Below are 72089 nucleotides of genomic sequence, written 5' to 3' on the forward strand. Positions count from 1 at the left end.
ATCAACACTTAAGGGTGGGTATTCTGATCTAGAGGCTTAAATTTTATGCGATTTTTAAAGCGCCATAAAAACGGCAAGTAATATTTTTATTACACGTTTTGTTAAAAGCTATAAATTAATGTTTTAAAAATACATCAAACTAGCTGTAAGTGGAATTCTGTCTTAAGGCAATTGAGGCATCGTGCCTTAAGGCAAATTGCTGGAACTTCCCGTACCAAAAATTATTATTTTTTTAAAAACGATTAACATTTTTGAAAAAAATTTACTTCGAAAAAAATTGCCTTAAGACAGAATTCCACTTACAGCTAGTTTTTTTACTTTTTTCATTAGATCTCCGAAACCGCTAGACCTGCCTTTATGAAACTTTGATCGGTTCTTCACCTTGTCAATACAAGTAAAATGTTTTTTGAATTATTAAAATCGGACGCTCCATTCTCTTAAAAACTGAGTTACCGTTTTCTGCACTTTTTGCCCCGTATCTTCGGAACGGCTAGACCTGACTTCGCCAAAAACTAATCAGCACGTCTCCTTATCAATATGAATCGAATGTTTTTTGAATTATTCAAATCGGTTGATCGGTCTTCCCGAAATCGTCGACGAAAATTTGTATCCGCACATACATACACACACGCACACACACACACACACACACACACACACATACATCCATTTTTTCTAAGGTATGCCAAAATATTCAGAAACCTTTGAAACGTCGAAAAATGCAAAAATTTTCATTTTCGATTTTTTTGCGATTACTATAACTTGCCCTACGGGAAGTTAAAAATCAATACTAAAAATAGTTACAACGTTTTAATACTAGAAAGTGATAAAGTGGGATTTAGCCCTTCAAATAATCTGAAGAAAAAAAAGATATATATTCCTAATCCAGAATAATGTCGTAATCGTATCAACTACAGACAAGTTATAATCTTTTTTTCACAAAGTAACGACTGTCTGATAAAAAATATTTTTTTTACAACTTTTTCTCATATTCTCGAATTAAAAAAATAGTTAAGACCGTAATTTGCGGATGAGCGTAGTTCATAGGAGGCTCTGTGAAAATTGCAAGTAAATCGGTCGAGTAGAAGTTGAGAAATCGTGGGTATCGTTATCGAAAAAGTAAGTTTCGAGAAAAACGCGTTTAATGTTTCACGGAGGAAGAAAACAAAGGAGGATTATCCTGGTGAAACTACTACGTATACGAAAATAATTTAAATTATGATGTCCTTTTTCGCACATATATTTTTGAATTTTTGAAAATATAAAAAAATATATTTTTTGAAGATTTTGACCAAAATAACTTCTTAAGAGGTGTTGTGATGATACCTTTAAACTATGACCATTTTAGAAGGCAACTCAATGGTAGTTTTTTGTATTTTGAAATACTCTTCTCTGATTTCATTTAATTTAATGGCGATGATAAGTTTTTAACTTGATGCAGTAATGATCTGTATTTTCAAATATAAGTGGATATTAACATTGTTTGATATCAGGTCGTTCAAAACGCGAGTTTGAACCGGGAACTTAGAGATTCTCTTGAAAATCAAGAAAAAAGCAATAATATTTGAAAATTAGACCTCAGCGCTATGACTAGATGCAAGATTTTCTGCAAGTATTCCAAAAAATTCAAAAATCTTCAACCATTTTTAAATTTGTATATGCATTTTTTTTCAATATTTCTATTATATAATAATTGGTTTGCAAATGGAGGGTGTAGCTAATTGTTTTATGACACAACACCATCTACTACTAGTTATTTTCTGAGAAACTTTAGCTATTGACGTTACATTGGTCTTATTAGATGTCGGATGACGATTTCACACGTTTCAATATTGTATTATTTGAAATTTACTAGATATTTGCCGTGATACGAATGTAAGCCGCCCAAACCAATCAAACTTTGGCTCTATCTATCTGCATATTGAGCTTTGTGTGACAAGATTATCTAATACCGAACTTTGCAAAACATATTCTGTTGTTATGAGACTTCTCATAGTTTGGAAACTATGAGCAATGTATTGGGTTCTTATAAAAATACCGGAGATTCAACGTTATTTTAAGTTCTTATAAGTTGACTAAAAATTTATAATGATTATAAATTAATATTACGATTTATAACTTTCACCTAATGGTGTCTTACAGAATGAATGTAGTTGTGTTTGTTTTGATACAATTATTATGTCACGTTCACGCGAGAATTGTTCAACCGATTTCAATGCTTCAAAAACAATTCAATTAGAATTGATTGATCAGAACATACAAAAATAATATATATATATATATATACATACATACATATATATATATATATATATATATATATATATATATGCTGAAGGTGTTTAAATTTGATGTTGAAATGTATGATTAATTTCTTAGAGGGCGTAACATCATCACGATTAGTCAAATGCTATTTGTTTTTAATCAGGTAAATGTTAATCTTCCATATAATTATCGTACTTTTAATATGCACAAAAATTCTGGGTATAATTCTCACGGTTTTTTCATAAACTCACTTTTATTTTAAAATTCCGAGTTGGGGTTAGTTGAGCATAGTTGCTAAACTTGTTCTGTCACTAAGATAATTACCATTAACTTCCAAAAATTAATTATTATTTTCAAGATTTAAGCTAAGTCTATGAGTAATAATATAAAAAATAATGATTTTAAACAAAAAGACTGAATATAATGGTAAAATTATTCTTAAGATACGGTATTGTTTTGTTGATTCTACTTTCGGTTAATTATTCAAAGAAAATTACAATAAGTTTTGTTTTCTCTGTCAATAAGGACTATAAATATAGAACTGATTATTGAAAAGTTATTTCATTTCATCACTAGTCGACATTAATCCTATGGTTTCATTATACTTTCTTAGTGCTCAACTTGCTCCACCTACAGCATACTTGACTTTTTGCTGTAGCTCTTCAACTTTACTTATTACCAAAAAATACTATTGACACTTTTGTTAAGCGATAAACAACAAATCCATCCTCAATAACAATTTATTGAGACTTTTCATTGAGTAGCTACATCCGTTTAAGTAAAAATTCGCTCAACTAGCCCCGCCCTACCTCATACAAAAACTGATGATGTTAAAAAGAATAAAAACATGTTTATTTCTTTAATAAATAGCTAGAATTTCGATTTGTTCGAAATTGAATATAAAAATTTTTTAGTGTTTGAGAAGAATATCCAAAATAGAAAAACGGTATAGTTTATTTATTTAAGGAAATTCAGCTATTTATTTCAAAAATAAAATTTTTGTTCTTAAATAAATTGTTTGGAACACATCTACTTATAATATATGTATTTGCATAAATTAAATTAATTTGGTTACCTCATTTCGTTTCATTCATTTTGAGTTCTAAAAATGATTTAAGTGTGGACTTAAACTGTAATCAGTAGCTACGTATGAAACACGGAACGTTCATATGCTTCGAGGTTAGAACCGCTTAAACGCGACAAAATTTTAACCATTGATGCATTTTTATAATTTAACCGCTTATCGTAAGTCTGTAATATTTTAATATATTATTTCAGACTATAAAATCTATCGTTATACAAAGTTTCATCAAAATCATCGATTTTATTTTCAACATTTAATTATTAAGAAACGGCCCGGCCGATCTTTACTAAAGACCAATCTTTGTTTGTAATCTTTCTGTGCTTATATTTCATCAAATTATAATTGAATATCATCATTGACTAAAATTATAATGCGACAGTTTTTTTCTCTCATTATTTTACAATTTTTATCTATATCAACCATTTTATTGTAAAATGTGTTCTTTTAACTGGTAATAAAAATCTATTTTTGGAATAATGCCAGAATTGAAAATTCTTTAAGATCATTAATTTAAACAGATTTGGAACAATCACGTTCATTAATTGGGGGTGATTATATTTTAATGTAAGTAATTGTTGTATAAATTTGTTTTAATTTTTTATATATTTGAAATATTTTCTTTTTGGCATATTTTTGGTTAATTTTTTTGGTACCTATGTAATTCTAATGCTCATAAATTCTGTCTCGTCCCAGAGGGCCTGGAATAAAATAAAAAGGGTGTAAAATTATCATACCCAAGGTGAATTTTAATGAGTCGAAGTCAAATTAGATATTTTTTTCCAATGGTCTCCGTGGATTAGTGGTTAGAGCTATGAAATTTAAATCAGATGTCCCAAGGTTGATATCTACCTCGGGCAGTCTGTTGTCATGCTGCAGTGACATTGGCTTTTACTTGAAATAGGATAAGGCACTTAAGTTCTAATTGCCGTTCCAATGATAATTGAAGTAAATGTTGTTTTTTTTTGCAAAATCACAAAATTCCCGACACCTCTCAAACAGATCACGTAAACGAAATGAGAATCTGTTACCGATCGCCGAAACTTTCAAATATAATTTTAATGTGAAGTACATTCTAAAGTGTTCTTATGATCTATTTTGACAGCATATTAATATATTCGAACGTTATTTTGTAACTGATTAAGTAATACGTTCACATCCAGGTTCTATCAGTTTATCAACATAAAGTGTATAAAATGTTGGAGAGCGTTCAGCGAAAGTGATTGGAATACCTCATGAATAAGTCTCGCGGGAGCAGTTAAACGTGCTATTATAACAGAATTTGCTTTAAATACATTTGCTTTGCAATCGAGTGAAATGAATTCTAGAAGATCCAATTCAAGGAAGTGCAACGATTGCCAGAGCCAGGAACAAGCAGCCACCTTAGCTTGTCTCAATTACTTCATCACTGGTCTTCCAATATATGCGAATTAAAAATGATAGTATTTATAAAATTGCTTCCTTGTATTCTCCATTAAATGCTAGAGTACAATGCGTGAAAATAATTTTAATATGTTCTGGTATCCGAGTGATTAGCATTCGTCGTGTTACACATCTTGTAATGCTTCATGCTTTAAAATTTGTTAATACATATAGTTCAAATGATCAAACTTTTCCGATATGAAAAATGCATAATTATTTAACATTTTAAATTTAAGTGCCTCGATAGCTTGTTGATGCTTGCCTAGCTGTACCAGTCATTGAAATAAAACAATGCACCGACAAAATGTAATTAGTTTTTAATTAACATCGTAGCAAGTTAGATTAGTATAGTTACACAAACAAAGTTATTGACCAAAAATAGACCAAAAGCTTATGTCGTGCATGACTAGTTATACATTATACATCTAAAAAGTAGAATATTGTATATTTTTCAAATTCAAGTTCATTAACTTCCCTAAGATGAGATATAGTAATCGCAAATGAAATTTTTGCATATTACGTTTTAAGATCTTCTGAATATTTTGGCATACCGAAAAAGTGGATGTATATGTGTATGTGCGTGTGCGTGTGTTTGTATGGATACAATTTTTGTTGACAATTTTGATAACACGGATCAATCGATTTGAATGATCCAAAAAACATTCGATTTCTATTGATAAGGAAACGTGCTGATTAGTTTTTGGCAAAGACTGGACCAGACGTTTCGAAAATACGGGGCACAAAAGGGCAATTTAGTTTTTGAGCGAAAGAAGCATCCAATTTAAAAAAATTCTAATACATTTACTTGTATTGATGGAATGAAGAATTGGTGAAATTTTTAGGAAGGCAGGTCTAGCGATTTTGGACATCCAATAAAAATGTCATTTGGCGGTAAAAATGATCGTTAAACATATGCACAACAAATTATCATATTTTAACGATACGTACAAATTTTGTCCAATTTGCCTTAAGGCACGATGCCATGCAACACAAGTACTGAAATAAATTTATTTATTAAGGTTGTTAGAATGAATTAAGGTTTTTTCTGTTACGAAGAAATCCGCACCTACTTCTAAAGCACTTCAATTACTATATTTAGTGAAATTATTAATTTTTTATAGTTTTGCTCATATAGGAAAATAATTAGTGGTGCATGACATTATACTTTGAGGCAAATTGCAGGAACTTTCCGTACAATAATTTCACATTACAAAAATAATGAATAAAAAACAAAAATGAATAATGTATAATAACAATCACTTTAAATCAATTTCCAAATTAAATAAATCTGCCTTAAGGCATAATGCCACGCACCACTAGTTAATTGTTTTAAATGTACACTCATTAGTAATGATTAAAAAAAGTCAAATCTCTCAAAGAGCCTGAGAAAAGCCAAATATGTTATATAAAGAAATTTTCTCAATAAAGCTAATAAAAAAAAAACCGAAAATAGTAAGCAGTTAATTTAAAAATGACAAAAAACTATCAACTATTTTCAAAAATTCCATGCGAACGAAATCGTACGTACAGCTAGTTGTTAATAATCGGGTGATATTTACATAATATTCATATGAAAAAAATATTGACAGATCATTTGGGTGTCAATTTTATTCCTCACAAGATACCGCCAAATCAGTTGCCAAAGTGTTTTCAAAAAAATATTATAGATATGACTTAAAATCAACTACACCAAAAGAGGGCTGTTGTATCTACTATATCGATATTTTGATACATCTTCAAATGGTTTGTTTGCCAACCGAAGTTCTTAAATATACGGTGCACCATTCTTGGTACTTTTATTATTGCTTACAAGATCTGCTAACTCAATTGCCAAAGTGTTTTCAAATACATATTATAGACAGGACTATTTTGATTATAGAATGGATAGGACTTAAAATCAAATACACCAAAAGAGGGCAGTTGCATCTACTATATCGATATTTTGATACATCTACAAATGGTTTGTTTACCAACCGAAGTTCTTATCTATATAGTGCACCATTGTTGGTCTATGTTTGTTGATATTATGTCAATGGTCGAGCCAGCTCGTTGTTGCGTTTTGTAGGGAAAACTATGGTGGCGCCATACGCACCCGTCGTCGTCGCATGTTTGAGGTCTCGGAGGAACCAGTACAGTTTCATGTTAGTGGGATTAAGGATTGTACTTGGCTCCTTAAAACTGTGTGTGATAAATGAGTGTTACATTTTTGGAGTTTTATCATGCAGTCATCAACTCTCAGGGGACGCGGCTTCCATACTAAACGGAGCTGAACTGAAAGACGGTTCTTACAGGTGACACGGTACTCCAACTGCGACTGTTTACTAAATAAATATTGGTGTAGGAGGTTTAAATGTAAGTTTGCTTATTATTTTTTATTTATTACAATGTTTGTATAAACTTGCCAGGTTATATCATAGTTGTCTACAACATCGGTCTTAGTAGTTTCAGAGCTCTTTCTCAGAATGCTATAAATAATCTGCATGATTTTTAAAAAAATTGAAATAGTATTATAGTTCGGCTTTTATTTCATTTATTATCATATTTTCATATGATTTCTCCCATTCAATAATAACCATTTATAATTTATCATGTCTTTCGAATTTATTAGTCTTCCTTATAACGTAGTACAATTGCAATGATTTGTTTCTTACAACTGAGTTTCTTACAACAACGGATGTTTCCATAGAACGCACTACGATTTGTCGTGGATTGTTTCCATATTAAACGGTATGCACTCACCGCGTTATCGAAGGGTTGATCGTACAATTATTTCTTCAACTAACAAACCAAATAGATAACAGTAAAACATGTTTATATGCGGTCTTACAATTAGAATTAGTTACGTAAGACCACTTGTATTGTCGTATTGCTTGACGCGCGAACGACCATGCGCTTCGTATCCATTGTAAATAGTTTTACTTTTTTCGGCCTAATTTATTTTATTTTATTGAATGCCTTTTTATAAATCATTAATATAATGCGATCGCTATATTTAAAACAAATGTTATTAATGATCAATTTTTGTTGATTATTCTTATTTCTCGAATGTAGAATTAAGGTATGGTACGTTTCAGCAATTTGCCAGGCACAATTCCATGCAAAAACAAATGTTATTAATGATCAATTTTTGTTGATTATTCTTATTTTTTGAATGTATAATATATATTAAGGTACGGTACATTCAATACCTTCAATTTACCCTGAGGCACAATTCCATGCACTACTAGTTTTTCTCGATTATCGACTTATGTAGTTTAGTACTAATGCAGTTTGATGCTTATGTATGTTGAAACTTTTGTACTTTTGTACGAACGTACTTATGTTATGGTAACTCGGGTACATAGGTGAATATGCAGAAGTAATGTACTTATTCATAGGTAATTATGTATTTTTATTCTTAAACAGCTTGGTTCTTACGTCCTTATATTCTGAGGTAAGGGAACTAGGGGCTATCTGTAACTGTAATTAGTAACAGGCGTTTTTCAATAGGATCTTGGACTATATTTTTTTGTTTGTTTTGATTGGACATGTAAATCGTCCAGCATAATATTGCCATAGTTACTGCCGACGCAATATACATAACTGCGCAGGTCCGTCATTTTTGTCGGGTAATATAAATTTGATCAATCGTAATATTTCGGTTTGCATTATTATTATATTATCGACTAATTTCAAATTTTATATATCTTATTTTGTTTCAAATTTATCAATCTTTGATAATGTGTAAATTTTGTGATTGCTAAATCGTTTAAATAGTTATCTTGAGCAAAATCACACCTGGAGTTAATTGAAACAAAACCTTGGGGCTAGTTGTAACATACAAGAATTATTAACAAATTCATGTGGAATAGATTGGGTGGAAAATAGAGTTTGTAAGATGTGGGCACATGTAAATTGTGTTCGAGAAGAAACTATATCTTTAACTTTTATTATGATAATAAGTGTTGTATACGTTGATTTATGATAAAAATTTATATTACAAAAGGCATTATATATTTTATTTGTATTAATTATAGTTTGCGTTTATTTATGAAAAAAATTACTTGAAAAAGTCATCCTTATATTTAATAAGGAAATGATTTATCAGAGTTATTACTGTCTTTTTTGTCGTTACTATTTGCCCCGGTAGATGTTATAACTAGCCCCAAACACGAGGTAAATTGTAACGTCGCATTTTTTTTTCTAGAAATAGATTCATTGCGAAACTACGAACAACAGTTGTGAAATTATTCTTACTTGATTCGATGCAGGAATAGTTACAGCAACTACCCATCTTCATTTCGCACAAATATATTGTGTATCTCAAGATATATTCATTTAAAAAAAATGTTACAACAAGCTCTTAGCGCCCATACTAATGTACGAGGTGTGTTCAAAAAGTACCCGGAATTTTTAAATTTCGCGGGTCTGGAGTGTCTGATTGTCAAAATTTTTTTTTATTGTGTTTTTTTTATTGTGTTGGTATACATGCCCCTAAAGTATGATGAAATTTTCAGCTATATTCACTGTTTACTTTGTCTGTGGTAGTCGCTAAGGTTCGACGTGTTTTTCTGAGCTCGGCGATTTTTACAATGGAAGAATTGAAAAGTCAAAGAATTTGTATTAAATTTTGCGTAAAAAATGAAATAAAGTGTAACAAAGTGTGTGAAATGTTACAAAAATGTTACAAAAAGCCTATGGTGAGTCTGAAAAAAACTATGAAAAAAAACAAGTGTTTAGTGAGTATATAAGCGTTCCAAGATGGCCGCGAAGACGTTGAAGATGACGAACGCTCCGGTCGACCCAGCACGTCAACAAACGATAAAATGTGAAAGAAGTGGAAAAATGGTTATGAATGATCGCCGAATCACAATTAGAGAAGTTGCTGATGAAGTTGGCATATCAATTGGCTCATGTCATAACATTTTTTCAAATGTTTTGGGCATGAAACGAGTGTGGCAGCAAAATTCATTCCAAAACTGCTAAATTTTGACCAAAAAAGCAATCGCATGAACATCGCTCAAGAGCTGTTAAATGACGTCAACAACGATCCAAGTTTGCTTGAAGCGTCATAACTGGTGATGAAACATGGGTGTACGTTATGATGTCGAAACCAAAGCCCAATCGTCCCAATGGAAGAGCCCAGGTGAGCCAAGACCGAAAAAAGCACGTCAAGTTCGATCGAATGTCAAGGTTTTGCTTACTGTTTTCTTTGATTATAACGGCATAGTGCATGAAGAGTTCTTACCACAAGGTCGTACGGTTAATAAGGAGTATTACCTTGAAGTGATGCGACGTTTGCGTGAAGCAATCCGAAAAAAACGCTCCGATTTATGGAAAAACAATTCATGGCTGTTGCACCACGATAACGCACCTGCTCACTCGTCGTTGCTTGTTCGTAATTTTTTGGCCAAAAACAATACCGTAGTCATGCCCCAACCTCCATATTCACCAGATATGGCTCCGTGTGACTTTTTCCTATTCCCAAAGTTGAAGAGACCCATGAAAGGACGGCGGTTTTCCTTGATTGAAGAAATAAAGGCCGAATCGCTGAGAGTGCTCAAGGACATATAAAAAAGTGAATATCAAGGGTGCTTCGAAAATTGGAAAAAACGCTGGCATAAGTGTATTATATCTGGGGGGGACTACTTTGAAGGGGACCACATTAATGTAGACGAATAAATAAATATTTTTTTGAAAAAACGAAAATTCCGGGTACTTTTTGAACAGACCTCGTATCTGTTACATTATGTACTTGGGATCTCATGTAGTACTTCATAACTTTAGTACTTGGGTATTTCGGTGCAAAATCATGAAAATAATTGTAATATGATGAGTATCGACTGATTTTAAATTTTCTATATCTTATTTTGTTTGGTTAATGCTTATTGTTTACGACGCCGCGTTATGTATATAACATGAATAACTCAATAACATGAATTCCTTTCTTGAAAATTCGTTTATATAGTTCAAATGAGTAAAACTTTTAAGTCTGAAAAATATGAATTATTTAAAATTTAATATACAAGTAGGTAGTGTATAACCGATAGGTAAGTTGATTGGTTGTTCAGTTGAACTAGCCAATGCGATAAACCAAAGCCTGTAGAAATGTTATACAGTTATGCATACAAAATTGTCAATAAATAGACAAAACACGTAGTGCTCAAGCATGTCTTATACACAAAAAGCGTTCGTGGCGCGGTAATAAAGGCTTTGGTCTTGCAATCGCAAGGTTCCGAGTTTAATTTCCGCTTTTAGTGAGATCCTCTTTTATTTGATACAAATCATAATAATGCTTGCATTGAAATTAGCTCTACCAAGCATTACTGAAAATAATTATATCAAAAATTCTAATTTGAGGCATCACAACTAATAACCCAATAGTTGGGTATCCTGGTTGTCTTTTAACATTTAGCTATAAAACAATTTAACATAACGATTAATAAATGTCTTTATAAAATAGACGGTTATAATATATATATATATATATATATATATATATATATATATATATATTTCTTATTTATAAAATTTTATAATATTCTTTAAAATTCATCGTATATATTTTCGAGCTAGTAGGTGCACGTCTTTAGTTCCTAATGCCGATTTAATATTATTATTGGCAATAAAATTGTGAAAAGAATTTTTTATTACCAAATTGTATTATCTTATTCTAAAATGATGGTTTTAAACAAATCATAAAGATGTTGGAATGGTTTATTTTAAATTTGGAGTATGGTCAATTGTAACTTTTTGAAAATTATTTATTAAAACAGCTTTAAATATTAATCTGGTTTCAGTACTGGCAAAAGACCAATTTACTGATATAATTATTACAGATTAGTCAACTAATCAGATTTTATTAACTTTCCGAAAGAGAAATTCACGTTTTTACCAAAAAATCCGACTTGCTAATTTTGTTTTCTGAACGTTTCCAGTCATTCTGAATGTGTTTAACTTTTTAGTCGACGTTTATCAAAAACGGATAAACAATTCAAAAATTTAAAAGCAAACTCGATGAAACTGGAACTTACTTTTGTGAGACAATCGGCCAGCTGTTTTTCTTTAGAATTAGCAAAAAAGTGCAAAAATCGTCTTACAATTGTAAAGATATCGATTGGGAACGTGCTGATTAGTTTTGGTAAAAGATCAGTCGGGTCGTTTTTCGAATTGATTGTTAAAATTTTATCTTGGCGATTTTAATGAAATCTTGCAAGGCGATATAGTTTCTAGTCTAAAGAAACATATTGAATTATTATAGTTGACAAGTAGTTTGTTTAACAAAATAATTAAGGTTTGATTTAATGATCCTCGCTTTTATAAAATACTTTTGTATGTTTTAGGCGCGAATTGGTTTTTCAATAATCTGTAATAGACTCTTTTTCAAAAATAACATATTTGGAAAGATTGCTCAAATTAGCTCAATAGTTTCTCTCAATATAAAATTTTACAGCAATTCGGTATACTTGAAATCAATCATAAATTAATATGTTAATAATTACTCATAATACTCATAATGTTAATTAGTTAATATTTACTCATGTCGGAGAATTTTGCATTTTCTACATATTTTTTTAAAAAAGATGAATTAATAATTTCAAAATTTACAAAACCTTTAAAACAATAATATTTTTATTACTGTAAACACATGTATTCTAATTTAATTAAATAGCTTTATACAGATATCATCTTGTGAATATGAGATCTGTGTGAAAAACTGTTTGTCGTTTGGTGGGATTGTTAAAAACATGGAACAATAGCGAGAAAGTTACAAGAACTTCCCGATATGAAAATCATCTTCTAGAAGATGTTGACTTATGCAATAATCAATAATTAATTAATTTTTTCTGATTAACAGATTAAATCGAGATGTCAGAACCAGGAAAAAGCAATAGGGATCAATAGATTTTTTTGAGTAACTAAATTAAATGAGTTAATAGAAATTCCATTTATTTTGCTCTTTGATTTACTTAAAATTAGATTTACTGGAGATAACAAAAAACTACCTTCTGTCTACAAATTATATTATGTGTGTAAAGCAAATGTATCTATTTTGTACATATTTATAAACTAAAATTTGAATGATAAATTGAAAATAAGAATAATTTGCTACAATTCTGACTTCCAAATCGTTTCCATTAATTAATTGATTGGCAATCCTTATAATGATTGATTTATAAAAGTTAATCAAAATGAATCGAAACGAATATTGTGACCTGCCAAAATAACGTTTGCATTATTTTAGAACTGGCCAAAAATATTTCTGGTCATTAATTTGAGGAAATGGTTAGACTGATTACTAAAACTGCTCAGCGTAAATACAAAAAGATTTTTTTAAGTTTCTGGTAATTGAATCTGCTTATTATTGGAAATATAGAGAAAATTTTATTTTCGTTTATTTACGAAAATTTACCAAATTTTTACTGTTCAGAATGACTGAAACGTGAAAAAACATCAATTACCAAATGCAAAGCTTTGTAGGAAAGTTGACCAAAACGTTACTGGATAATCGACTACTGATAGTTTGCGTAAAGAGCCATTTTTTACACAATATTTAAGACAAATCTGCAACTGTTGCTAAAAAACAAAAACTTCAATTTGATTGAATAATTTTCATTATTATTATTACAATCAAGTACCAAAACGCAATATAAATACTTCGATAGATTGTACTTGAGTGAAATGGAATTGCGGCTGGTGATTGAGTTCATAATATGGACAATACGTTTCGGAATTTTTCAATCGAGTAGCAAGTGAATGGTTTGAAAGATATTTTTACCATTATACCATCATGTTATAGTTGTTACAGTCATGTTGGTATTGTCAAGACCTCATTTCTAATATTCCTAGTACGGTTATTACGAATACATTCTCGGATATGTATTCATGAAAGAAGTCGATTCATAAATCTTTAGTAACCAGGGTGTCGTAAGGAATTTTTATAATGTTATTGTTAGGGATTTTTTAAAATTTTAGACGCATCTTACTTTTTATCAAAGTAATACTTCGAAGGTATTAAAATAAATCGATTTTGAAAATTCAAAAATTGTTCGAGAGACATAAGTTGAAAATCGTGCTAGTTAGTTTTTAGCATTGTTTCTTTTTGAATTAATTGTAAAATTTTGATTTAACCTTTTTAATGAAATTTTTCTTAATCTAATATTATGGGCTAACAAAAAATAGGCTGATTTCAAGAACTGATTAAAACTGTTTTGTGCAGTTCACATTTTCGATTGACCAATTAAATGTGGCGTTCTCTTTGGATTGTGCACAGTTGTGTCATCAGAATCGAGGTAAAATATTGTTTGAGGTTTTAGCATTGTTTCTTTTTGAATTAATTGTTAAAATTTTGATTTAACCTTTTTAATGAAATTTTTCTTAATCTAATATTATGGGCTAACAAAAAATAGTCTGATTCAAGAACTGATTAAAACTGTTTTGTGCAGTTCACATTTTCGATTGACCAATTAAATGTGGCGTTCTCTTTGGATTGTGCACAGTTTTGTGTCATCAAATCGAGGTAAAATATTGTTTGAGGTAAAATGCACATACTATTTATTTTATACTGACATAGCCTCAAAATATTCTAAATTGGTTGAAATTTGAGAATTTTTTAACTTCCCGTAGGGTATGTTATAGTAAACGCAGAAAAATAGAAAATAATTTTTTTTATATATCTTTTTTTATACATTTATTTAATTTTTATATATCTTTGTTTCAAAAGTTGCTGAATATTTTGGCATACCTTAGAAAAATGTGTGTGTGTATGTGTGTGCGTGCGTGCGTGTATGTATGTATGTATGTATGTATGTATGTATGTATGTATGTATTTACGTATACAATTTTTCATCAATGATTTCGAGAACACTTATCAACCGATTTGAATAATTAAAAAAACGTTCGATTCCTACTCCTATTCCTTTCCTGATAAGGAGACGTGATTAGTTTTTGGCAGAGGCAGGTCCAGCTATTTCGAAGATACGAGGCAAAAAGTGTTAAAAATGGTAATTCAATTTTTGAGAGAACTTAGAGTCCGATTTCAATCATTCAACAAAATGTTTCATTTGTATTGACAAAATGAAGTTATTAAATATTTGGGAAGGCAGGTCCAGCGGTTTCGCAGATCCAGTGAAAAAAGTAATAAAAAATGCCATTTGGTGGTCAAAACGATCATTAGACATATGTACATCAAATTATGATATTTTATAAAGATTTTAATAATAAGTACAAATATGTTTACATTTCTATGGTTTCCGTATCAATGTTTATCCGTTAGATTGCGACACGGCGTTTACGCGCTTCGATATTTCGTCTCAAACAGCTACGCAAAGCGATTGCTTCGGCGAAAAAGTCATTTCTTTCAAAACTCTCAAAATCTACTTTTCTGAATGTTTACAAAAAAAATTGAAGCTTTTTTTAAAAAATCCCTTTTTATTACGGAAAGTTCTAGCAATTAGCTTTAAGGCACGATGCCTTGCACCCTAGTGGTAAATTTACTTAATACGTTAGGGGGCGTCTATTAATGACGTGAGCCAGTTTTTAAGGATTTTTGGACCCCCCGTCCTCCTTGGTGATACATGGTAGATATTCAAAATTACCCTCCCTCCCCCACCAAACATCACGTGTATTTTCAAGTACGTGAAAAAACTGTAATTTTTTTTAATTTATTTTTAAAATATTTCTTAAAACTTTTTTTAAAAAATTAATTAAAAAATAAATACACGTGATATCTTACCATACCCCTCCCTCCCTTACGTGATATTTCGTGATTTTTTGCCAAACCCCCCCTCCCCCTAAAAACTTCACGTGATTAATGGACGCCCCCTTATGGATATGTTTGAAAGATAACAATTGGAAATGCCATTGATTGATTGATCACTAATTCTTCGTGAGAAGCGAAAACCGTATCTTCGAAATAAATAGCTGATAATCTTATCGTCACAATTTGAGAAGTTTCTAAATCTAAATTCTTAGTGATCAAATCAAATTATTTCACATATCGAGAGTTAACGCAACTTGCCTTACGGCAAAACGCTACACCTTGTTTAATTTTTGTAATCCAATCTCAGCGTGTGATAGCCCTTCGTGTCTCTTATTATCGTTTCATTTGATATCGTGCAGATTGTTTTGACATTCATCTCAAATCGTATCTCGAATGCAATATGTATGTTTATTAAGAAACAGAATGTGTGAAAAAACAGACCTGAGAGTTCCTATTATTCAACAATCGAAAATGTAATGTACGTCGTAGCTCGTATATAATAACCGAGAATATGCAGGAATCGTTGAGTCGTAACGCGCCATGACGCGGCAAGGTTTTTAATTGAAATGGGAGAATTAAATTGCATGAATTATTGTTTTAAATTTCCAATCACGGGGAAGTAGGTATATATATATCCTAGCAGTAAGGAATGATGAATTTTTTGCGATTTTCTTAATGATACGTTAATGCATTCGCTTAAGATGTATTTTATTGCGTGCGATTTCTTGTTAACCTACTTACGCACGTAAGATTTTGATTTTCGCATCAATTGTTTTGTTGAAGGACGCGTCCTTATTCATCTTGCTCTCTCTAACTCACACTCACGCAAATATATATTATATACTAGCTGACCCGCAGACGTTGTTTTGCTAAGTAAGGTATATTCTAGAGAATCAAAAATATTAATACTTTAAGTGTATAAGGTTTCGTTGTTTGAATGCTATATACAATGAGGCATTACAAACTCCATTAGTTTGTCGATATTACTTACTTGTCTATACTTTTATTATGTATTTTCAAAGATTACCGTTTATCTCCCGATAGCAAGTCATAAAAATCAAGGTTAAGCTGGTTATACATCTTTTTTTCCCTCTACTTTCAAATATTGTTGCTAAACAATGCTTAACTTTACTGTTTTTTTGACACATCGGTGGTGGACCTTTTTAACCCCGGACCTTCATATATTACTATCTATTCTTCGATAAATTCTGGGAAAATGTTGTTCGACAAAATGTCCCTTTGATCGATACCATATTTAGGTTCTGAATTTAAATTATATAAATAAAAATAATATAACCTATAAAATGTTTCATAAATACCAATGAGCACCGTGTTTTAAAAAACATGCCAAAAAGTGCATTTTCATGTTAATATTTCAAAAAACTTGATATTTGAGTTTCTAGTAACACTTGCGCCCAGTTTACTGGTTTTATTCATGTATATAAATAAAACTCCAACAAAACTACTTACTACAATTTAATCATAATTAAATAATATTCACGTAAACACGTAAACATCCTATTAAACGTAATTGAACATCAGCTGTCAAAACGTTTGACATTTCACGTATTAGCCACCGTCCATCGTTTTATTTAAATTACGCTTCTACAAAAATTTTCAAATTAGAAATGTAAAGTTTCTACGCGATTTTGAAATCATATCTCACCTTTCCGACCATTTCTGGATTGGCACAAATTTTTCAAGACTAAGACTGGCCAAATCGGTTTAGCATTTAATCGAGAGCTCCATTTTATATATAAGATATAATTCTCGTGTCACAAAGTTGGTTCCCTTAATCCTCCGAAAGGTTTTACCGTTTCTTATCAAATTTTTTATTTAGTATTCAGTAGGTTAGAGAATCGGTAACTATTTTGCATACCCCTAAGTGATAAGGGTCGTTCACCCTTAATTTTTTTTTGGACGTTTTTTTTGTGTTCTATTTATTTATAACGTGGCAATAAAAACACATACAACCTAAAATTTTTACTTTTTCATCACCAACCCCTATTTTTCATAGCCATTTTAATAATGAAGAGAGAGATTAATTTTGAGCTTGAAAAAAAAAACTTCAAATACAATTTATTATTATTAAGAGTTGTCTAATTTTAATACTTGTATAAATTGGGGTCATTTTTTTATTGTTATTTTTTTTAATGCGGAATTGAAAAAAACATAAAATTATTCAAAATGCTATTTATTTTTATCGAGGGTTGTTCACTCATAATATTTTTTTTAAATTTTGAGACAAATTTTCTTTATTTTAATTTTCTATAATTTGAAATTGAAAAGTAAATGAAACTCTTTTTACTTTAAAAACCTATTTATTTTTATCAAGGTCTTTCCGCCCCTAACTTTCTTTATTTTGTGGAATGAATTTTCTTTTAATTGTAATATTCATTTTGCGCAGATTTTTTTTAATTTTTTTTTTAAAGTTTTGAAGTTTTTTTTTATTTCTGGAAAATTTCTAAAACTTATTTTTTTTTTTTTGAATTTTTTCATAAGCATTAAACGGCATGAAGAAATGTTGTTAAATAATAAAATTATATAAGAGTGGTATATAAAATTTATTAAGGGAAGTACGGACAAAATGACAATTTTAATGATATTTATGTATTTAATGATATTATAACCAGTCTAAAGGAAACACTTGATTATTGTAATAAAATTGATCGAAATCGCTAGTACTGGCAGAAGTTGATTGACTTAACTTGAAATTGATTTTAATTGAAAATAATTATGAATATCAATAAATATTTCGTCAAAACATGAAAATAAACACTCTCAAAATACTTTTCAAGGCGCGAAACACGGTGGAACTGATTATGCGACAAGGCTGTGACAATGACGCTCACATCTGACAGGATTGTTTTAGGACTTTGCAAAAACGTTACTAAAATTAGTCAATTTTTGAATAAGGCCACTGTGTCATTTTGTTCATATTTTTTTATTTATATTTATATATATATATTATTAATATAATTTATTATATTATATATATATATATATATATATATATATCCCAATTCTTTATAATATTATTTATATTGCAATCCACTAATTTTATCTATTCGTTACTATATATATATTAATTCCTTTGCGTGTTTATGTTCTAATCAAGATTATGTTCTTGACAAATGTCCTGAAGATGGACACATATTTCTGAAACGTTAACAATAAACAATTTTATTTAAGGACTTTTCACTTATATATGTATGCATATATAACCTTCCAACATTTTCAAATTTTTTATCATTTTTAATATCCTGTTATATAATCCACTCATTTATTTATTATATTATCATATTTCTGTACATTATTTTTTCAACTATTTTATTAATTAAAAAATCAATTTTCTTTTCTTAAACATATTGTTTGCTTAAATCTTATCAGGATCATGTTTCTTGACATATGTCCTGAAGATGGAACGTACCTAGTTCCGAACGTCGACAGTAAATAAATAAATAGTTTATTAAAAATCTTTTTTGTTTTTATTACTTTTTGGATTCTTGTTCGAAACTCTACAATATATATATATATATATATAGATATATATATATATATATATATAATATATATATATATATATACATTATAGTATATATATATATATATATATATATATATATATATATATATATATATATATAGTGCGTGTATAAATATAAGCAATTGTTGCATAATCTATATTATCTCTTATATAGACGTTTGTCAATTTTTGTTTACCAACAGTAATATACAAAAAAAATATATATCAAATATCTTAGGAAACTAATTACTTTTAGTTACACTTTTTAAGTGAACTTTCTTTAGACACCTTTCACTTTCTGATAATTATATTACTGTCATTCTGTTTGTTTTTATTTTAGTTCTTACAATTAGAATTGTAATAAACGATCGGACCTGTATTCCTAAAAAAAACATTATTCTGGCAATTTTTCTTAACGCCAAGCAAATGGAATTTTAAATACGTTGATCGTCTGTAACCAGTAGTATTTTCTCTGGTTTATTTTTGTATTTTCTTTGCCTATACATATAGAATATAAGTATGCACATTGCAAGTAAAATTTAAATGCAACAGTACTATCTTTATAAGATTTTTATTGTAAACTGATTCGTGTTCGGCGATTTCGTAGCGCAAGAAGTAGGACCTTGGTCATGTAACTACAAGGTTCGGAGATTAAATTTTTTATTGCATGCAACATGATTTATGCAGTAGTGAAATCGAATTTCACTTGATCAAAAATATGTTTCTAAGTAAAAAATAGCCTTATCGGGAATTACTACAAGAATTATAAAAAAATCATTGCAACTAGAAAGGATAATGGATTGGATTACCTTCAGATAATTAGATCAAAACTAAAATAGGTCAAGTATTGAATTACCTTCTACTAGTACCAGTCATTGTAAAAATAATCATTACAGAGAAAGAAAAAAAACAATCATCACAACTGATTATAAAATGCCAAATTGTAATCACTTTTAAAAAAAAAAGTTTGCTTTGCCTTTGCCATAACATAAATTTAATCAGCATGATTCTCAATTGAATATTTTTTAAACATATATTAAATGGTTATTATAAAGTTTTTTTACTATCAAATTTTGAGTACTTTTCAAACAGTGTGCAGAGTTTTGTGTCGAATCGAAAAAAAACGGATTTATTTTACAAAATTGAAATTTTGTTTCCAAATTCAAGTTCTTTGGTTAACATAATCATATATACATACGAATTACACAAAAACGATAAATTCAATTGAATATTACACATTAAAATAGGATCAAATCTTTGTTGTGAAGTTATAAAAATTTTATAAAATATTTTTTTAAGGTAAAATTATTACAAGGAGAGACTGGGTGCGGTTGTGCCAGGGTGCGATAGTGACAGTCGTCATAACAGCTAGACTACACTGATTTTGAGATAGGGTCCGAAGGGTGAAAGATGAAGTATGTTTGTTGGAATAAGTTCCTATTATTGCATTGAGTCAGCGCCCTACATTAACATAATCTGTAGACTGAATTGCTTGAAAGCGCCCACAGTAAGTTGAACATTAATAGTAGTTAATTACCAGCAATTAGTTTTATGGGGTATGTATATGTTGTGGACATGTATTTTTGTCCTTTTTGGGTAAAATTTAAATAAAGAAAAATCTATCTTAACTAAGACAAATACGAAACAAAATGGTAAAGGAAAATTAAATACAAAAAAAAAGATTTTACAACAAATACAAAATAACTAATGGGTATGACATCGGTTTGAGGCAAATTGATGGAACTTTCGATACTGTAAGAAAATATTCGAGGATATTAGATCTTTTCAAATAGATATTATAAATATTGTGACTTTCATAACTCTTATTTTATAAAAAGTTAATGAACAAAACTTAATCAATCAGATTTAAAATGAAGCAAAATTTAAAATTGCAAAGTTAAAATCATTCATTTAAAATATAAGTGATGTTTAGAACTTTAGCTAAAATTACAATTAAAATCCGAGTTATTTTGAAAAAATGCTTTATCTTTGTATGGTTACTAATTTTTACTCATGGCGAATATACTCGTCAATATGCAATATTATGCTATTATGTTTACGAAGCTTGAACATAGAAAATATGTTCTGAATACAGTTGACAAAAAAAAACTAATGGTGTATGACATCGTGCAAATTGCTGGAACTTCCGATACCGTAAGAAAATATTTGAGGAATATTAAAAGTTTCCAAATAGATTTTTATAAATACGCTACCTTCTATTTATTATTCTTATTTTGTAGACAAAATACAACAGCTTATGAATTGAACGACGACGTTTATATCTGTTTACAAAAAAATAAATAAATGAAACTTTTTCATAGGGATTTAAAACAAAGGACGTTTTTTAATATTGATGAGAATTATAAAAACTGAATTTGCAACGTTAAAATTATTTATTTCAAGTATTTAAGTGAGCATTAAAAGTTTAGCTATAATTAAAAAAATCCGAATTATTTTCGATATTCAGAAAAATATTTTTTATTGAAATATTTCTCCAAAAGCAATCGTTTCGTCAACAGCAGGAAGTTTTTTGAATCATTCTAATCGGATGTTTAGTCCTTTCAAAAACTGTCAGTTTTTGCACATTTAGCTCCGTATTTTTGAAAGGACTTGGCCTGCTTTTGCCGAAAACTAATCACCACTTCTCACCATCATTACAAATTGAATGTTTTTTGGATCATTCAAATTGGATGCTCCCTTCTCTCAAAAATCCGATTTCTATTTTCTGCGCTCTTTGCTTTGTATCTCCGAAACGGCCGGACTAACTTTTACCAAAAACTAATCAGCACGTTTCCTTATCAGTAGGAATTGATTGTTTTTTAAATCATTCAAATCATTTGTTCCGTACGCCCAAAATCGTCGACGAAAAATCGTATCCACACATACACAGAAACATCAATTTTTTCTAAGGTATGAGAAAATGTTCAAGAATCTAAAGTGTAAAGATATGCAAAAATTTTTAATTTCGATATTTGGATGATTACATTAACTTATTTTTAGTCTACAGGAAGTTCATAAGATTATCTATTCAAAAGTTGAATGTACTCTACCAACAATCCATAGTATTAACATTCGTACCATTTATTTACAACATTAACTATTTTCAAATCAGTTTATAAAAGCAAATAGTGTTTAACTTATTCCATGTTATTCGCAATCAACATGCTTTCTATAAAATAGCTGTGCTCGGGTGTAATTTTTCTCTTACAATTTGCATGGTATCTTGTATCTATCTATTTTTAGTAAATGCATTAATTTAGTAAATAATTGCTTGTAGATTATCGTTGGCCGGTATAATAACCGTGCTCTGTGTCTCTGTCATTAAATCCAGTTGATGATGAGTCAATGGAGGGAGAATGGACGCAATAGTGCAAACGCGGACAGTATAACGGCAGAAACAAGACAAATTACATGTTCCGCACTCATCATATCACTTTCTTAAATGAATACATAAAAATTTGTTTCGAACGAAAAAAATGGAGAAATTATGGACGGATTGGTGTGATATGGTTCTTGCGTTTGATATATTTATATCTTTTATTAAAACTGAAACGTTCTAAAACTCAATATAATTTGCCTTAAAGTACGTTGCGTGAACTTCCGATACATAAACGTAATCAAGTTAATCAATAAGAGATTTAGCTATTTAGATAAAATATTTGAATACTCTATTATCTTTCGAAATAACTGTCTATTACGAAAATAAATATTCCCTTTTACCCTTATACCCTTTTAACCCTTTTGCTACGGATGTGGTCCACGAAGGACATGGACATGATGTCCCCTGTGTACGGATGTCGTTAATGGACGACATGTTGCTTTCCTTTGCTTCAAGATATTTATCACTATGAGTTAAATTCTAGAGAATTCTAATCTTTTATTGTAATTTCTAATTAATTAGAAGCTAATTATTATTGGTAATCATAGAAATATCTTAAAATATTTTGTTGTGCCTGTTCGTACAGCAGCGACACTGCTGCGGACTCACTCCCATAGCGAAAGGGTTAAAAACGATTTTCAATTGATATCTTTGAAAAATGCTTAAAATATCATAAATAAAGGGGGTATTCTAGTGTAGAGCGATGAATTTTAGGTTATTTTCAAAGTGTCGTAAAAGAAAGCAATGAATGTTTTTACTATCCATTTTTTTACCACTTGTTTATTAATATCATTAAAATACAAAACAAAAATTAAAAAATAGAAAAGTTGAAAATTGTAAAAACTGGAAGCTGATGAAGTGGGTGGTCTCAAAAAAATGCACCTTAGTCTTGACATGATTTCAGCCCTCCTAACCATTCCAAATAAAAGAAATAAAAAGATTATGAATCTACAATGATGTCGCAATCGCCCGAACTAGCGATTAGTAAAAATACAAACTGGCGACTGTTTGAAAAAAAGTGTCCTTTTTACTGTTTTTTTTTGAGTTTCTCGAATTTTTTGAAAATAGTAAAAATTAGAATTTGAGGATAATCCTAGATCGGGCTATAGATAGAGTCTATAAAAAAGACTCTCTGAACATTTCAAGTGAATCAGTCGATTAAATCTCGAGAAATCGTGTCAACAGTACGGAAAAAGTCTGTTCTGAGAAAAACGCATTTAAAGTTTTGCGTGAAGCCATCCCAGTATGGAGACCGAGTCAGTAAAATGCCTATATCTCCGAAAATTATTCAAATTTTCTCTGAAAATATGAAATAAAAAAATCGATTTTTTTTAATTTTTAGACTAGAATACCCCCTTAAATCAATTTAACACATTTCATTTGATCTTACTTTGTTGTCAAAATGTATTTTAAGTCTTGACGTAAACTGTAATCAGTAGCTACCAACGAAACTGCACAGAACGCGCATATGCATCGCCACAGATTCTGATTAGAATAGCTTGAGTGCGCGTCGAAATTCTAAACTTTGATGAATTTTTGTAATTGAACCGCTTGTCGTAGACCTATAATCTTTTAGTATATTTATTTGTATTTCAGACCATGAGAAAATATATCAGAAAATATTGAAAGATCTATAAAGGATATAAAAAAAAATAATTTCTGATCTTTTTTGCAATTAATATAACTTACCCTACGGGAAGTTAAAAAATATTTCTAATAATATAACATTGTTTATACTTTATTACATTTCATATTGATCAATTGCGACATAAAACTAGCTGTAAGTGGAATTCTGTCTTAAGGCAATTAGGGCATCGTGCCTTAAGGCAAATTGCTGAAACTTCCCGTACCAAAAATTATTTTTTTTAAAAACGATTAACATTTTTGAAAAAAATTTACTTCGAAAAAATTAGATTTTTGAAAAACTATAAATTTGATAAAAAATTACTATTTTTTGAAAAAAAAAATTTATTTGAAAAAAAAAAATTTTTTTTTAAAGAAAAAATTTTTTTTTGAAAACAAAAAATTTTTTTGAAAAGAAAAATGTTTTCTTCATTTTGACATATTTTGGAAATTCTGAACTCTTTTTCAATGCAATCGTACTGCTTGAACTGCATAGAGACGAAATGTCACAGCGCAAGTGCCGCGCCGCCGCCTAACGCATAAGCATTGGTACGGAACCCATAGAAATATGAAAAAAAATTATACTTTTTGTTAAAATCTCTATAAAATATCTGATAATTTGATGTGCATATGTCTAATGATCATTTTAACCGCCGAATAGCATTTTTTTTTACTTTTTTCATTAGATCTCCGAAACCGCTAGACCTGCCTTTATGAAAATTTGATCAATTCTTTATCTTGTCAATACAAGTAAAATGTTTTTTGAATTATTCAAATCGGACGCTACGTTCTCTTAAAAACGGATGTACCGTTTTTGGCACTTTTTGCCGCGTATCTTCGTAACGGCTAGACCTGCCTTCGCCAAAAACTAATCAGCACGTCTCCTTATCAATACGAATCGAATGTTTTTTGAATTATTCAAATCGGTTGATCCGTGTTCCCGAAATCGTCGACGAAAATTTGTATCCGCACATACATACACACACGTACATACATACATACACACACACACACACATACATCCATTTTTTCTAAGGTATGCCAAAATGTTCAGAAACCTTTGAAACGTAAAGATATATAAAAATTTTCATTTTCGATTTTTTTGCGATTACTATAACTTGCCCTACGGGAAGTTAATTAATTATAACGTTAGTATATATTTCAAGTTCAAATATATCTAATTATCTCCCAATGTTTAATTATATAGTGAAGGTTAAGATAATTATGAAAATGCATTAAAATAATTTTAGATAATGAAATATTTCAACCTTAATTAGTCAATCATTCATCAAAGAAGTGTCAGGTTTATCGACGTGTCGCTTTTAATACGTTTGGTATTTAATATATTATGTATTACAATGGTAAAAAAAATTTATAAAATATATTTACATTATGTATTTGATTTTTGTTTTTTACTTAGTATTTAGTAGTGACTAAGAGAAAAGAATGTATGAGAATATTTCGATGAAACCATAAATATTAAAGTGGTTATATTTGATATTTAACTGGTTAGCAACATTGAAAATTTATATAAATATATAGAAATATATAAATATATAGAAATTCAATACATCTACATGATAGCGTAAGTTATGGTAATCGCCAAAAATCTAAAATAGAATTTTTTTTATATCTTTACGTTTCGAAGTTTTCTGAACATTATGGCATACCTTAGAAAAGTAGATATATGTGTGTGTATACATATATGGATGTGTATATGTGTGCGGATACAATTTTTCGACGATTTCAATCTTATGAGCTTTGTATTTAGAGATTAATTAAATTCATATTTACCCCAACTCGGCTGATGAATATTTTTGAATAAATATCAGATCAAGGTTATATACAGTGTTACCATTGTAAAAAATATGCCCATGAAGTTTACATTAGTTGCATTATGTCGCTATTTTTTCGTAAAATTCATTGAAATTTGAACATTGGATATACTGCCCCCCTGACTGTCTCTTTTTACCCAGCTTATAGAAAAACAGTAAAAAAGACACTTCTATAATAAGAAATAAACTGGGAATTTTATTGAACATAGTCCAATAGTTCCTTCATTAATACACGTTGTGTTGCGATGTAGTTTATTTGGTTTTACCCTATTACATATTTACTTTTCCTTTACTATATATTTTAATTTTCTTCATAAACACCTTTTTTCCAAAGGTGGTTCAATGAGCTGATCTGCAGCTGGGTCATTCAATCTCATGTATTACATTGAATTTTCATTCTGTTGATTTTTATATACTTACTTTAGTATTTGAATCACTTAATTTGGAAACATATTTTTAACTTCCCGTAGGGTAAGTTATTGTAATGGGCCGAAAATCGGAATTGAAATTTTTTACATTTCTCGACGTTTTGAAGGTTTCTGAACATTTTGGCATACCTAAAAAAATGGATGTGTGTGTGTGTATGTATGTATGTATGGATACAATTTTTTGTCCACGTTTTCGGGCGTACGGATCAACCGATTTGAATGATTCAAAAAACAATCGATTCCTATTGATAAGGAGATGTGCTGATTAGTTTTTGGAAAAGGCAGGTCCAGCAGTTACGGAGATAAAGTGCAAAGAGTGCAGAAAATAGAAATCGAGTTTTTGAGAGAACGGAGCATCCGATTTGAATGATTTAAAAAACATTCAATTAGTAATTAAATTTCAATTACTAATTAGTAATTAGTTGGGAGAAGTGTTTATTAGTTTTTGGCAAAGGCAGACTCAGCTATTTCGAAGATACGGTGCTAAATGTGTAAAAAAGGCAGTTTTTGAGAGAACTAAGCGTCCGATTTAAATGATTCAAAGAACTTTATTCTTGTCTTAACAAAATAATTGATTTTGGAAAAAAAATCTTTTGTTTCAACTTTTCTTTTCAATTTTTTTTCACTTTTTTTGTATATCGAAAATAATTTAATTTTATTTTTAATTCTGACTATAGTTCTAATATACTTTAAACAAATAATTTTATCTTTGCAATTCAGTTTATATAATTTTTATAAGTATTAGACAATGTTACAATATTAATTATAATCTATTTGAAAACATTCAGTACTCTTCGAACATTTCGTTACGGTACGGGAAGTTCCAGCAATTTGCCTTAAGGCACGATGCCATACACCCCACTAGTTAATCTCTATTTTAAAATGAAAATTGACATCACTACTGCATGGGATTAGGTCGCACGTATCGTGTTTTTCAACCTCGTCCTCGCAAAGCCGGAGTTTAAACCACTAAGCACATTCGGACTACTACCGTTTTATTTATTCGATAAATCGGTTTCGATAATATTAATAAATTTTTTAATTGTTTGCATTTTCCTGCGTGGACGTGAGGAATCTCTATTAGTTAAAATCACGTAATGTTGTTATGCGGCTAAAGCGTCGTCATGATACCATCGTGATGATCTGATGTCGGGCAGGATCAGTTCAAGTACACGCTTATGTATATTAAATTATATATTCTGCATATATGTAATCCCACAATCTACCTACAGATGCACAATGCGAATTCTATTTGCATTACCCGCACTATATCGAGCAGTTAGCATTAGCAAATATTAAACAACGTTAGTGCTACAAAACGAGTTAATTTGACCGAGTCGCAACGTAAATGTTATTCTACCAACTGGAATAGATAGTTTTACACTATTATCGTATGAATATATTTATTATTGCATGCTGCCTTCCACTTGGCATTTGTAGGTTACTGTACCCGAAACAACCTTAAAGCTATTTATTTCAGAACAAACCCAGTGAGAAATGACTTATGCTGTTGAGACTCGATTAATTCCTACTTTTTGAGAACTTTTAATTTGACCGAACTAATTTATAAATGATCATTACTGACGGAGGACAAGAAGTTTAACACAAAATATTGAAAGAATTGTGTATGCTAAAAATAGTTTTTTGTACTTTTTTCGATGAATTCTGAAAATTGCCTGTACAGATTTGAAAAATGTTAAAATTATTTGCTAAAACTCGATACATCATCTATTCGTGAAGGGTCAACATTTTTTTTTAAGTCAAAACCGGGACGGCAAATTTTAGTTAACCTAAACCAGGAGGGGTGTGTTTATGCTAAATTACAGGATGTTAAAATCACAAATACAATTTAAAGGATTTGATATGATAAATACTATTTAAGGATACAATAGAAAACAGTTTTTTTTAAATGCATCATTTTCTTCAATCGGAATTGTGGACTTTTAATAAGAATTTTATTACATGTTACTCTTCTTTTACTTATGATGTTACATATATTACTCTTCTGTTTTCTTCATAATGAATTTGAAAAAATGAGCACTTATTCGTTAGTTTTTAATATTTTTGTTAATTTTCGAATTAATGAAATTGAAAACGAAAGTTTGAATTAATTAATATGAGAGGTTATTTTAACCCGTCTTTGGTATTTTGTATTCGACAATTTTCTCATTCATAACGTATTGTTTTATATGAGCATATATGTATCTATGTATAAGTTTCAAATATCTGATGGGTAGTTGTAATTTCATTATCAAGTAAGAGCGAAAATTTATTTTAAACATATACTTTTCGAAAACCTGGGTTAATCCTTAACAAAAAATCCGGGACTAATATTGCTTTTACGATTAGCAAAACCCGGGACAAAAGGTGGAAATCCGAGTCCAAACCTGAACGTATGGTCACCTTACTATTCATCATGATCACTTTTACCTAATTCGAATGATATTAGTCGGGAATTATTTAAGTTTTTCGTAAGAAATTCTAATTTTACTTTAAAAATATCAGTTCTGAATTAGTGTTTAATTTTTGATATAGATCAGTCATTCCGTATTTATAATCAACCGTTTTTTTTATAATAAACTATGAATTCTTGTCAAAAAAAATCGATTAGGCTTGTATTTAAGATAAAACACCATATCATTTATACTTGGTTTTGAATTTCATAAATTTATTCGTTCAATAAAATCATAGTGTATCTGTAAAACTTAAGATTTTGCCAATGGAATTCTAGTTCATCGAAAAGTACCCCATACATTATAAATAATATTAATTAATTCTAAATTATAAGTAATTGTAGAGTATATAAATAAGAAGGAGGAAGGAAAATCTTTTTTAAATCATTAGCGTTACTGAATTAGAGAAACATATCTGCGCGCTTTTATAGTAAATTAACAAAATTCATCTAAAATGGATAAGGCGGGCACAAAGATCCAGCTTTATGAAAACCAAATAAACTAAATCACAGCACATAACACATATCAAATAAACAACTATTGAACAATGTTCAGTAAAAATCTTACCTTAATCTTATAGAAATATGTTTCTTTACTAAACTATAAAATTCATCAGTTTTTGCTTACCCCATACGAAAATTTTTAGTTTTTACGAAATAAGTTTTGTTATTTAATCAATGTAGTGCAGTTTAATTATAAAATTGAATTTTGCAAATTAAAATCTAAAAATATATTGATAATCTTAATAAAAAAAATCTTTAACAACTCGTACTACCATCTTATTTTTGTTATACATGATCATAATCAGGTCCATTATTTTTTCAATTAAATTTTTACAAACAACATAAATAAAACAACTTCCGTGTGAAATACATATTTTACGGGCACATTTTTTACATAGATCACACTATATGCAACCTTTGTCTGAAACTTTTTCAAAAAAATTCATCTTCAGATTTGGAATAATTATTAATTCAATATCTTTTGTAAAATTGGTTTTTGAACTTATTTTTTATTTACTATTTCCTTCATTTTTTCATTCATTCATTTTTTTATACCTGAAATATTATTTCAGGTATCGTAAACTAAACAACAGTGCTCAAAACTCGAAAAACTTTTGTTATAAATATTGATACATAGCCCGATTTAAGACGACCTGGATTGTTTTAAAAATCTTGTCTCCTACTTTAAAATAATATCAATAAAAATTAAAATAAAATAATGGTGTTAGACTTCTATCCTATATTTATTATAGTTATTTTTCACCACTATTTAATAAATAACATGATTAAATAGTTCACCACAAGAATAATGGCGTTTTGTTGTTTTCAAAGCTTTGGCTAGCTTTGTTTGAGAGAAAAACCGTTATTATGCGCAAACCATAAATATCAATTTCTTTTATTTAGTTATGAACATTTAATAAAATATCAATTTCTTTTATTTAGTTATGAACATTTAATATAATATTGCCCAAGTCGTTTTAATAAAATTCCATCAGAAATTGTCCAATAGTGTACGTAAAAAATGAATAAACTGTAAACGCGTTTCATGCGAATATACGAGCGTGTATCGTCCACGCCTATGGGAAAGTCGTCGAATACAAATAGAGGCCGATATGAAATCATGCACGGGTGCATTATTTTGAGAGAAATGTTTGCCATAAACATTTAATTAGTGGTTTTCAACATCCAAAGCGTGCACCTCAAAGTCTAACTTGGGGCTACAATAGTGCGTTACACGCTCAATTCAAAGAGTTTTATTATTGATAAATTTTCAACTATATCACCGACACTGCGGGCGACAGCGCCGATAACATTCAGCGGCAACGGCAATGGCAACGTAAGGTGCGGGGTGAAGCGATTTTTAACGATTTCATCTATTTATTTATTTATTTATTTATACAAACGGAACAAAATCCATAGTGACGTTCTAGTAAATGAAATTCTCTGCAAATGCGATTCAAAGTTGTTAACTAGTGGTGCATGGCATCGTGCCTTAACGCAAATTGCTGGAACTTTCCGTACCGTATTTAAAAATTCGATGAATGAAAATAATCAATAATTGTTTTGAATAATTTCAAATAGATTATTTATTATAAATACATACTGTAAATTTATAAGTGCTTATTAGGCGACGAGCGTATTCTACAAACAACTTATGTGTAGATTAGATATGCTTACTGTTATTTTTTTTTTAAATTTGATTTTTTGATATTTTTGAAATTTTTTGATAAATCTGAAATTTTTAAAAAATTTGAATTTGTTTGGAAATTTTGAAAAAAAAATCGATATTTAAAAATTTTTGAGCACTTAGAAATATTTGAAAGTATTAGATTTTTTTAAAAAATTTAGAAATATTCTCAAATTGTAAGATATCATTTTTTTTTCTTTTTTAATTTCGATTTTCGAAATTTAAATTTGTTTTGAAAATGTTGAAAAATTTATCTAAAATTAGAATTTTTTGAAACGTTAATTTTTTTTGAAAATTTTGATTTTTTTTTTTTTGAAAACTTTCAAAACTACGAATTTTTTTTAAAACCATTTTTTGCAGACCAGACGGTCAAGCAAAAAGTTTTTTGAATCAATATAATCGGTTGATCCATTCTCTCATAAACTGCATGACCATTTTGCGCTCCATACCTGCGGAACGGCAAGATGTGCTTTTTGCAAAAACGCCTTGCGATCAAGTACGAGCCGATTGTTTTTTCAATAATACAAATCGGTTATTCCATACTGTCCAAAATGTCGAGGACATTTGCTTGAACCATATAAATAAACTTCAAAATTAAAAATCTTGGTTCGGAACCCAAAAAATTGATACAAAATGTGTACATATTATTAGATAGATAATTTGATGTTCATATATATAATGAACATTTTGACCACCAAATAGCATTTTTTTTAACTTTTTTTTATTGAGAGTTTATAACCGCTGGACCTGCCTTTCCAAAAATTTAAAAAGTCCAAAATGTCGAGGACATTTGCTTGAACCATATAAATAAACTTCAAAATTAAAAATCTTGGTACGGAACCCAAAAAATTGATACAAAATGTGTACATATTATTAGATAGATAATTTGATGTGCATATATATAATGAACATTTTGACCACCAAATAGCATTTTTTTTTAACTTTTTTTTATTGAGGGTTTATAACCGCTGGACCTGCCTTTCCAAAAATTTAAAAAGTTCTTCGTCCAGTCAATACAAATAAAATGTTTATCGAATTATTCAAATCGGACGCTTCGTTCTCTCAAAAACTGAATTACGATTTTTGGATCTTTTTGCTCCGTATGTTCGAAACGGCTAGACCTGCATTTGCGAAAAACTAATCAGCACTTCTCCTTATCAATACGAATGGAAATCGTCTCATACGTTTTTTTCTAAGGTGTGCCAAAATGTTCACAAACCTATGAAACGTAAAGATATATAAAAATGTTCATTTTCGTTTTTTTGCGGTTACCATAACTTGCTCCATGGGAAGTTAAAAAAGCTAAAGTTTTAAAAAAGGGGTTGGATCTGTTTGCTTCCTGGCTCTCCCTTGATACCCCCGCCCATGCGGCAAAAAGGGACAGAGGACAGTTGATTTTAAAAAAATAGTAAATTTTTTTTCAAATTTTTTTTTATAAAATCTATATTAAATTTTTCTATAATTATAACTGCGAATTTTACTGAACACAGTTTGATAGTTGTTTGTTTGGTACATGTTATGTGTTGTCATACAGTTAATTTATTTTAGACAGTTAAGTATAATTACTGAAAGTATAATTGGACTTTTTGAACAATTTAATATTGAATATTTTTATATTGAAATGAGTCCGTTATTTATGTATATACGTTTATTTACATTTATTATATTCTCATGATATAAAAATGCATATAACAAACTTATTAAACAAGTAATTAAATTAGTGAATGAAAACAAAACAAAAGAAAGTATTAATATAAAACATCAAAATGTTTTAAAAGAAAATTTGCCAAAGTTAATTTTACTTTTGTTGAACGTCTGTCATGCGTTCGAAGCAACACTTTCCAAAAGTGTTCTTCATTCATCTAAATATTTCGTTTTTAAACGAGCGAAAATATGTAATTATAAAATATAATTATAATAATTGTGATTCTATTGACTGACATTCTCAAATGCTAGTGGGGCCAGGACAACCAGATCAAGGACAAATGTTTGTCAAATATGATTTAAAGAATTACAGGGAAATAAAATATAAATATTAATTAAAATTTTTTAAGGTGAAGTTAGTATTTTACTGGAAATTCTGATAATAATATAATGTAGATAATTAATAATCAAACACTGAACGATTTGACCCCAAAACTGGAATCATGTGAGCCAAAATTTGACTTTACATCGACAGTTTTTTAAAGAACTGCACCAATTTAAAAAAAAAAATTTTCGTCGTCGACATTTTCTTTGTATCCTTAATCGAATTTTATAACTTAAAAACCTTTCGAGAGACATCAGTTCGTACTTATTAGGAAAATTTTTCTTAATAAATCTTTATATACTGATAGAGTTCAAAATAACGACAAAAAATATTATAGGCCTTCAAAAATTGGCTTAATTATAAAAAATGATCAAAGTTTGGAATAACGGCACGCGCTTAGAATATGAAACGTTTACAATATTAATTGAAAACTAGTGGTGTATGACATCGTGCATTAAGGCAAATTGCTGGAACTTCCCGTACCGTAACGAAATGTTCGAAGAATATTAAATGTTCGCAAATATGTAGATTATTATAAATACTGTAACATTGTCTAATATTTATAAGCATTATATATACTGAATTGCAAAGTTTTAATTATTTATTTAGACTTTTAGAGTATATAAGTGATTTTAAAACTTTAGCCAAAATTCAAATTAAAATCTGAATCATTTTTGATATACGTTAATTTTAGATCATTTTTTTTAAGAAAAGCCATTATTTTGTCAAAACAAGTAAAAAGTTTTTTGAATCATTCAGGTCGGATGCTTAGTTTTCTCAAAATCTGCCATTTTTTGCACATTTAGATCGATATCTCCAAAACGGCTAGACCTGCTTTTGCTAAAACTAATTACCACTTCCCCAAGTCATTACGAATTTAATGTTTTTTTGATCATTCAAATCGGAAGCTCCGTTCTCTCAAAATCTCTATTTGTATTTTCTGCACTCTTTGCTCCGTATCTCCGCAACGGCTGGACCTGCCTTTTCCAAAAACTAATCAGCACATCTCCCTATCAATAGAAATCGAATGTTATTTGAACCATTCAAATCGGTTGATCCGTGCGCACGAAAACGTGGACGATAAAATGCGGACATACAAAATACACACATACACACACATATTTTTTCTGAAGTATGTCAAAATGTTCAGAAACGTTCAAAACGAGAAGATATGCAAAAAATTTCATTTTTGATTTTTGGCTCAATACTGTAACTTACTCTACGGGAAGTTAATGAGAAAAAAAATTGAAATAAATAGTTACACATTACTACAAAATCAAAGTTTTCATAGTTCATCGTTTTATAGTTTATAATTACTACAATTTTAAAAGTTGCTACATCTGAAATCTTATTGATGAAATTTACACATATCAGAAGAATCATGCAACTGGTCCTAACTGCCCCTTATACTTAAATATATTATTTTTTTAATAAAAGTTGAATCAATACAATTAAATTTTTGATCAATACTACTTATGAGAAAAATATCACTTAATTACTAGCATTTACTTTTAAGTACTTATTTTTTTTTATTTATAAAATATCATCTATCACATATCGAGAATTTTATGAAATTTGCTTAAGGCAAAATACTACTATACTAATACACATGAACAATTTTCTTCAGTGTGTATCCAAATATTAAATTGATTAAAGAAAATATTTGAGAACCACTGAAATATTTACTGATGAATCGTTCCAGAGTTCAAGCTCATTTATAATTTCAATAAAGGTCATATTGAACATTTTTACAATACCTAATGAAATATTTTATAATTATACTGACAGTGCGGAATTATTCGAGGTCGTAGCCCAAATATGTCATTGTTATCCACACATACATACAGTATATATATATATATATATATATATATATATATATATATAACGTAATTCTTAATCAAAACTGTTATCAAGGTAGAAATTCTTTCATTAGTAATATATGAATCATTATTTTTTACACCTCTGGATAGAGCGCAATCATTTATTTCAATCGCGAGCTGGATTTGTGATATCCCTATTATTTATTATTTCATAAAATCAATATTAAATTTTAAATATATATACTACTATATATATATTTCAAAAGTAATAAATAATGTAAATAAAAATGTTCATACGCTAAATAAAATTTAGTCACCAGTTTTCAATTGCTGTTGGTTCAGACTAGAGAGAATTGTTATAGATATTTTTTATATTGGAAAACTATGTAAATATATTATTTAATTTTCGAAACATTTTCCAAATTCATCATTCATAACATAATCAGAAACTTACAAAAATTATAAACTATACAAAAATATAGCCAGTGTATTCAATGTTCAATTTTGTACCTAAACTACTTAGGTCTACAATATTTTAGGATGTCGAAGACCATGAACTCTGTCATTGTATAAAACTTCAACAAAACCGTGAAATTTTTTTCGACAAATAATTACTTACACAGCCGATCTTTAGTAAAAGCTAATCGACACGAATTTAAACTGATATTTTATATGAAGCTATTTAATATTTTATGAATATGTATATAGTTATTGTTTTACTTTTTTTAAGAATATGACAATTTTTAAACTTTAAATTTGGGATACCGTTTGGGACTAAAATTAGAAAAAAATTGTGTTTTTAATTGTGTGACTGAACCGATTTGATATAACTCGATAAGGACCAAACGTTGATCAACGTTAAATACAATATACGATAAAAAATTTTATCGACGATTTCGAAAGCACGGATTAACCGATTTGAATGATTCCAAGAACATTCGATTTCTTTTGATGGAGAGACATGCCGATTAGGCAAAAGCAGGTTTAACCGTTTCGAAGATACGGGACAAAAATCATTTTATTTGTATTGACTGAATGAAGAACTGACTAAATTTTTGGAGATCCAGCGGTTCCGGAGATCCAGAAAAAAAGTTAAAAAATTCCTTTGTGGCTTGATTTGTGGTCAAAAATAATCATTGCGCATATGCAAATCAAATTATCAGATATTTTATAAAGATTTCAAGCATAAGTACTAATTCTGTTTTCATTTTCTTGGTTCCTTACCATGATTTTTAATTTTTAAAGTTTATTTATATGGTTAAAACAAATGTAATCTTCTTGGATGGATTGACTTGAATGATTCAAAAAAATATTCGGTTCATTCTGACCGCGAGATGAGAGAACCGATCATCCCATTAGAATGATTCAAAAAATATTTTGCTTGTGTTGACGGTGCGAAGGAATGATTAGTTTTGAGAAAGGCATGTTCAGCAGTAAAAAAATCATTTATTTTTTTAAATTTCAAAATTTTCAAATAATTGTTTTTTTCTGCCAAATGGTATCTCATGACGTCCTCGAGTTACCTTCGTCTATCTCGGCTTGATTACGTTGTGTTTGTCTACGTTTTAGCTCACAATCTTGAATTGCTTTTAAATAATCAAAAACTGTTCGAAAGATATTGGTTGGGAATGATACTGATTAGTTTTAGGTAAAGTCGACCGAGCGTTTTTTTTTTGTAATTAACTGTTGATAAATATTTTTGATACGATTTTTATGAAACTACTTTCGACGATAGATAAGATCTTATAGAACGTACTGAAATATTACGGCTCTACGACAAGTAGTTTAATTTTAAAAATTCATCATAATTTGAAAAAATATTATAGTCAAAATTTGTGCCAACAGTTGCTTTTGTGATGTGATAAGTCAATCAAGCCAATTAGAAATGACCTTAAAATTAGCAAGAAAGTAAATGAAGAGTTCACAAAACTTCACTAATTTTGTTAAAAATGTTGCCGTTCATTTAAATCTAACAATTATTACTCATATTGGGAAGTTTTTGCAATTTGACTTAAGGCAAAACCGCTTTTTCAACTAGTTTTTATTAATTTCATGAATCTAATATAATATTTATTTATAAAACTGAAATAATGCCTTCGTGCGAGATGCGACTAGTTAATGTTGATATAATCCCGATTCGTTTCACTCTCACAATCAGATTCCCGTATAATACGCGTCGCGGATTCTCGCTCTCGTCGTGTTCATTTCGATTTGCGACTCCGGAGTCCCTTGTGTTTAAGTGCCTCGCACATGCACTGTGTAGTGTGTAAGATTATTCCTCACTTTTTGTTTGTTTTCAGTCATTTCCAACTTTACACATATCATGTCGTGTGATTTAAATATATATTGGGTTTTAACACATCAACATACAGTAAAACTCTACTAACGGATATGTTTCGTTCCGGATTCGCACTAATCCTCGTTATGCGAAATTGGTTTCGCAGAAAATAAAAATACAATAGAATTTTGCTTTGAAACATTTGCTTTCAATTCTGATGATCTATTTACGTAAGACATTGAATTAATGGTTCACGAAGTACCAAAAAATGAACGCAATAATTGTGTCAAAGTACTACAAAGTAAAATCTAGTGGTGTATGGCATCGTGCCTTAAGGCAAATTGTTGGAACTTTCCGTACCAAAAATTAATTTTTTTTTTAAAAAGAATAACATTTTTTGTTAAACTTTGAAATACAACTTTTTTGAAAAAAAAAGACCTTTTTTTAAAAACAAGAAGCTGGAAAAAGACGAAATATAGAAGCGCGTAAGCGCCGCGTCGCAATCTAATGGACAAACGATATTATGAAACCCAACAAAATGTAAACAAAATTCATATGTATTATTAAAATCTCCATAAAAGGTTTTTTTTACTATTTTTACAAGGTCTCCGAAACCGCTAGACCTGCCTTCCCAAAAATTTAATCAGTTTTTCATTTTGCCAATTCCGTTCTCTTAAAAATTGAATTACCGTTTTTGGAAATTTTTGTCCCGTATTTTTGAAACTGCTAGACCTGCCTTTACCAAAGACTAATGAGCATGTCTCCTTATCAATAGGTCGAATGTTTTTTGAATCATTGAAATCGGTTGAACCGTGTTCCCAAAATCGCCGACGAAAATTCGTATCCAAACACACGCACACATCCATTTTGTCTAAGGAATGCCAAAATGTTTAGAAACTTCTGAAACGTAAAGACATATAAAAATTTTCATTTTCGATTTTTTTGCGATTACTATAATTTACCCTACGGTAAGTTAATAAATTTAAAGAGAAAAAACGCAAAATGGATTATTAATTAACTTCCTTTTATTATATTAATATCTTTACGGTTCAAGTCGATTTTGGCATTCCTCAGAAAAAATGTATGTACGTGTGTGTGTAGTATGTATGTATGTATGTATGTATGTGCACATACAGTTTTTATTGACGATTTCGAGAGCACAACCAACCGATTTGAATGATTTAAAATTTTTGTTTGGGAGACGTGCTAACTATAGTTTTTGGCTATTTGCCAAAAAAATTGGTCAAGCCGAAAGCAGTAATTGCCCGATGTATTGACAAAATGCAGAACTGGTTAAGTTTTTGGGAAGGCAGGTCTAGCGGATTCGAAGACTTACTTAAAAAAGGTAGAAAAAATTACCTTAGGTTTTAATTTAGAAGTCAAATATAATTATTGAACATATGCACAGAAAATTATCGGATATTCTATAGATGTTTTAATTATAAGAACGTGTTCTCAAAATCTTTGATGAAAATTTGTATCCGAACACACACACATACACATACATCAATTTTTTCTAAGGTATGAAAAAATGTTCAGAAACTTTTAAAACGTAAAGATACATGAACATTTTTATTTTCGATTTCTTTGCGAATACGGAAAGCCTAAAAACAGGCTAACTAAACAATCTTTTAGCTTAGCAAGAAAGGTGTTAGAGTTAAAATTAGTTTAACACGCACAATTTTGGGACTCGATTGGGACTTATTATATTTTATAATATATAATATATATTATAAAAATACAAAAACTATTATATCTATGTATCTAGATCTGTTTGAAAGATATCACTTTCAGAAATTATGCTGATTAGTTTCTGGTAAAGATCAACTTGTCCGTTTATTGGTTCAACATTGATTTTTTGGCATTCTTAATAAAGTTTTGCATAGTGATAGAATTTATTGTGTAATCTCTAGACGCAATTCTAAAATATTATAGGTCCACTGACAGTGGTTTAACTATATAAATTCGTTGAAGTTAGAAATAATTTGTTGCGTCAAGATTTGAAAATTTTATCTAATCGTCACAATTATAGTGTTACTAAATCTCAGTTTTATTATGCCGATTATTTATACGTATTGATATATTATGTCATTACGACAACATGTCTCCACACAAAATGCCACTTATGCGTAGTTATGTTACATTGTCACCTTTTATTATATTAACTGCAAATCACCCTGTGCTACTTGAAACAGCGGCAACAAAAGTTATAAGTTAAAATATAATGGTAATTGATATAATAATCATTTATTTTAAATAATTATTACAATTGAAACTTTTAAAAGTCTATTTTAAACAATTCATCACTTACAAATTACATATTAGAACTCTCACTAATTGCGCTGCTCATATGATTAATGATGATAATCATCAAGTTGTAAGTGGTAATAAAAAGTGTTGAGCCTTTATTATAATTATTTAATGATGATATGAGTGTCAGTTAGCTAATGACTGAGCATTAGCGCAAATGACTTGAGCCACAGAATTAATGGATACCGGATGATTATAGTTAATTTATTCATAGACTTTCATCGTCAGGCAGATTCGGCTCAGAACTTGACCCTGAACTTAATACAATGCCAAAAGCATGGTCTTAGAAATTAATTTTATTACTAGTGCTCGAAGGCAGGTCCATGGTGGAAGAGCATCATAACTGCGGATTTCTTTAGACCTGTACTATTATTCTATGCTGACACACGTTTTATTTAAAAAATTATTTCATTCACACTGTATTATCTAACTAGTCGTGTATGGTATCATGCCTTAAGGCAGATTGCTGAAACTTCCCGTGCCAAAAATTGTTTTTTTTTGTAGTTAAAAAAAATTTTTTTTAAACTTTTAAAACTAGATTTGTAAGAATGTTGAAGTTTTTGAAAAAATTGACTTTTTTGAAAAAAAAAATTGATTTGAATAATTTTTTTTTATACTTTGAAATAATTTGAAAAATTTTGAACTTTGTTTCAAAGCAATCGTGCTGCATGTAGACAAAATATAGAGGCGCGTAAGCGTCGCGTTCCAGTCTAACAGACAATCAATGTTACGGACCCATAGAAATGTTAACAAAATTTATATTGATTATATTAAATAATAAAAATCTCTATAAAATCTAATAATTTGATATGCATATGTCTAATGATCATTTTTGACCGCCAATTGGCATGTTTTTTTACTCGATTTTAAAACCGCTAGAACCGCCTTTCCAAAAATTTAATCAGTTTTTCATTTTGTCAATACAAGTAAAACATGGTTCGATTTATTAAATTTGGACGCTCCGTTTTTTTTTAAACTAAGTTACAGTTTTTGACATTTTTGCTCCCTATCTTCGAAACGGCTGGACCTGCCTTATCCAAAAACTAATCAGCACGTTTTCTTATCAATAGAAATCGAATGTTTTTTTTTTTTGAACAATTTTAAATTGGTTGAACCGTGATCCCGAAATCGTCGACAAAAATTTGTATCCGCTCACACACACATGCATAGACACACACGTACATCCATTCTTTCTAAGGTATGTTCGGAAACCCTCGAAACGTACAGATATATAAAAGCTTTCATTTTTGATTTTTTTGCAATTACTATAACTCACTCTACGGGAAGTTAAAAAATGTTTTCCTCTAAACTATGATTCAGTGGCAGTGGCGAAAATTGTTCTTTGGATAATAGTTGGTTCTATTATGCCGATAAATTGGGGATAGATTTAAAGTAAATATGTATTGTTCTATTTTTCATTCGATGACTTTATGCACAAAGAACTCTTTTCTCAATATGGGTCCGCTCAAGTTTTCTTTTTCTTGTTTGTTTTTAATCACATACAGTAGGGTTCTTTATTCTTCCACTTTTTGCAGTACATCTTCTTTTATTATCAATTCATTCTATTTTATCTTCTCATTTCTTTGAATCCATGTCTCTGATATACTTATAAATACGTTATGATAAACTTAAAAATATAATTTTTTATGCTTGTATTATATTTTAAATGTATGTTTTATAAATTTTCTAAAATAGTCCAGTGTATATAATTGTAACATAACAATGAGTTGCCTTCTTATTGCCAATAAAATAAAACTAGGTGTAAGTCGCATTGTGCCTTAAGGTAAGTTGCATGGACTTTCCGAGGTGTTCAAATCATTGACATGATCAAAATGAAATCAAAATATTAATTATCGCACAGGATATAGTAATGGTCGAAAAATCTAAAATAAAATTTTTGAAATCTTTACGTTCCGGAGATTTTTGAACATTTTGGCATACTATAATAATTGTGTCCACGATTTCGGGCGCACATTTGTGGATCAGTCGATTTGAATTATTCAAAAAGCTTTCGATTCCTATTGATAGAGTGATGTGCTGAAGAGTTTTTAGCCAAGACAGGTCTAGCCGTTTTGTAGATGCGGAGCAAAAATGGCAGAAAATGGAAATTCGGTATTTGCGAGAACTGGGCATTAAATTAGAATGCTTCAAAAATGTTTAACTTGTATTGACGGGAGACGTGCTGATTAGTTTTCTTTTAAAGGCGGGTTCAGTCGTTTTAGAGATAATGAGCAAAAAGTGCAAAGATTAGCCGTTTTTGAAAAAAACGGAGCATCTAATATGTTGATGATTTAAAAACCATTTTGCCAATGTTGGCAGTGAGAAGAAATAGTTAGATTCTTTTAATCTTCATGTAATAATTTATTTTAAATATTAAAAATGATTCGGATTTTAATTTTTATTACGGTATGGCAAGTTGTCTAAAGCACGATGCCATGAATCACTAGTTTATGAGTGATTTGTAAGTTTACCAAGTTTTATAATATGAGAGATTATTTGGATAATTTGGATATTTTCTCAAATAGGTCATTTTTATTCACATACACACACATACAGTCTTTGCCCAATTTCGGTTTCAAACAATTCAGAATGACATTTTAAATGTTAAAAAACGGATTTAAAAACAACGGATAAAAAGTCGGATTTTCTGGCGAAAACATGAACTTCTCCTTCGGGAAGTTAACAATCAACAAAAAATTATCTTGCTGTTTTGAATCATAGAAGTCATCAAAATTGTATCCTAGCATATTTACATACATACTACTGCCTCATATAGTAAACATACAAACATTTTTTCTTACAATGAGATTGGCCAAAATAATCAGCATCTCTTGAAAGTAAAAGATGAACAGAATTTTTTTGTCGAATTCATTAACTTGGAATACGGGAAGTTACAATACAAGTTTATTAACTTGTTATAAAAAATGAGAGTTGTTTTTGACCATATTTATACGAAACACGCACACACGTATAATATATATATATATATATATATATATATATATATATATATATATAACATCATAATGAAGAGAAATGTACTAAAACCAAAACCAGTCCGGCTTCACCATGGTAATGACCAACATTATCGATACATCACTAAATCTCTTTTCATTTTAAAGTGGCACATGACATATATGGAGAAGTTCGGCATATATTTCTCTCCATTTCTCCAAAATAAAAGTATACATAGTATAGCAGACTAATATGTGTTGATTAAAGGTATTAACAATTGTCATCTTATAATAGTTATCTTATAATTTCCGATCGCAATTAATAAACCAGTTCTGACGGCAAAATTTCTGCATTAAGGAAAGTTATATGAATTTTTCGTTATCTGTAAATATTAATGATAAAAATAATTATTCCATCATAATGTACCTTTGTTAGTACTCGGCTATTCAATTGCACACAATTTAACGATTTTTTATAATTAAGCCACCTTTCTTAGGCCTATAATATTGCAGGTGGTTTGCCAAGGTCATGAAATCTACTGATATGCTATTTTTTTCATTAAAATATTTTCTAACATTAATTACGAAGAAACCCGGCTGATCTTCACTAAAACTGATCAGCACGCTTCAAAATCGATTTAAGATTTGTGTCTAAAACATTCACTACAAATTCGCTCATTTGCTAATATTAAAGAAACTAATGAACATAAGTTCTTATAGAGTTTCATAAAATAGTTTTGGAAGAAAACGTCGACAAAAGGTCAAAATTAACTCATGCACACCTCTTGAATCTTCTAATTTTGGCGTCAAACGATTCAGAATGACTTGAAACGTTGAGAAAACATAAAAATCCGGTTTTCTGGTGAAAATAAACATCTCTGTCGGAAAGTTAATAGCCTACATTAGATAATAATTTTCTGTTCTATTTAATCTAAGGAAAACACTAATATGCGAAAATTTAATTACACAAATAATCGATCAAGTGTTATGTGTAATATTTTAATTATATGAATATAAATATAATTTATGTTTATTAAATTTATTTACACCGACTTTGTTACATTGCATCTTTAGTTTATGCAATTACTTCAGGAACTTTATGCTTGACTATCTTTTTATGAATTAATTTATTATGAATGATTATTATTAAAAATAAAATAGAATTTGTTCATAATTATTATTATAATTTATTTACATTTATTAAATATCATCATGGCCTTGGTTGGTTGCATTATGTGTAAATTTTTGTTCCTACTTTATTTAGGAATTATTGAAATAATTAAATGATATAAATGGAAGAAGTAAAATATAAAAAAACGCGAATACTTATTTTTTTTATTGTTTTTGAATAGCAATCAGAAGTTGGAATTCTATAAGCAGCTGTTCATGATTATTCATTTTTTAATGGCTATTAGAAGGCAACCAAATAGTTGTCTTTTCTTAATGGTTAAGATATTTCTGCAGTAATGTATGAGAGGGCTATTTTCACTTAAAATTATATTTTTAATATATAATTTCTAATTTATTATGAATGATTATTATTAAAAATAAAATAGAATTTGTTCATAATTATTATTATAATTTATTTACATTTATTAAATATCATCATGGCCTTGGTTGGTTGCATTATGTGTAAATTTTTGTTCCTACTTTATTTAGGAATTATTGAAATAATTAAATGATATAAATGGAAGAAGTAAAATATAAAAAAACGCGAATACTTATTTTTTTTATTGTTTTTGAATAGCAATCAGAAGTTGGAATTCTATAAGCAGCTGTTCATGATTATTCATTTTTTAATGGCTATTAGAAGGCAACCAAATAGTTGTCTTTTCTTAATGGTTAAGATATTTCTGCAGTAATGTATGAGAGGGCTATTTTCACTTAAAATTATATTTTTAATATATAATTTCTAATACCTCACGACTGCTTTATATCGGATTGAACGAAATGCGGAATTTTCTGGAACCCTAGTGTTTGCAAGACCAAGGCTCTACCACCGCGCCACATATCTTTACAAAATCTTATATATGAATTTTTACGTATAAAGTTATAGAATCTAATAAACTATTTTCTATTATATTCGATTTTGTACAGATCATCAGTGTACAATATTATACTCACTTTGATTGTAACTTTTATCATAGTGTAATGAATTGTTGTGGAAATACGAGTGTCTAAAAATAAATCACACGCTAAGGAACTACTTTTTCTTCGCAGTGTTTTATTCTTAAATAAATTCTATTGTATTTATTTTATCTTCAACAATGTTTTGTCTAGTTTAACTTCTACCAGAAATGAGTTTCTCGGGCATAGGCGGCAGTATAAAAACAGTCAGATTGAATATCCTAAGAGCCTTACAAGGAAGCTGTTGTATTGAACTTAAAGAAGAATTAAAAAAAAATCTAGTGACCTATTTTCAGCCTGTTGATAAATAAAATTCCATTTTAATATTTTCCTTACTTATATTTTTTGTGCTATCATCGTTGTAAAAAACTGCATCACTGCCACACCAAAGGCTATTCGATTTAACTCGCGTTGATTACATTTTTCATTCACATTTTAGCCAAATATCGATCAATTGATAAAGATAGACCTTCTTATGATCAAGGCCTTAAAAAATCGTATAAAATACTAAGTCCTACGACAAGTAGTTTAATTTTGGTAATTAGTTTTTGGCGAAAAGCAAACTTTTTATTTTTGAAAAAAATTATATTAATAGCTAAATAAATCATTTCTTATAGATTAAGCCTATTATCTACATGTATCGGGCAGCTTAAGTAGATTTAATTACTTAAAGCAGAATGCTACTTACTCTTAGTTAATTTTCCCTAGGGTAAGTTGTAGTAACCCGCAAATAATCAAAAATTATAATTTTTGCATATCTTCGTTATAAATATTTCTGAACATTTTGGAATTTCTTATAAAAAATGGATGTACTCGTATGTGTGGTAGTTCGTGTGGTTGTGTGTATTTGTGGGTTTGTATGTTTGGATACAATATTTTATCCACGATATCGGGACCACGGATCAACCGACTCAAAAAACATTCGATTCATATTGATGGGGAGACGTGCTAATTAGTTTTTGGCAAAAGCAGGTCTAGCCGTTTCGGAGATATAGAGCGAAAAGTGCAAAAATACCAGTTTTTGAGAGAAAGTCGCATCCGATTAGAGTGATTCAAAAAACATTGCTTGTGTCGACGGTGTGAAAAAATGATCAATTTTTGGGAAAGACAGGTCTAAAGGTTTGATTAATAAAGAAAACACAATTATAAAATATGTCGAAAATAAATATGGGGTTTTATTAAAATTTTCAAAAATATACAAACTTTTTCTAAAAATATCTAAGTTTTAATAATTTTGAAGTTTTCTTATATAGTTGTAAACACTTTTTAAGCTTTGCTCAGTTCTAAAATATTGATATAATAAAAATGAGAAATATGAAATGAAGCTATCGGAAGCATTTCTGGTATGATGTTGTTGCCCAAATATTAGCACTTACATTAGATCTATAAAATACGATGATGAAATTTACAGCATTTATAACAATTATTTTAGAATATCTAAAACAATTTTATTACTCATTGATAATTTTTTTTATTAATGATTAATTTTTCTCAATACGCGAATGTTTAATTACTGTACGTAAAGTTCCAGCAATTTGCCTTAGGGCACAATGCCATGCACTACTAGTTAACTTCCCGAACAATCCGAAAAATCCTATTCGCTAATTTTATGTTTCGACGTTTGAAGCCATTCTGAATCGAATGAGACTAAATTTGGGAAAAGTATGCGGCTGTGTGTGTATGTGTATGTGAACAGATTTTTTGCCGTAAATCGACGTTTTCTCAAAAACGGCTTAACCGATTTCAAAAATTTCAAAATCATTCGGTGTATCTCGATGAGGACTATTGTTTGACAGTTTATACAACGATCGGCTGAACCCTTTCTTTGTAAATCGCAGAAAAGTGAAAAATTTTTCGTCCACGGTTTATCCCGCAATTCTGAATCGGTTTTAGAAATTCAAAAACCGTTCGAAAGATATTGGTTGAGAATCGACCTGAGTAGTTTTTGGTAAAGATCTGCCGGGCCGTTTTCTTGTAATAAAGTGTTAAAAAATTTTTTTTGACGATTTTTATGATTTTTTTTTTGACGGTAGATACCATAGTCTTATAGATCATACTAAAATATTACGGCCCTACGACAACTAGTTTAACTTTAAAAATTTGTAAAAGTTGAACTAAAACTTAAAGTTTGTAAAAATTAATATCTTTTTTTGGTATTTGTCAAAATTAGACCTTTGTCGACGTTTTCTTAAAAACGCCTGAACCGATTTCAGAAAGGCCATTTGATGTTTCTCAATGAGGACTATCGTTTGCTAGTTTCGTACGACGATCCGCCGAGCCGTTTATTTGTTATTTTTAAAAAAGTGTTACAATTTTCGTTCACATTTGAGCTCATACTACCGAATCGATTTTAAAAAATCAAAAACTGTTCGAAAGATATTAGTTGGGAATGATACTGATTAGTTTTAGGTGAAAATCTACCGAGCCGTTTTCTTGTAATTAACTGTTGAAAAAAAATTTAATCCGATTTTTATGGAAGTTTTTTTGGCTATATATATCATGGTCTTACAGAACTTACTGAAATATTACGGCCTTCCGACAAGTGGTTTAATTTTTAGAATTATTCAAAGTTCGAGAAAATTAGTAGCTTATTTGACGTTTGTTAAAATATAAATTAGACGATTTACTTGGTATAACGATAGAGTACTTGATCTTAATCAAAATACTAAACAATTAAAGTCCTGTGGAAACTGGTTCAATTATTAAACTTATTGATTTTTTAAAATTTGCTTTCAGAAAAAACTTCGAGTTAGCGTGTGCATTCGTTTTCAATTATGTGTAATAAATCCACTCGGAATACTTATAATCACTCATGAATTAATTTATTTTTTATTGATTAAGTCGATTATTCACATATCGGGATGTTTATGTAACTTGCCTCAAGGCAAATTACCAATACCAACTAGTTTAATTTTGCACTAAGAAAATTATTGATTTATTGATTTATGTTAATAGTTGATCTAAGAGTCTATCAAAAGCGCAAAATAAGAGTCTATTACTTCCGAAGTGGATATGTATTTGAAGCGAGATGATGTTGCTCGTGTCGATATTCTCGTCATCTCGTGCGCCAGTGAGGTCGTTTTCCTCTCGCTTTCAAAATGCATCAGGCATAAAGAGATTGCATATCCATTTTGTGATTCAAATACATATTCAAATCCGAGCAAGAATGTGCACATTGCAAATATTCATTCAAATTAATTATTTACACGTTGCAAAACACTCTCGTTTCGGAATCTTAACTAATAGTACAATCATTTTATGCATCATATAATGATACGAGTTTATTGACGATATATTCTTTCCGTCTTGGTTTATGATGCAAATAATTGCATACAAAATTAAACTAGAGAATATTTCATATATTTTATATGCTAGAAATAGTTTCCACAAAGTTTATGGTTTGGAAGAATGGAGTGCGATAAATTGCAGTAATTATTATAGAATCATTTTTTTGAACTTATCGTGCAATTATACAAATTATTAGCAATTCCATAAAATTGCAGATGTAATCTATCAACCAATAATTTTTTCTTCAGGTATACATTAATTTTATTGAATCATTGCTAATTATTATTAGAGACCTTTAGACAAGATTTTTGGTTGTATATCAATCTATTATGGTCTCTTACCTAACTTAATTTACCCGACAAACTGCAATCACTAAACTACGAATAAAATTTATTGAATTTATAGCAATATTTAACTTATTGGCATATTTGTATTGGCGCAAGGTCTTAAATTTAATAAAAATGAATCAACTAGGCGTAAGAGTCATTTTGTTTTCAGACAAGTTGCATGAAATCTACCTAATCAATAAGAATTGAAATTCAGCTGTTTAGATACAATTTTTAAATCCTTGTTATAATAAATAAACTCAATAGTACACTACTATAGTACAGTTTTCGCGTATAATGCGCCGAGGAACCAGATATAATTTGTGGCTATATCAGACCGATTAAAAGATATTACTTCTACGTTGTTGAGATGAGAGATAAGATTGATAGATATTATGTTATGTTTTTTTTTTTTATTTATGGCATTTGACTGTGTGGTTATTTAGCCTCATGTTATATGTTAAATGTTCATTAATACTTGTTACTTAGACGTTTGAAGTATTACTGCTCTTACTTACAATTAGTTGAAGTCTCAGTTGATACTGATTTATTAAGTGTTTATAATATAACAGTATTTTTCTGATTAGTTTACCTTTAGGTACAAGTGACTTCCCCTTACATTCAGTAACAAATTATATATGGGTCTGTGATTTTGGTAGGTCGAGTTCATGGAATATAATTTCTTAGAAAGGCATATTAATGATATTATTTTGTACTATGAAATTGCGTAATAAGGAATTAGGTTTATTATTGCTATCCTTTTTTGCTTTTACTAAAAACTAATTAATGGGATTTTCAATTGATAACTTTCAAACAGACTTATAATAACTGTAATTGTATTATCTATAGTGAACATACGCAATTTTATGTCCTAAAAGCGCGACCCATTATTCCAAACGTTTAATGAATATTTATAATTTTATTACTATTAAAAACTATAATTTAAATTTATTTAGACCATGAACTCAACCACCATTTTAAGTTCTTTTAAAATATTAAAAAAAATTAACATTTTATTATAAAGGAACGGCTCAGCCGATTTTTGCCCAAAACTAATCAGCATGATTCCCAAAACTAATCAGCATGATGCCAAATGGTATTATTTCGTCAGTCTTAAAATTTTTTGCTAATTCTGAAGAACCGGCTTAGCCGATCGTTTTCCAAAACTAATCAACGCCAGTCATTATCGAGTTACATTGAATGAGTTTCAAATTTTTAAAATTGGTTCAACCGATTTTGATAAACGATCGCCGAAAGGTCAAAAATTGGCTTATGTATGTACACACATATACTTTATTCAAAGATCTCAAATGATTAGGAATTACTTGAAATGTCGAGAAAACATAAAATTAGAAAATCCGATTTTCTGACGGAAAAATAAACTTCAATAATTTACAAATAATCTGAAATATTTAGTGCTTAGTTTTGATAAAAATAAGTCTTGATCGGAATGAAAACTGTTGTTATTTTGTTGCCTGTTTGTTCATCTGTATTAAAAATATTAAATTCTGGTGAAGTGGTCTGAAAGGAAGTTTTAATTCATTTACAAAATAAATAGGCAAAATCGGTATTTCCCACCTTTTCTAGGCTATTTATAAAATATTATGCCTACATTTATGAATTTTAACCATCAAAATGAGATTTCGTTGTCTTAAGATACTATAAATAATAAATAATAAGAAAAAATATCACACATAAATTACACATATAGATAAAACTATAACGGTAAATTAACTTTCACACATAACGCAAAAATTGAAATTCAAAGTAATTTGCCTTTTTTGTTAAATTTGTCCCCGATATCTAACTTTGCATTTAAATCACCCAAAACGTAAAGGTTAAAATCAACTCATTGACTAAAATATAGGAAATTTAATTATATCTTAGTTACTATGTAAGATTTATTAACTTCCAGTAGGGTATGTTATAGAATTCGCAAAAAAAATCAAAAATGAAAATTTTTTATATATCCTTACGTTTCAAATGTTTGGAACATTTTGGAACCTTAGAAAATTGGATGTGTGTGGTTTGGATACAAATTTTAGTCAACGATTTCGAGAACACGATTCCAGTTAAAAAGAAAAACGAATCTTTTAAATTTAAAAAAAAATAATTTTTGGTACGGGAAGTTCCAGCAATTTGCCTTAAGGCGGCATCGTGCCACTAGTACTAACTAAATATAATCTATAAGCAAGTTGTAGCATAGAAACAATATATAATATATAGTCCATAAATACTATAATGAGTGATGTTTCAAGTTTAAAATATTGTGATATGCCTTTCTCGAACTGGTTATGAGTAAATCATTTTTGCTCGTCGATTCTAACACAATACATGAAAAAAAATGTACCCATTGTTATTAGAATTTTCTGATCCATTCTTTTAATTTTATCTTAATTAATTTGTTTTACTATTAGGTTGGCAATTAAGTAGTACATTCACTCTTAGATGATTCCAATTAAATTTTAAGGTTTGCTGATATAGTCCAAACGTAAAATACGTCTTGTTATTAGATGGTAGGGAATTTAGCTGCCAATTTTTACCAGTTTTTCGATCGATTGTGTAGTTTTTGTTTGGCGTTCGTTGAAAGATGGAAAATTTAGTCGAGAATTTTTGTTAAGCTCGTACAAAGTTATGCATTGTTTATGGTGCTGAAGCCTTAAAAACGGCAGTGTCAAAATTGGTTTGCTAAAATTTATTCTGGTCAAAGATAAAAAACGCTTTAGCCATCCGGTTGAGGTTGATTAAAAAAGAATTGTCTACAATTCTTTTTTAATCAACCTCAACTGGATGACTAGAGTGTTTTTGAACTTTTGTCACCAACTAGACGATCAATTCTGATGTTTGAAACAATTAACTAAATTAAACAATGCAGTTGCAAAAAAGCTGCCTAAATTAACAACTAGAAAAAATCGTGATTAAAGCCTTAAATGACATCACATATGTTTGGCCACTCGGCACAAATTATTGGATCGTTGGGATGTTTGGCCACATCTACCTCATAATCTTGATCTTGCACTATCTGATTATTTTTGTTTCAATCTTTACAATGATCCTTGAATTTAAAAAAAGAATGATGATATTGTCAATTTTTTTAAATTTTACTTGTTTCGATTTTTTGATAATTACTACTGATAATTACTAAAAGTTGCCAACCTGATATTGTTCATTATAATTTTTGTATATTTTTCTTGATAGAACCCGTGTGACGAAATGTAACTAGTCCCAAAACTGCTAATATATATATACCCGACAGACTTTGTCCTGTACCCACGTCTACAATTCGAAAGTTCAACATTTTTTAAGGGGGTTGTTCTTTTTTTATTTTTCTTTGTTTCGGTTTTAAGATTTTTTGATATTATGAAAGATAAAAACCTTAGAATCATTTCAAAAAAAAAATCATCTCAATATCTATTTTTTTGACGAAATTATAGATATATATATATCTCTATATGTAGGATCCTCTGAAAGCGTTTTTTTATCGCTCCGCGAGCTATTGTATGCCAGATTCCTCTTTTTTATTACAATACCTCATGCACATGACCTTTTTAATGTGTCAGCATCTTTGAACACCATGGTGTATTTAGTACATTAAATTAAATGGTGTATTCAGTACATTATATTAAGAACTTTAAATACGTTTTTCTCAAATTGACTTTTTTTAATGCGGTGCCACAAATTAAACAAAAACTACAAGTCGGATCGACTTGCATTTTTTTTTAATTTGTTCACCACTGCAATACCGAGTCCCCCTACCTCAAACAACTTGATAACATTACGCAAAAAAATTTTGCGAAGCTTCTCGCCCCAAAAAAAGGCCTTTTTTGACACTTTTTTTTTTAAATAGCTGCCATTTTTTTTCTTCTTGCTTTTTTTCTTTTATTTTGGTAGGGGGACTGGAAACAAACTTCTTCTTCAACGTAATTTCTTTTTAACTTCCCGTAGGGCAAGTTATAGTAATCGCAAAAAAATCGAAAATGAAAATTTTTATATATCTTTACGTTTCAGAGGTTTCTGAACATTTTGGCATACCTTAGAAAAAATGGATGTATGTGTGTGTGTGTGTGTATGTATGTATGTGTGTGTATGTATGTGCGGATACAAATTTTCGTCGACGATTTCGGGAACACGGATCAACCGATTTGAATAATTCAAAAAACATTCGATCCGTATTGATAAGGAGACGTGCTGATTAGTTTTTGGCAAAGGCAGGTCAAGCCGTTCCCGAGATACGGGCAAAAAGTTCCGAAAACGGTAACTCAGTTTTTAAGAGAACGGAGCGTCCGATTTTAATAATTCAAAAAACGTTTTATTTGTATTGACAAGATGAAGAATCGATACAACTTTCATGAAGGTAGGTCCAGCGGTTTCGGAGATATAGAGGAAAAAGTAAAAAATGAGCCATTTGGCGGTCAAAAATGATCATTAGACATATGCACATCAAATTATCAGACATTTATAGAGATTTAACAATAAGTATACATTTGTTAACATTCCTATCGGTTCCGTACCAATGCTTATGCGTTAGACAGCGACGCGGCGCTTACGCGCTTTTATTTTGTCCCTATGTAGTTAAAGCAGTACGATTGCTTTGAAAAAAAAGTTCAGATCTTCCACAATATGTCAAAATAAAGAAAAAAAAATTTTTTTTCAAAAAAAAAAAAAAATTTTTTAAAAAAAAAAATTTTAAAAAAAATTTTTTTTTTCAAAAAAAACTAATTTTTTGTCCAATTTATAGTTTCTCAAAAATCTTATTTTTTAAGTAATTTTTTTCAAAATGTTAATCGTTTTTAAAAAATAATAATTCTTGGTACGGGAAGTTCCAGCAATTTGCCTTAAGGCACGATGCCCTAATTGCCTTAAGACAGAATCCACTTACAGCTAGTTTTTTTTTGTTTCGGGCGATGCGCAACGGATTTATCTGTGGCACCGCAAAAGAAGAGATCGATTTTGCAAGACCGACTTTGGCGCCCCCTGGTTAAAAAAATGACGGCGCAGACATATGCACATCAAATTATCAGACATTTTATAGAGATTTTAACAATAAGTATACATTTTTGTAACATTCCTATCGGTTCCGTACCAATGCTTATGCGTTAGACAGCGACGCGGCGCTTACGCGCTTTATATTTTGTCCCTATGTAGTTAAAGCAGTACGATTGCTTTGAAAAAAAAGTTCAGATCTTCCACAATATGTCAAAATAAAGAAAAAAAAATTTTTTTCAAAAAAAAAAAATTTTTTAAAAAAAAAAAATTTAAAAAAAAATTTTTTTTTTCAAAAAAAACTAATTTTTTGTCCAATTTATAGTTTCTCAAAAATCTTATTTTTTCAAAGTAATTTTTTTTCAAAAATGTTAATCGTTTTTAAAAAAATAATAATTCTTGGTACGGGAAGTTCCAGCAATTTGCCTTAAGGCACGATGCCCTAATTGCCTTAAGACAGAATTCCACTTACAGCTAGTTTTTTTTTGTTTCGGGCGATGCGCAACGGATTTATCTGTGGCACCGCAAAAGAGATCGATTTTGCAAGACCGACTTTGGCGCCCCCTGGTTAAAAAATGACGGCGCAAAAAGAAAAGAAGAAAATCACGTAATATTCTATGATTTTGTAATTTTTGTTTAAAAAAAACCGCATGTCGCTATGATAAATACATTTCGAGAAAAAACAAAAACAAATACCTAGCATTTTTTGTAACGAAAAAAGAACAACCCCCTTAATATCTTATCCTTTATTTTTTAATGTCCTATTTGATGTCCTGCCTTGTGATTCATTTATGGTCTTAGTATGAGCAGTATAAGAAATTCAGAAAACATAATATATAGCATCAGCAGTAGAAGAACAATATCACACTTGATTTTACCACACAGCATAATTGCTTCAATAATTTAATCTATAATTTTCATAATCTCGAACGATATTTTAGTTGCTTTTTAGCAATTCTAATTTCTAAAGTACATTTTTCTTACTAATACTCAAATAAACATTATTGCTTATAGTCAAATCTTAGGCGAATTAATTTGTAAAATCTAGTTCATATGAGTACTCTTCAATCTAAGATCAATGCTAAATATTCCATATTCAATGCCAAACAAATGAATTTTTGACACATGAAACAAAATTCTAAATCACTTTTTTTAATAAGTAGAAATATTTTTGTATTGTTATTCTAATATTATCTACGCTCATTTGAGCTAAATTCAAATTTCATGTGAATTGACATTTCTAGCAGATGACGGTTCAAATGTTTTCAATGTCAAATAATGATATGTGGTTTTTGTATAATTTTTACCATTTATTTCTACTATATTACTATAGCTTTATGGTACATTAAATCTTAAACATTTTCTTTGACAAACTCTAGAAAGAATTATCAAAATTCGAATAACCGTTTAGGAGAAGTATCAAATCATACATTCGTACAGAAAAATTTTATACATATGAAATATCATAAACCTCGGATATAAGAATAGTATTGATTTCTATATTTAGCGCCAGATAAACGTCATCTTCTTCTGGAGTTGGCTCATCATGAATGATCTTTCGCCAAAATGTAATGTACTGAAAGTTCTTCATTTTACGTATAGAATTTTCCATCCAAATTTAATTCACATAAACTATAAAAATTGAAAATAAATGAGTGATTCTAACTATTGCAGATTGTTACTTGTATCCATATCTCTTATTCTATGCGATCAGACATGCATGCTTCACTTGCATTTAATTGCACGATATAAGTAGTTTTTTATCTGCTTTGAGAATATTTTGTAAAAACTGAATAAATAATTAAACATATACAATATATTTGTATGTATGCCTTTCGTAACCGTTCTATGTATTATATATAAACTAAATAATATTTTCATGAGAAGCAATGGCCGAGAACTGTTGTGTGCCATTGCACTGCGTAATTACGCAATCGGTGCATTCGAATTACACGACTCTAATGTAAGAATATCATGTCGATAAGATTTGAATTTTCTCTTATTACAGATAACACAACTAGCTCAATTCGTGCACGAATCAATTTATTTCTGTCGGTCGATGGCGATGTAGGCGAATCAGATTGAATATTTATTCTGCATTTATTTATTAGCTAGGGTTTCCCGTGGTATAGTGGATAGAACTATGTCTTCCAATCAGGAGATTGCAAGTCAGATACCCGCTTATGTTAGCCTGATTTCAAGCAGCAGTGACATCGGCTTTGACTTGAAAACATAGATGGCAATATGTTCCAAGTGAGAATATCCTTTACCCGGCATTATTCCATCATCAAACATAATCAATATAGTCCAATCCTTTGGTGCAAAAAAGGCTGTTTCCGGTATAGTACTCACAAATATAACTATCCAAACAACAAATATATACGTACAGTATAACAAACTTATATTTTTTCTTAAATATTCAGTATTTATTATACTATTACTATTATTGAAAGTTTTCTCTAGTTCAATTTCATATATAGCTCTTTTGCCATTAAAGTGTTCAATCATCAAAAAAATAATTATTTAAATATTGAAAATTTTTATTTATTAGAAAAAATGTGGACAAGTTCATAGAACAGTCAAATATAGGGAGATCCGATATGGCGGTCAAGATATTCTTAAAAAAACTGTTTTTGACGCCATTTTTCCAATATGGCGGCGCCTTGCCGTAAAAATTCGAGGTAGCCAAGTTAAAATTCGTAATGAGCACTTCAAAATCTTTCAGATTACTAATTTTCCAAATTTCCGGAGTACTATACCGGCAAAACTATCAAATAACAAGATATTCTAATAGCAAAATTCATCAAATAGAGATTGACTGTGTTGCCGTCTAAAAACATCGTAACCTAGTGATTGTCCTGACTAATTGAGATATATATGTATTTACTTCAAAATTCTATAAAGCAACTCAAATGGTCACCCCCTCTAATTTTGATGTTGCAGCAATGCCCCCGAAATTATATTTTTACTAGAAAACATGTTTAGGTCTATATTTTCGAGTGAAAACAAATATTACTACTGCTTGATATCATGTAGTCCAAAGTAGGTATGGAACATGGAACCTTGTGCATAATCCTAAATATATTACAATGGGGTAAAAAGATATTTTCAAACTCTATTTTGGATAACTATTAAAATATACTTTTATTAATATACTAGCTGTAACCGATCACGCATTGTAGTGTTAAAAAAAATTGAAAATTTGAAAAAAAAAATGCTGTTTTGTTAGATGTAATTTGGGGGTGGCGTATATTTTCTAGCTTCGCATTTAAAAATAAAATGAGGAAATTGTTCCAATAAGTTCAAGAATAAGTGTTAGAGTTGAACAACCCTTGACGAAATTAATTCCTTTATGCGAATTTGAGCTTTTTCATATGCTCGAAAATCCTCAATCGAATTTCAGTCAAAAACGTTCACTGACAGAAGTTTAGGTGAAAATGATGTAATTACTACAATAATTCTTACGAAATGGGGTTTTGCGGTAAGAAGGTGAAAATGTAAAGTTATATGGCATTATAAAAAAATAAAAAATGAAAATTGACCCAGAAAATAAAAAAAATCTTTAGGATGGCCAACTCTCATGAATTTTTTAAATCGGTTCATCTGTTTTTGAGAAAACGTCGACAAAAAGTCAAAAATCGGCTCACCTACAAACCCACATACCCATACTTTTTACAAATTCGATTTCGATTCAGAATGACTCGAAACGTCGAAAAAACACATAATTACCAAATCAAATTTTCTGGCGAAAACATAAACTTCTTTGGCAAGATAAAAAGAATAATTTTAGTAAAAAAATATTTGTTCAGATCACCTTCCGAGCAAAAGACCTTCTCTTGCCTGTTTGTCATTGAAATTCATCGATGATCGCATTACGGAACCAAACAAGTCGAAATATTTTGATTCTACTTTTACATAATGCAAGATATTGCATATGAATAATAAATGCTTTTTTGCATAACTGGATCACTTTTGCAAGATGTTAAAATTAATCATAACGAATTTAATAGAAAGATGAATTATTACAGTTGTTCATTTCATTAAATAATTCTATGTTACGTAAACGATTTATTTGTTTTGTTTGAAACAACCAGGAATGAATTATTCATAATAATTTATAAATGAATAGTAAAAATATAATTGCTTAAAAATACTAATTTCGTTTTTCAGATGATGAAAAATGTACACACTTTAGGTATCCTTCCAATCGATGAAATATAGAATTAATTTATTTGAACTCGAATATAACACACATTTCTCTATTATAACATACACAAAAATATTTTTTTGTTTCTTTGCAGCAAAAATAGCTGAAAAATTCATAAATGATTAGTAAAAATAAAAATTGTGGTAAAAGGCATATAATGAAAAGTTTGGCATTTGTTTAATTAATAAAACACGAAATTGAGTTATTTGAAAATAATTTTAATGTGGCATACGTTTAGAATTTTAAATTGATTCATCTTCAGTGCGATAGCATAAAAATGATTTTATTGATAGGCGGAACAATTCATGAACAATTAGAAAAAATGAAAAAAAAAATACTAATAATACTAAATAAAAAAAAACTAATACTGGTATCCGAATTGTAAAAGATACAATATAATGAAAATTTTCATACAACTTTTCAATTAATGAAATTCAAAACTAGTGGGGTGTATGGCATCGTATGGCAATCTTGAGGCAAATTGCTGGAACTTTCCGTACCGCAGAAATGTTCGAGGAATACTGAATGTTTTCAAATAGATTATTACAAATATTCTAACATTGAATATTTATAAGAACTATATAAACTGAATTGCAAAGTTAAAATTATTTATTTAAAGTAGGTATATTAGAACTTTAGTCGGAATTAAAAATAAAATCTGAATTATTTTCGATGTACAAACAAAATGATACCTTTTTTTTCAAAATCAATTATTTTGCTAAAACAAGCTGAAAGTTCTTTGAATCATTTAAATTGGACGCTTAGTTCTCTCAAAAACTGGTATTTTTTGCACATTTATCTCTATATCTTCGAAATGGCTAGGCCTGCCATTGTCAAAAACTAATAATCACTTCTCCCAATCATTACTAATTCAATGTTTTATAGATTATTCAAATCGGATGCTCCGTTTACTCAAAAACTCGATTTCTATTTTCTGCACTCTTTGCTCCGTATCTCCGTAACGACTGGACGTGCCTTTGCCAAAAACTAATCATCACATCTCCCTATGAATAGGAATCGAATGTTTTTTGAACCATTCGAATCGGTTGATCCGTGCGCCCGAAAACGTGGACGAAAAATTGTATCCATACATACATACACACACAAATCCATTTTTTCTGAGGTATGCCAAAATGTTCAGAATCCGCTGAAATGTGAACAGATGCAAAACAATTGTTCACTTACCCTACGCTAAGTTAATAAATATAATACATATAAAAGCAAGAGTTCAAATTTTTTGCTGTGGGTTGATACGAACATCCTAAAGTCTAAATATTTCAGAACATGACATGTTTTTCTCGAAAATCGCAATTTAAACAGTCAATGATTATAAACATGACGAATATACTCGTCAATACACAAAATTCGTCAAGAAATTATAACTGGTTGATAATTGGGTGAACTAAAAATATAAAGAAAAAACTATAAATACATATAATATAATTATATATAAGTATATGTGTTTGTATGTATTTCTTTGTTTGTGTTCAATTGTATATATGGTATTTATGTAAACAATGCTTTGTATAGATCAGGGACATAAACATTACGAAAACCGGAGGAAAACTATTTGGAGACTTTCGAAATCTTGGTACCAGAGAAGGATGGAACAAGTGACACAGACACACAGGTATGTCACGAAGAGACGGTCACTTTTACAGTTTTACATAGGAAATTTATTGCATTCATTTACTCTATCATCAGTCTATTTAACAATTCAACTATTGTAATAAATAGTAAATTTCATTTGCATTGAAATAATTTGACCTGATTATGACTTCAAAAGAAATAATCAAGGTCATTGATATTTTTTTCTATTTTTGTTAGAAATGACCCAAACTGTTCAATAACAACATTAATGGAATTGTTAAAGTATATTAAGAGTAACGAAATAATATCACACCTCCGCAGGAAAAGTGACAATTCTAAATTTTCAGAACTCACTTTTTGTGCTTAAGGCATATATAGATTATATTCCAATTATATTGATCTTGAACCCTGAAAATTGTTATGAGTTAAATTTTCATAACGAAGTTTTAAATAAAATAAAAATATAAAAAAATGGCACTAGTCAAAATAGAGGCGAGTTTTGGGAGTTCCTTATGCCTTAAAGTACAAATTGCTCTGAATCCAAAAAATGTTGCAAGAAAACTATATCGCATGCGTTTAAATAATTAGTTTTGATCTAAGATAGCAATTTGTATTCAGTTCAAAATTTTAATTTTTTTATTTTTATTCTACTGCACAATTCAACTTAATTTTTGACTTGTCACTTTTCTTGCGGGTGTGCTCTTAGAAAGACATGTAAAAACATTCTTGAAAATGAAATATACAAAAATTATAAAATTTGAAACGAATATGGAAATAAAATATTTATGACCATTATAACTAAATATTTAAAAAAAATACATTTAATTAAAATTTTGGACATAAGACGTGCTGTGCTAAATAATTAGAAATCACGTAAATTCTTCCTTTAGGTAATGAAAATATTTTTTTGTTCTGTTTTGTTAGTTCATATAACGTAACATAATCTTGGTTTATTATTTAATCATTTACTAATTATAAAAAATATATCTGTAGCTTTTATTGTTATACTTTATTTACAATCTGTCGTACTAGGGCAATCACTAATTGTTTCGACTACAAACTATTACTAGGACATGCAGTAATTGTTTTGACTCAAAACTATTACTAGGGCATTCAGTAATTGTTTTTAATTATTTTGACTCAAAACAATTACTGATTGTCTAAGTATGACTGATTGTTAAGTATAACAAAAAAGCTCCAGTTATATTTTTTATAATTGGTAAATGATTAAATAATAAACCAAACTTGTATTATATAAACTAGTCAAAACGTTTATAAGGCTTTTTGAATGAATAGCAAGATAGCAACCCCGTAGTTTTACAATCTTATAGTGACTAATTAACTATACTATACATATATTTTGACATTCTATGATTTTATAGGCAGCTATACCCACGAGAGGCGATTTTCACTTGATATTTATAACCTCAAGATGTAAAATTGACATCAAAGCTGCCTGATGTCGGGCTTTTGTTGGCGGTGGCGGTAACCGAACCAGAAAACTCAGGACTGATTACGCCACCGCTGGATCCTAACTGGAGCCGATGGACAAATAATAAAATGTTAAATCTTGGGTGAGTCTAAGCAATTGATAAGTCTAAATAATGTATTAGAAGTGATAGATTATTATTATTTAAACTGTGTTGTTGCTTCTTATTTTATATGAACATTTTCATAATATTCACACAATTTTCGACTACTGTGTGAATAAAGGGAAAGGAAGGTAAAGAAAGGTAAATGGTTTATTTCGACTAAAATATTAAGATTTAAGAACAATTAAAATCCACGTTAATTCTTCATGTTACAAAATTAATTATCTTTGTTCTTTCCTGCTTTATATAACTATTAGCAAAGGAGGAACCCTTTCTTGTGAAACTTCTGTACACAAAAACTCCTGTGAAGTAATTTGCGTTAACATTTCACTTCGTATTTTATTGAATGCCCTTTCTTGCACTAAATAACCTTGTGGTCTATATTAGCCTTTTGGTGTGATGAAAGAGTTTCCGATACCAGAACCCCATGAGGTCGATCTGAAGTCTTGCATTATGCAGAGATGTCAATTTTCGCAATTTTCGCGATTTTGAATGTACATTGCGATGCGATAGGAAAGAAAAAATTGAATCGTGTAATACAATATTTGCTTTGGGATGTTATGATGTCAATTCGTGATTTAGAAGTAAAATTCGAAAATGTATGTAACTCGATATAATGAATAATGGAATCATAGATTTACATCCTTTTATGGTGGAATGGAGAATGGAATTCTTGCTTTGATGATTTATTATTATTTTCATTATTGCTATATGTTATATAAAATTTATATTGATTGACACACATTAACGCAACAATGCGTTAACAAAAGCTATGTTTTATATCATATTTTTTATAAATTTTTATCATATGTCAACGTACAAAATACCGAAAAAAAATTTACTTCGTATTTTGAAGATTTTTTTTCACTATTTTAAGTAATACATAATTAAGTGAATTTTATCCAAATTTTGAATTATCAATTTTTTGCAAGTACTTTTGACCATTGCTTTGGACCAATAGTTTTTTTAAATTACAGGTAGATAATTTTTTATTCCCCAATTTTTAATGTTTTTTAAAAAATTAAGTACATAATCTAATTTTTGTAATTTTTTTAACTTTGTCATCAATTACCTATTAATATCATTCTATACAAGAACTTTGTTTTTGACAGTATAAAGCCTATAGATGGAACTTATCTAGTTCCAAAACATCTATAAAAACACTTATTGTATTATTAACTTCCCGTAGGGTAAGTTATTGTAATGGGCCGAAAATCGGAAGAATCGGAGAGAACGTAGCATCCGATTTGAGTGATCTAAAAACATTCAATTAGTAATGATCGGGAGAAGTGGTTATTAGTTTTTTGCGAAGGCAGGCCCAGCCGTTTCGAAGATACGGAGCTAAATGTACAAAAAATAGCAATTTTTGAGAGAACTAAGCGTCCGATTTGATTGATTCAAAAAACTTTTTGCTTGTCTTAACAAAATAATAGATTTTGGGAAAAAAAATTTTGTTTAAACTTTTTTTTTTTTTTGTAATTTTTTGTATATCGAAAATAATTCAGATTTTATTTTTAATTCTGACTATAGTTCTAATATTCTTTACAAATAATTTCAACTTTGCAATTCAGTTTATATAATTTTATAAATATTAGACAATGTTACAATATTTATAATAATCTATTTGAAAACATTCAATATTCCTCGAACATTTTGTCACGGTACGGGAAGTTCCAGCAATTTGGCTTAAGGCACGATGCCACCCACCCCACTAGTTATTTTTTGCGATATAATGTTCGGAAAGGAAACATAAAAAATATATAGTTTATGACAATTACATGTAATCAATGCATAGTTATTGAAATTATAGATTAAAAATATATTTATAATTAAATTCTTATTGTTTACGATACTGACAGTGGAAGGTTTATCACGTCAAACCTTCTTGTTCATGTAAGTACATAAACCTAAATTCACTACATTAGTTCGCTCTTCTATGAATTATAAAATAGATATATTTTCGCGTTTTTTTAAATACCAAGAACATTGCACATTTTAAAAAAGTATAGCTATTTTCTCTAAAAAAAATATTTTACAAGCATATATAACAAAATAAGACTCAGTGGGATGTAAATGTATATATTAGCATCAATGGTTCATTTTCTGATTAATAAATAATTTCTGATATGATATATTGAAGTCAAATTATAGAAATATATTTGTTATAATTATATTTTAATAATATTTAAAATTAATTTATATTGAGTAGTTTTAAAACTCATCGTCATATATTTCGAATTGTTAATTAGTTTAATTTTTATTACTTAGCAAAGAATTCATTTATATTTAGTTAAGTTGGTGTTAGTACTTTAGGGAAATAACAAATTTTAGGTAAAATTTGTTACTGGCACCAGTTCAATAATTGTGGATGTTTCTATTAAATACGAAGAAAAAATATTTAATTTAAACTTTCCAAAGATTTTGTTCAAATTGGAAAACAAATTGAATCCATGGTTCAGGAGGGTAAGAATGCGCTAAACATGAAAGTTTCTGTTCCATATACCATGCGTACATGGAGCGGCAATATAATGATCTTCCTCACGCTCATGATAATATTTTATCACAATAAAAAATAATTAAAACTGAAAATTTATCATTTAGACTCACCAAAGCCGGTCAACACAATAATCCACGTAACTACCTCCATTTCTGTTTTTATCCAGAAGCACTATTTCACAAAAAAATTCGAAATGAAATCAAAGTTCCTCTCATGCTTTTTATATTTCATATACCGAACTCGTTATCACTTGCGATCGGATGAATAATTGTTACCGGAACACACATGGATGCATGGACGTCAGAGATTTGAAACTTTACCTATCCATAGCCCCCGTATCCCGACGTGATCTAGAGCGGTCGTGTCTTAGACAGTTACTTGTGAACGTATAATACGCGATGTCGTTATGGCATTAACAACTTGCATGTTCTTCGGAGGTCTCGAGAATGAAAGTGGCGACTGGACGCGCGGAACGATTGTCGTTTTCTTTCCACCGCCGAAGGCCGCGCTGGTCCGTCGAGTGCGCCGCTCTCCACTTGATCGTGTCGTACTTTACTTACGACGTGTTACCGAACAGGGATAGGTACAAAGTTGAATTTGATTAGATATTGTTGCATAACTGGATTAAGGGCAGCGTGGTGCAGGCAGGGTCCTTAATTAACTCACTATGCAGGCGTCAGAAGTAAGAGTAAGGATCAACTATTCCTTCATATAGGATGTCTCCTACATCCTACAAAGTTAAAATTGATTAGAGATCCTTGCATAACTATATTAACCCTTTGCGGTCGTTTGTCGTTTCTCTGCCACCAAAGCCTTTTTACCATTCCAGTCGTATGCTTGCCCTCAACCACTATGGCAAATTACTATACGAAACGGGTAGGGTAGGGCGGGGCTAGTTGAGCATAGGGGCAAGTTGAGTAATCGAAATATCTCTAAAACTATTCACCGTCCGTTTAGGCATTATATGGCGGAAAGATAGAGGTTTGGTAGAAATAAATACCCCGCAATCGCTAGTGGCCGCTGGACAAATGAGTGAGGCTCACGGCCGTTTTGTTTATTTTGAGACCAAAAAGTAAAAAAGTCATTCATCACGAATTTTCGTCTAGTTTAGTCAAATGTTATTTATTTTTAAGCAGGTAAATTTTATTCTTCCATATAATTATAGTACTTTTAATATGCACAGAGATTCTGGGTATAATTATCACGGTTTTTTTATAAACTCACTTTTATTTTGAAATTCCGAGTTGGGGCTAGTTGAGCATAGTTGCTAAACTTGTTCTGTCACTAAGACAATTACCATTAACTTCCAGAAATTAATTATTATTTTTAAGATTTAAGCTAAGTCTATGAGTAATGATATAAAGAAATAATGATTTTAAACAAAAATATTGAATATAATGGTAAAATAATTCCTAAGATAATTAATCGTTAATTATTCAAAGCAAATTACTATAAGTTTTGTTTCCTCTGTCAATAAAGACTATAAATATAGAACTGGTTATTAAAAACTTATTTTATTTCATCACTAATTGACATTGAACCTATAATTTCATTATACTTTCTTAGTGCTCAACTTGCCCCACCTATGGGGTACATTGAGCATACTTGACTTTTTGCATTCAAACAGCTGTAGCTTTTAAATTTTACTTATTACCAAAAACAAGTATTAACACTTTTGTTATGCGATAAACAACAAATCCAATAAGCCGTATAGCAATTTATTGAGACTTTTCATTGAGGAGCTACATCCGTTTAAGTAAAAATTTGCTCAACTAGCCCCGCCCTACCCTACTGTATGCATTCATACAGCATGCAGTAATCATAAAACAAACCCAATAATATACCCAAACATCACTAGATAAATATATCTTAAGTTCAGATAACAATTATTAAATCTTGTTTGAACGTACTAGACTTGTTTGCTCTATCGACGAAAAATTCGAGTTCCGAGTAGAACGATACCCATATTCTAAATTTGAAGATGCAAAGGATTAAGTATGAAATTCGACAGCAAAGGGTTAACGGGAACATGAAACTGGGTCTTCGGTGGTTCACAATGGTCAATGGTGAATGGTGAAAGTTCCGTATCAATACACAAGAGTAAAGATAAACACTTCCTTTAAATGGGATATTTACTTGATTGAGTTATTAAACAGGAATAAATACAAAGTTGAAATGGATTAGATATTGTTGCATAACTTCATCAAAGGCAGCATGGTACAGGGTATACAATTTAGAATGCTGTCGTTAGAAAGTTCAGCAACAAAGATATGGACATTTCTTTCATATAGGATGCCCAGTTGTTTATCCCGTTATCAAATTGGAATCAAATTCAAAGTTGCAATGGATTAGGTATTGTTGCATAACTGGATTAAGGGCAGCGTGGTGCAGGCAGGGTCCTTAATTAACTCACTATGCAATCGTCAGAAAGGAAAGATGAACATTTCCTTCGTTTAGGATGTCCACTTGATTATCATGTCATCAAATAGGAATCAAATACAAAGTTGAATTTGATAAGATATCGTTACATAATCAGATTAAGGGCAGCATGGTGCAAGGTTTTCAATTAACTCACTATGCAGGCGTCAGAAAGTCCCGAATCAATACACAGGAGTAAGGATCAACTATTCCTCCATATAGGATGGCTACTGCAAAGTTAAAATCGATTAAATCCTTGCTTAAGGGGGTAATCTAATATAGAAATTAAATAAAACTATTTTTTTTATTTCATATTTTCAAAGTTTTACTTGACTATCTAAGAATATGGGTACGGGAAGGTTTTTGAAAATTTGAATTATCTCCGAAGATATAGGCATTTTACTGACTCGGTCTCCAAACTGGTTTGGCAGGGTCTAATCAGACAAAAGGCATTAGGAGGTCATTATATCAATTTAAGACAGTTTATCGTCAGATGAATTATTAATTTGATGTATAGGTTCAGAAACTCAGAGCAATAATGAATCTTTAAACTTGTTGATTTGGATTTTCGCGCCGAAACATATGCATTCCCGATCTCGGCTATTTGTAAAGCAACATTTGTTGCTGTTTGCATGAAGGTTTCTTTCCGATTTTAAAAATGATGACCCATAAGCAATGCAAATTGGGCCAGGAACTCATTCATTTGCCATAAGACGAGACAATACCCGGATTGAACGATCTGAAATACGTACATCCAACGCTAGAACGAGAAAGGAGGCTAGAACTGCTCGATTTGAAGAGAGAAATGCAGAAAATAGTTTTTTTTTAAGTAGAAGAAGGTCCGAATCATGAAGCAGGAATGGCAGATTGAATAAAAGAAGTATAACATATCATTTTATGACTTTGCAGCAAAAAACTTCACGCAAAACTTTAAATGCGTTTTTCTCAGAACAGTCTTTATCAGTACTATTGACTCGATTTCTCGAGTTCTACTCGACGGATTCACTTGAAATGTTAAGAGAATCTTGTTTATAGACCTATCTGTCGCCCGAACTAGCATCATCCCCAAATTCCAGTTTTTACTATATTTTAAAATTTGAGCAACTCAAAAAAAACAGTAAAAAAAACACTTTTTTTTTTTCAAACAGTCGCCAATTTGAAAAAAGAAAATTTTTTTACTCATCGCTAGTTCGGGCGATTGCGACATGATTGTAGATTAATAATCTTTTTATTTCTTTTATTTTGGATGGCTAGGAGGGTTGAAATCATGTCAAGACTGAGGGGCCAATTTTTTGAGACCCACCACTTTATCAGCTACCAGTTTCTTCAATTTTCAACTTTTTTTTTCAATTTTTGTATTGTATTTTAATAATATTAATAAACTGTGGTGGTAGAAAAATTGATAGTAAAAACATTCATTGCTTTCCTTTACGACACTTTAAAAGTGACCTAAAATTTATCGCTGTACACTAGAATACCCCCTTAACTGTATTAACTCTTTGCGGTTGTTTGTTCTCTCTCAGCCACCTAAGCCTTTTTACCATTCCAGTCGTATGCCTGCTCTCAGCCACTATGGCAAATTACTATACGAAACGGGTACTATATGCATTCATACAGCATGTAATGCAGTAATCATAAAACAAAATACTTTTTTACAAAAATATCACTAGATAAATGCATTGAATTAAATATATCTTAAGTTCAGATAACAATTATTAAATCTTGTTCACACGTGCTCTGCTCTATCGACGAAAAATAATTCCGAGTAGATCGATACCCATATTCTAAATTTGAAGATGCAAAGGGTTAAGGACGAAATTCTACAGCAAAGGGTTAAGGGCAACATGATACTCGGTCCTTTTTGACTCACAATGCAGTTGCGTGAAAGCTCCGTATCAATACACAAGAGTAAAGATAAACACTTCTTTTAAATGGGATGTTTACTTGATTATAGTCATTAAACAGGAATAAATACAACGTTGAAATGGATTAGATATTGTTGCATAACTTCATCAAAGGCAGCATGGTACAGGGTCCATAATTTAGAATGCTGTCGTTAGAAAGTTCAGCAACAAAGATATGGACATTTCTTTCGTATAGGATGCCGAGTTGTTCATCCGGTTACCATTGGAATCAAATACAAAGTTGCAATGCATTAGGTATTGATGCATAACTGGATTAAGGGCAGTGTGATACAGGGTTCTTAATTAACTCACAATACGGTCGTGAGAAAGCTTGTTACAAGCGTGAAGATGAACACTTCCTTCATATAGGATGTCCACTTGATTATCCTGTCATCAAATAGGAATCAGATACAAAGTTGAATTGGATAAGTTATCGTTACATAACCAGATTAAGGGCAGCATGGTGCAGGGTCCTTAATTACCTCACAATGCAGTCGTCAGAAATTTCCGGGTCAATACACAATAGTAAAGCTGAACACTTCCTTCATATAGCATGTCCACTATTATCGTATTATCAAATAGGAATAACTTTAAAGTTAAAATTGATTAGATATCTTTGCATAACTAGACTACTAGCAAATTATTACAAGATACATTGCAAACTAGCTAAGCAATCGTAAAGAGATCCGAATATATTAACATCAGTTTCTTCAAATACTATGTTCAATGCACCAATTGTTACCAACTATGAATATAAACAAACTTGAATTTGGGAATTTGGTTATATACAGTTGCATAACTAAATAAAGGGCAGCATAATACAAGGTCCTTAATTAACGTATCATGCAGTCGTGAGAAAGTTCCGAATCAATACACACAAGATAAAATCAACTCGTCCTTCTTGTAGAATGTCCACTTGATTATCATGTTATCAAATAAGAATCAAATACAAAAATGAAATGCATTAGATAATGATGCATTATATTAAGGGTACAGTCCTTAATTAACTCACAATATCGTAAGAAAGTAGGGAAGATTGGGTACGGTTGTGCCATTTTTTTTTTATTAGCCATAGTGTTGTTAATTTACCAGTTAGCTGAAAGAAAAATAAATTAAATTGTAACTTGAACATTTGTCAACGTGGAAATACCGAAATACTGTCCTTAAATACGATGGATTAGTCATAAAATCAAATCATATAAAAAGGGCCAGCGGCACAACTGTCTACACTCCCTGAGCTATTGGGGTCAGTAGTGACAAGCATAAAAATAGGTTAAAATCAATAGAGATAAACACCAAAATGTTTAATAACGCATTTTATTGTCGTTAATAACAATAACATGTAACAATATGTAACACAACGCAATCTAAACATTAAACAAAGTTTATGAACAAAATATAATATATATAACAAAACATAACTTTTTAAACAAAGTTAGAAAGAATTATTCGTTTTTTTGTTTCATTTGAATTTTTCTCTTTCTTTTTCTATCGTATTTTATCTTCGTTAATTTAATGTTCAACTGAAAAGAGAATAAATACATGTCACAACCGTACCCAACGCGAACTTTTGAAAACAAATCATCATTATGATTGAGCCAAATTATCCAAGCAAAAACTAAATAAATAAATAACTACTAATGTTTAACTTACAGTAAAATAACGAAAAATATATCTGTATACAATCAACAGTTATGATTAAAAGAATTCGATCATGAAAACTTAATTTTGGCTCTTTAAAAGCAATGCAATCTATACATCATCTTAATAAGGCACTGACTGATAGCAATAATGGGAACTTGTTAAAACAATCATTCTTCATTCTCTCCCTTTGGACTTTATCTCAAATCAGTATAGTTCAGTATTTATGATGACTGTCACTACCGTACCCTGTTATAACTGTATCCAGTCTCCACTATTTTTTTAATTGACTATGCAGTCGTCAGAAAGTTTCGAATTATTATACAAGAGTATTTACTCAGTTCTTCCTTCATATAGGATGTCCACTTGATTATCGAGTTATCAAATAGGAATAAATAAAAAGTTGAAATGGATTAGATATCATATCTATTAGTTGCATATCTAGATAAAGAGCAGGTTATTGCAGTATTTTTTGCGAAGTTGTGAAAAAATCGCGAAACAGTTCCGAATAAATTAACACTTTCCTTAAAAGGGACGCTCAATGGACAATTGTGTTAGCAAATAAAAAAGGTAAAAAATTGAGCTTAATTAGTTATATCGTTGCATAACTATTATACATTAAGGGCAGCAAGATACAAGATCTTTAATTAAATCACAATACTGTTGTAAGAAAGTTCTGTATCAATACACGAGAGTAAGGTTGAAACCCTTCCTTCAAATAGGATCTCCACTTGATTATCCTGTTACCAAACAGCAATAAATCCAAAGTTGATATTGATTAGATATTGTTGAATAACTAAATTAAAGACAACATGATCCTTAATTAATTCACAATGCAGTCGTGAGAAAGTTCCAAGCTCGCAAAAGTAAAGATGAACACCTCCTTCATATGAAATATCAACTTTGTATCATTATGGGATATCCTTTGTGTTTTCAAACAAGAATGAATACAAAATTATTAGACATCGTTACATAACTATTAGATTAAGGGCAGCAATATACAGGGTCCTTATTTAACTCACATTGCAGTCATGAAAAATTTTGTATCAACAACAATTCAGAGAAAATATAACCACTTTTTTATATAGGATGTCCTCCTAATTATTTTGTTATCAAATAGGAAGTAAAAATTTATTAGATATTGTTGCTTAACTGGGTAGCGTGGTATAGGGTCCATAGTTAATTCAGAATGCTGTCGTGAGAAAGTTTAGTATTAATACTAAGGAGTAGAGATGAACATTTCTTTCATATATGATGCCCAGTTGACTATCGTGTTAAAAAACAGGAATAAATCCAACGTTAAAATGGGTTTGATATCCTTGAACAATTAGATTAAGAGCATTTTGTTTCAGAATTCGAATGAAAAATTCCAAATAAATTAAGTTTTCTCAAATTGGACGCTAAAAGGATCATTATGTTCGAAAATAGCAATAGATAGAATGCTGTAACATATTTGATATTGTTGCATAACTAGATTAAAAACAGGTTGGTGCAGGGTCGTTAACGAACACACAATGCAATCGTGAGAATGTTCTGTATTAATTAGCAATTCTTATCAAAGAAGACGTCTAATGGAACATCTTGGTAGCAAATATATACATGCCAAATTGGATTAGATATTGTTGCCTAACTAAAATAGAAGTTGTAGATATTGTTGGAAGTAATTGTGCGATAGTGTTCTGTATTAATAAACGGTTTCTTTAAAGAGAATGTTCAAAGGATTATTTTGGTAGCGACTAGGAATATACTCTTCGTCGAATTGTATTAGATATTATTGCTTAACTAGATTAATAGTAGTCGGTGCAAGGTTCACGAACACATTTTTTTAAATTTATATGAATCAGCATTCTTTCTATTTTATCAACAGTCTTCTATTGTTTTGTTAGTGTTTACGGATGGTCATTAGAAAACATGTGTACTAACTAGTTGTGATTACATTTTTACATACATGCTTCAAATTAGTAGTTTTTGCCTAACGTTTTTGCAGCAGTGCCCAGAAAAGCTATTTACATTTGGAAACATATTTATGGTCTATATTTTCCAGTAATTAAAGCTACCATTACTGGTACAGTTCACACGAAACGTGGAATTTAAATTCGAAACTTTGTGGTTACAAACCCACAGACTCTGGGACAATTTTCTGGTAAATAAGCCATCACTTAGCGTTATGACAACGCTATAATATGCTCCTTAGTTGGTACTAAAAACTGTAAAAATGCTATATGTGTGCTGTGCAGCTATGCGTATTAAATATAAAACCTTACAAAAGTCAAATGAAGAATGTTATCATAACTGCGTCTTTGATGTGCTTTAAACACACGGTTTTATGAGTAAAAGGCCTGATCGCACAGCAAATTCATAGCATTTTCACAGTTTTTTAGTACCAAGATAGAAACATAATATAGTGTTGCCATAATAACGCTATGTTATGGTCTATTTTACCGAATAATTGGCCCCTCTCTCACACCAAAACTTATTAAGTAATATCCACTTGATCTGGCATGTGCATGTATTCGGGAATCGAATTCTGTACAATATAGTATTTTTGTATATATTTATTATTTATTCCAGCCTAACGGCCTAGAAATACAGCAATGCCTTAATCCTACCTATTAAGCATTCCTTAACAAAGATGTATCTAGAACACATTTGACGATACTGCCTGACCATTTTTTTTTTTTTATAATTTATTTTTGTTAATCAAGATTTTGATGTCTTATTTACAAATTGATAGGTTCAAAAAAGAAATAATACTAAGAAATACAATAAAATAAAATAGTTGAAATAAAATAAAATAAATAATTCTTGCTTAGTCTTCTTAACGGTCTGTGAATCGATGAATTGGAGGATTTGTATGCTGGATTAATTTATTGTTGAAAGATGAACTTCTAATTTTGATAATTTTGTTGACTATAGAGATCGAATTCTTATGTAGGCAAAAGTTCGAAATATACCAAGGCGCATTAGATAAGACATGCAGAATTTGGTTCTGGCACCTTTGAATGATGTTTTATGTTTGATTTACAAGAGCAATCCCATAGTTCGTTTCCATAAGTCCAAATGGGCACTATATAGTTTGTACAGTACCTTGTTATCGAGAACCTGACCATCATGGCAATCATTGCCATCTTACTTTCCCGGAAAACGCCAAGCCTCTTCATATATATAGTTCAAATAAA

The 72089-nt window shown here is 29.7% G+C and overlaps 1 long non-coding RNA gene across 1 annotated transcript; it reads left to right on the forward strand.

Moving 5' to 3' along the window:
- The first annotated feature begins 6828 nt into the window (after positions 1–6828).
- On the forward strand, positions 6829–60427 carry LOC113376581. Its single transcript, XR_003367043.1, has 3 exons — positions 6829–7120; positions 58799–58898; positions 60241–60427. It is a non-coding gene; the product is annotated as an uncharacterized LOC113376581 (long non-coding RNA).
- The last annotated feature ends 11662 nt before the right edge of the window (positions 60428–72089 follow it).

Source organism: Ctenocephalides felis, unplaced genomic scaffold, assembly GCF_003426905.1.
Source record: "Ctenocephalides felis isolate EL2017-DRISC unplaced genomic scaffold, ASM342690v1 CF-g0.4_SCAFFOLD_01886, whole genome shotgun sequence".
In the NCBI taxonomy this organism is placed as follows: Eukaryota; Metazoa; Arthropoda; class Insecta; order Siphonaptera; family Pulicidae; genus Ctenocephalides; species Ctenocephalides felis.